This window comes from Oncorhynchus gorbuscha, linkage group LG01 (genome assembly GCF_021184085.1).
Source record: "Oncorhynchus gorbuscha isolate QuinsamMale2020 ecotype Even-year linkage group LG01, OgorEven_v1.0, whole genome shotgun sequence".
In the NCBI taxonomy this organism is placed as follows: domain Eukaryota; kingdom Metazoa; phylum Chordata; class Actinopteri; order Salmoniformes; family Salmonidae; genus Oncorhynchus; species Oncorhynchus gorbuscha.
Genome location: NC_060173.1, coordinates 46,549,922 through 46,616,750, shown reverse-complemented (window position 1 = coordinate 46,616,750; position 66,829 = coordinate 46,549,922). Strand labels below are relative to the sequence as shown.

The 66,829-nt window shown below is 44.9% G+C and overlaps 2 protein-coding genes across 7 annotated transcripts in view; both read right to left on the bottom strand.

Annotated features, from left to right (window-relative positions):
• Positions 1 to 6,263: 6,263 nt before the first annotated feature.
• LOC124038534 (protein MON2 homolog) lies at positions 6,264 to 57,763 on the bottom strand. Of its 6 annotated transcripts, none has more exons than XM_046354546.1 (35): positions 57,287 to 57,763; positions 43,813 to 43,876; positions 43,466 to 43,593; positions 41,782 to 41,913; positions 40,963 to 41,092; positions 39,476 to 39,573; positions 38,613 to 38,738; positions 35,137 to 35,331; positions 34,002 to 34,126; positions 33,712 to 33,851; positions 33,323 to 33,470; positions 31,757 to 31,947; positions 31,395 to 31,476; positions 29,490 to 29,671; positions 27,211 to 27,323; positions 26,986 to 27,090; positions 26,675 to 26,755; positions 26,343 to 26,507; positions 25,292 to 25,393; positions 24,593 to 24,595; positions 23,718 to 23,828; positions 22,961 to 23,136; positions 22,562 to 22,724; positions 22,112 to 22,405; positions 21,655 to 21,853; positions 20,482 to 21,137; positions 19,810 to 19,953; positions 17,548 to 17,565; positions 17,006 to 17,134; positions 15,879 to 16,069; positions 15,212 to 15,272; positions 14,984 to 15,107; positions 14,559 to 14,766; positions 7,928 to 8,010; positions 6,264 to 7,020 (listed from the first exon to the last, which is right to left on the bottom strand). In XM_046354546.1, exons 1-35 carry the CDS (start codon positions 57,392 to 57,394, stop codon positions 6,857 to 6,859), a joined length of 5,139 nt encoding a protein of 1,712 aa, XP_046210502.1. In that variant the 5' UTR covers positions 57,395 to 57,763; the 3' UTR covers positions 6,264 to 6,856. The 6 variants fall into 6 exon arrangements, with proteins under 6 accessions (XP_046210502.1, XP_046210509.1, XP_046210524.1 ...); XM_046354553.1 differs by having other exon boundaries at positions 31,395 to 31,473; XM_046354568.1 differs by lacking the exon at positions 17,548 to 17,565.
• A 7,667-nt stretch (positions 57,764 to 65,430) lies between these two features.
• LOC124008913 (sodium- and chloride-dependent GABA transporter 2-like) overlaps positions 65,431 to 66,829 on the bottom strand; it is a 24,449-nt gene continuing 23,050 nt past the window's right edge. The window contains exon 15 of the mRNA XM_046320545.1: positions 65,431 to 66,829. This exon is cut by the window's right edge and continues 394 nt beyond it. The gene's annotated coding sequence lies outside the window, so the exon portion shown is untranslated.

Sequence of the window (66,829 nt, the reverse complement as noted above, 5' to 3'; positions counted from 1 at the left end):
GGAGTTGTTGAAAAACAAGTTTTAATGATTCCAACCTAAGTGTATGTAAACTTCCGACTTCAACTGTAGATCATCCTTAGGAAACAGAGGGAAGATCTCCAAAGGTCCAATGACCTCCTCTCTCTCGCCTGTCATGCAGGTCTTGTTACACAGTAGGGTAACACTCTGTTGCGTTGTTTTTGAGGGTGTGCGTTGCTTACGCAAAACCAGTCTCCAAGCCTTTAGCCCGTCACATGGGACCGTCTATTGTGCTTGAGGCTTTTCCATGGCAGCCTTTTGAGCCACTGGAAAGTGATGAGTTGTAATATTTATATTCTAACCAGCTTTGCCATCTATCTTATGCCTGCAAAGCGAGTGAGTGGGCGGCACGCACTGTCAGCCCACCGTTCATGCCTTCAGTTTGCCCCAGGGTCCTCCTGGATACCTTGGTACCCAAACACCTCCTTTATGCCAGTCAGTGGCAACCGTCTTGTAGCAGGCTGGAGCTTGTGGTTACACCCACCGCTCTTACCGTTTACAGAAGTAGAGTGTCTCCACCGTTTGTGTCCAGCAGGCGCCCAGCGCATTTTCTTGGATAAAAGCAAGAGTATTGCGCTACAGCGGCTACGACCCCTGCATTTTTCTGTAACGGGAGGCCCCCTTCCTTATTATGGCTATCTTTGGATAGTGGAGGATATTGTATTGGAAAATGTAATAGCAATAGTTACAGCTCAGAAGGCTACCTCTTGGACACTGTTTTTAAGGCATCTCCTTATGGGAGATTTGCATTTTTGAATGTGTGGCCACCCCTCATACTTTAATGAGGTCTGTACCGACTTGATGTCACTGCACCTTCTTTGGAGCGATGCGCCATATCCCATAGTTATCCCATAGTTCTAGAAATAGAACTCAAGGTTACTATGAGAATATGAGTGAGATGTCTTACCACTTTTCCCTGCTCACAAGAGCACAAGGAAGAGAGGCATGCTTGACAGTGACCAGTTGGCAGGCTAGTGGCTGCGTTTATGGAGGAGAGGGGCTTACCTCATTCGCCACTCGAGTTATCTGTCTCAACATACGCTGTTTGATTGGATACTTCGAACCTCGGGACACGCCCAGGCAAATCCCATAGTGCAACATCTCACTCATATTCTCATAGAACTGGGGTTACGCAAGTAACCTTGAGTTATGGCGCACCAGTGGCCATTATACTGTATTGTTATTATTAGACCACATTATCCTATCCTTGAGTAGTGATTAAAATATGCACACACACCCATCCACCCATGTAGATACGCACACAGACAATCTATATTGGATATCAAAGTGCTGTAGTGGGAGTCTGACACTCCTAGGTCCTCCACAGGAGTCTGAGAGCCATCTGGTCCATAACCCTTACCCCACCCATTCCCATACAGTCAGACCAGCATTGATCTGGCAATCCACTCCTACTCTCCCCATGCGTGTGTGGTCCAGATTGTTTAACAGCGATGACACAGTCAGTCACTCTCGTCTGGGTGAATTGTTTTTCCAAGGTCGTCACATAGCTCCACAGCAGAGAACAGAACCAAGGGAGTAGCTTGCTGACTAAGCGAGACAAGGGTCGATTCTCATCATCCCTGCCTGCCGCTGTGAATGCGATGAGGGTACAGGTACGCCCAGGCAGGCAGTAGGCACCTCACAATCAATAACTGGATCAATGACTGTATAGGGAAACTGGATAGATATTTTGAGTCCCACAGCTAGAGGAAAATGGGAACAGAGTGAGGGAGGGGGGCACAGTCACAAGTGAGACGTGCGCTATGGGCCCGGCTCAGACTAAGTAAATGTATGTCTTTCCTATTCACACCTTTCCTACGCACTTCTCAGTAGTTGGTATTCAAACTTACCTTAAGCAGGTGGGTAAAGGGCTTTGAAGGCGGGGCTCCCTTGTGTGCACTGAATACGATAAGGGTTGAACAGTAGTTCTATAAATCTGAACACCAACTACTGAGAAGTGCGTAGGAAAGGTGAGTGTAGGAAAGGTGTACATTTCCTACATTTGAATCGGGCCTTTACAGCAAGTGTTACAGTCCCACTGTTGAAGTTGCGCTATATTATAGTTAATGATTGAAACCTATAACTGTTTCGATATTTTGGGGTACAGAGCCAGAAAAAGCAAAAAGCTCTAAAAAGTGAAACATTTGTGGATGTCATGTATTTGTTGGGAGTTTTGTAGTGCAAGCTGTCCTGTCTTTCCTTTTGTCTGTGCTTTCAGGACACCTATCCTTTTGTCTGTGCTTTCGGGACACCTATCCTTTTGTCTGTGCTTTCAGGACACCTATCCTTTTGTCTGTGCTTTCAGGACACCTTTCATTTTGTCTGTGCTTTCAGGACACCTTTACTTTTGTCTGTGCTTTCAGGACACCTTTCCTTTTGTCTGTGCTTTCAGGACACCTATCCTTTTGTCTGTGCTTTCAGGACACCTTTCATTTTGTCTGTGCTTTCAGGACACCTATCCTTTTGTCTGTGCTTTCAGGACACCTTTCATTTTGTCTGTGCTTTCAGGACACCTTTCCTTTTGTCTGTGCTTTCAGGACACCTTTCAGTTTGTCTGTGCTTTCAGGACACCTTTCAGTTTGTCTGTGCTTTCAGGACACGTTTCCTTTTGTCTGTGCTTTCAGGACACCTTTCAGTTTGTCTGTGCTTTCAGGAGACCTATCCTTTTGTCTGTGCTTTCAGGACACCTTTCCTTTTGACTATAATGTTAGTGTTGTTAGCAATGCAAAGGAATGTGGGGAATGTAGAGAATGTTTAGTTTACACACCAAGAGGCAGATCCTCCAGTCCGGTCCATCAGAAGGTGTAGCAGGGGAGGCAGTGGTAGACAGTTCTGTTCCAGGGTGCAGATGTGATGATAATCATAGGAGGGAGCAGGCTGATTTTCCACAGGGAATGGCCTCTAATTTATTGCCTTGGGGTCTGAATGGAATGAAGTGGACTTATCTGCAGCCTGACTCAAATGTGAACGTCCACACAAGAATGATGACTGGGGCTGGATAGGCTGAGCTGGAGAGGCTGTTCTCCATAACTCCTCCAGTACCCGATAGCTACCTGCACTGCCCCGTTCTGACTGATCTTTACTTCACTCACTTTCATTTTCCATCACTGGGAAAGCTAAGGCAGAAATTATTTGATTGCTTTCACAATGTCTTTTGGTTGGTTATTTCTCACTTCTGCCACGTTATATTAGTGCTGATTATGTTTCCTGGCATGGCGCAGCAAACTGAATCAGTAAAGGAAAGATGAGCTTCACAAGTGTTCAATATTGTTGATACCCATGTGAAAGCTCTCTCTGAAGATGATGGATGACAACCATCTTGGCAATGAAAGGAGGCAGGCAGTCCTGGACCTGCAAAATTCTCCACACACTATCGATCCTTCCAGAGCTCTATTACTAAAAGGTTCTGGTGAAAATGATGCTCTAAATTTGAACATATATCTGCCAGCACCTTAACGTATGGTAAATGGTGAACCCATAAATATTGCAGCGTGTCAATGTAGGAAGGTCAAGTGTAGCAGGACCCAATCTTCAGTCAGAACAGCAGCTTCACAAAGGAGAGCAAAACACAGTAGCTCTGTGTGGGCTGACACTTGCATCCTACTTCCTATAAAGTGCACTACTTTAGTCCATGGCCGATAGGGCTCTGGTCAAAAGTAGTGCACTATATAGGGTGCCATTTTAGACACAGGCTCTGTCTAGGCAGCTCTGAATCTCCTGCTAGAGGACTTCAGCCGGCAGTTTCAGACTGGGGCTTGCCGCCTGCTACTGCAGCCTATCAAAAACGCATTACCCATTCCAGCCCCCCTCTCCTCCATCACAAGACTTGGCTGCCATACTGATTCAGGGCTCAGCACAGCACAGGCAGATGCTACTGGGTGCAGTTGGCCAGCAGCTAGCTAGGGTTTAAGAGGGTAACTCACAATGCATGACCCATATCAGCAACCAGTCACAACTCTGTTTTTAGAGACACAATGGTAAAGCCCTGTGCTGAGCTGCAATGGCCACGTGGTTCATGTGTGGAGGCTCTCTGTAGTTCATACTGTAGCCTAAATACTGCAACTATGTCTGTCTGTGGCACCTCAGTCAGTCTGATGACTTGACTGAGTCAGATTGCGAGGTCAGTCAGTGGTGCTAAAGGAACAACACTGCACATTTTCTATCAACGTGCTTTGGTTAAATTGGCCACCTGCCTCTAGACCAGCGTTTCCCAAACTTGGTCCTGGGACCCCAAGGGGTGCACATTTTGTTTTTTGACTTAACACTACACAGCTGATTCAAATGATCAAAGCTTAATGATTAGTGCACTCCTTGGGGTCCCTAGGACCAAGTTTAAGAACCTCTACTCTAGATGGTTTGCTTACAATAAGATGTCATGTGTTGCAATATTGCTCTCTCTCCCTCCAGTGACCGATGGTATGCTAAACATCAACAAAGGACGTTATGGTTAGCCATAAATGTAGACTGCCTGCAGGCTGTATCAGGCCAGTTCCAGTTTTACCAGCGGGCAGTAGGGGCGCCACGTCACAGCTCTCTCGCCGATCATATAGCAAAAGCGTGACCTACATGCTTTCCAGATTGGAGAGACAGCAGCCACTTTGCCTGAGTGAAACCCAATATCTATACAAATGTATGACTTTTTTTGCTCCATATCTTTATCCCTGGTGTACAATCAACTTTTTGGGGAAAATTAGTATCTCAAACCAATCGGAAAAAAGGCACTTGCATGCATTTCCCTGTGAAATCATACATGATAGCCTAGATAATATGCAATTCATTTCCAAAACGTTCATCAATGAAATGTGACATGCAAAAATAGTAGACAATCAGCTTTTTACACCTTGAGAAAATGATTTTATTTGAGTTTAAAATCCCAATTGCTACCACCCCTGGAGCTGTAAGGCAAAACGGAAGGAATGCTGCGACAACACAGTACTTCCACAGTTACAATGTAACAACGTAGCTGTTACAACTAACATATTTAACTTTACCTTTTCAAAACGAATAAAACAGGAAAGTCCTCGGCTTGAAGTCGAACACCAGCACTAGCAAGGCAGTAGTTTGCGCAGTCATCTCCATAGCAGGCAATGTCATAACCCAACCAACAGCACAAACTACTACCTCAGCCAGTACATGGTCAAATGCCGATAGAAACACACTGAAATAGCAGCACTCACAAGACAAAATGGCAAATTATAACCAACACATTTGGCATCGATAATTCCGGATCTGATACGTACGGTTCCACACGCCTGGGACTGGGTTATGTTCATCCGACGTCCTGAGCAGACAGCCGTCTCATGAGCAGAGTTGAAATTTGAGGGAAACACCGCCCTAGACATCCCCTAGTCTACTCCTCCCCCTTTCCACCAGATAACACTCGGTCCTCTCCCCCATTTGACTAAACACAAACTCCAGTTTGTCGCAACAATGAAACCCTTGACACTCGTTTTTGCGAACTGATACATTGAAGAAGAGCCAGGAGTCGCAACCAAATAGAACGTTCTTGCGCTTGCCCAATATAGATTGTACATAATGCCGCGTTGACGTGCCAGTCGTGAACTAGGACATTTCCGATTTGCTAACTGGTTGTATACTGAACCAAAATATAAACGCAACATGAAACCATAAGGATGTTGCTGAGTTACAGTTCATAAGGAAATCAGTCAATTGAAACATTTATTAGGCTCTAAATAATGGATTTCACACGACTGGGCAGGGGTGCAGCCATGAGGGGCATAGGCCCTGCCAATCAGTCTGATTTTTTTTCTCCACAAAATGTCTTTATTACAGACAGAGATACTGCTCAGCACGCCCCCTAACATGGAAGTAAACACATTTGTGCACAACATTTGAGAAATAAGTGTTGTGTGTATGGAAATGTGATTTTTTAAATTCAGCTCATGAAACCTTTTCCGAGTTTAGTTCCCGACTAGCATGTGAACGCGGCATAATTACATCCCATGACCCTCACCAGAATTCCTCTAATTACAACTTTGCAGGAAATGTCAGTGAGGAGCTTACTCGTTTAGGATTGTGGAGAAAGCATTTTCTATATTTTAGTCATACAAGGCCAGCAAGTCTCCCACAATGTAAACAATGTTCTAGTGTAAACTAGGTTTGGGATTTCTGAGACTAAGCCAGCTCTCACATATAATCTCACATGCTTAAGAAAATGACATGGAGCATACATTCAAATCATATACAGGGTCAAGGACAGGACATTACTGAGGCACACACAGAAATCAAATAATTGACTGTAGAACTGTCCCATTTATTTTATACAGACAAATACATCCCTTCTCACGCCGGCTAATAAGAGTACATGGAATGTTACAGTAAGATTTTTTTAATTAAATCCTGGCTGTTGAAAATGTCACCACCCCCCAACCCCTCTTCTTAAAGATCCATATAGCCCAAGTACTTTGTTTTTTCTTAATTACATAATTAATACTGTCACCACACACTGTACATCGACTCTCCTTTCAGGAAATCCAAATAAAACAAACAAAACATTTTTTTTTTTTTTTTACTGTAGCAGTTAATACACAAGTCCAGCCAGTCAGAATAAGAATGGGAGGTGGTATCAACCAAAGTGTTTTAGAAGCATACATTGATGATGTCATGTGTAGCAGGTCAGTCGTCGTCATTGTGGACCGAGCTGTCGCGGGGGGGAGCTCAGTTACCATGTGTTACTGTCTGTTAGATGGGCTCACATGGGAGTAAAAGAGCCCGTCCGTCTATCCCTCTGTCCACTTGTATGAAGAAGTGTATGTTTGGGTCTCAGGAGGACACATTCATTAGGAATTCCTTCATTATAAAAAGGGGGTTGGTCTGGTCAGGATTCTCCGTTCTGAACTCTGGAGACTGGGGGCTGCATAAAGTCTTTGAAGGGCCCCAAGGCCTCCTTCAGCGCTGAGCTGACCTCAGAAGAGGAGCAGGTGATGCACTCCACCAGTGTAGGGTACAGGGCAATCACCTGGGCCCATGTGGTCCCATCCACTGTAGGGGGGCACACACCATGGAATGGGGAATATGTGCAATGAATAGGAGATGTGGGGATAGGAGAGGGAGGAGGGCAGCAGAGAGGGGGAGGAGGGCAGCAGAGAGGGGGCAGCAGAGAGGGGGAGGGGGCAGCAGAGAGGGGGAGGGGGCAGGGCAGCAGAGGGGGGGCAGCAGAGAGGGGGGAGGGGGCAGCAGAGAGGGGGCGGAGGGGGGGGGCAGCAGAGGGGGGGGGGGGGAGAGGGGGGGCAGCAGAGAGGGGGCGGAGGGCAGCAGAGAGGGGGCGGAGGGCAGCAGAGAGGGGGGGGAGGGGGCAGCAGAGGGGGCGGAGGGCAGCAGAGAGGGGGCGGAGGGCAGCAGAGAGGGGGCGGAGGGCAGCAGAGAGGGGGCGGAGGGCAGCAGAGAGGGGGGCGGAGGGCAGCAGGGGGGCGGAGGGCAGCGGAGGGGGCGGAGGGCAGCGGAGGGGCGGAGGGCAGCGGAGGGGCGGAGGGCGGGGGGCGGAGGGCAGCGGAGGGGCGGAGGGGGCAGCGGAGGGGCGGAGGGCAGCGGAGGGGCGGAGGGCAGCGGAGGGGCGGAGGGCAGCGGAGGGGAGGAGGGCAGCGGAGGGGAGGAGGGCAGCGGAGGGGAGGAGGGCAGCGGAGGGGAGGAGGGCAGTGGAGGGGAGGAGGGCAGCGGAGGGGAGGGCAGATGAGATGAAAGCAGAGAAGAGGCAGAAGAGTGGAAAGGAGAGGAAGAGAGATGTGAAAGAGAAAGCAATTAAATAAATCATTGTTTTCATTAGAAATTAAGTTACGTTTTTTTTTGTCTGGATAAATTACAATATTAACAACCTCAAGGGAACTTTTTCATGCCTCTAGTAAAATAATTATATATGTGTCTGTTTTCTAAGTTCTTTATTTCTACTCACCATTTTCTGGCTGGGTCTTTTTAAGTGAGTCCATCAAAGTGCTGATAGCTTTTAAAACAAAGATGATTTCGGTCACCTGTTGCCTAGAAATAAAATATAAGGAATGGAATAATTATACTTTAACATATTAATGTTGTGCATTTAAAAATAATCAAATAACTTTCATTCAGAACCAAGCAAGGGGACATACAATGAGCACCCATCAATTAAAACCCTATTTGCAACAGGAGGCCTGAATATATGTAATTTGTTAGTCAGTGTGGCATTTGCTTAAGTAATAGAGAAAGGCCACAAAGAAAAGGGTTAGGGGGCAGTTTGAAAACAGAAATGTGTTTCTGAAGGATGCACATTTGATTACGCTATTAACCTGAGAAGTTGACAATCACGCGTCATCCTCTGTCCACTACGGAAGACTGTTACACTACACTGCAATGGTAAACCAACACAGTACAGTATACATTTTTGGATGACAGTGCGTCAACCAAGGAAACGGGCAATTCCACAGTAACAGAGTGAGTTCATTTGATTTTTTACAGGGACAGTGCACATTAATCAATGTTTCAGTAAAAGTGCAGTTTTTAGCCAGCTGGCTAATTTTCAACCGCAGTCCCTGGGCAGGTTATTAAAAACAATTACAATATAGACAATAGCAACATAGTACAAGCAAGACATAGCATACAGACATAGAACAAAAGGCAGCAAGACAAAATTCATAAAATAGACAGTGTTTCCACACCTCACAAGCTACAGACAACAGATAACATGGAAAGCGTCAACACACAGCTAATATAATAAATAAATAATATATGCCATTTAGCAGACGCTTTTATCCAAAGCGACTTACAGTCATGTGTGCATACATTCTACGTATGGGTGGTCCCGGGGATCGAACCCACTACCCTGGCGTTACAAGCGCCATGCCCTACCAACTGAGCTACAGAAGGACCATGTTCACAAATCTGATTGACCTTTAGCCATGTCTTCAAGCATTTTGTGAAAGTGTGATATGTGGTGCATTTATGTGTCCGATGGCAGTGTATGGGAAGCTCTCACAGAGAAAAAAAGAAAACGGATTTACTAAAGGTGCTTTTCCTTTAAGGGAACTATACAGTCACCTCATGGCAGACCTTGTGGATCTGCTGCCATATGTTTGGGTTTTCTGTTTAACAAAAATACTGTGTGAAGGGGGAGTCAGGCCATTTAGGATCTTGAATACAAGACATGCGTCGGTGTATTGCACAAGATTTTCCCAACTCAGGAGCTCATGCTTTCTGAGGATGTAACAGTGATGATGGCTATTGGGCTTCCTATCAAGCACTTTGAGGGCCTGTTTGTAGACAGACTGAATAAGTCTTGTTGTTGTACAGCAAGCTTGGGCCCAACTAGTCAAGCAGTATGTTGGGGAGTATCATAGATTTGAAGTACAGTTTTCCTACCTCTGTAGTCAAACAATTTCGTATAAATCGGAAATTAGCTAGGTTGAATTTGGTTATTTGAATGACCTTTTTCACCTGCTTTTTAAAAGAGAGGTTGGAATCAAGTATGATGCCAAGGTACTTAAAATCGGATACCACCTGGAGTTTCTCCCCTGACACAGACATCTGGCTCAGTAGCATCTGTTGCCCTCTTTGTAAAGAACATGCAAACAGTTTTTTTCACATTGAGATGCAAACACGAGTCACTGAGCCACATTGTAACCTGGACCATTACATTAGTGAGTTCTTGTGCAGCTTGTTGTTTGCTCTTTTCATGCACATATGCCACTGTATCATCTGCATACATTTGAACTTCAGACCCAGTACAGACAGAAGGCAGATCATTAACGTACAGGCTGAACAGGAGGGGCCTCAGATCCTTGGGGCACGCCCACATCATAGTTAAGAGTGGGCGACAGCTCATTGCTCACTCTGACACACTGAGTTCTGCCTTCAAGGTATGACTTCATCCATCAAGGCATCAGGAGAAAAGTTGAACTTGGACAATTTTGTGATGAGAATCTCATGGTTAACAGTATCAAGAGCCTTCCTTAGGTCCAGTAACACAGCCCCAACAACGCCCCCTTTGTCCATCTTGGACTTCACATTTTCCAGAAGAAAGCAGGTGGCCGTATCTGTAGTGTTTCGCTCTGAAGCCAAACTGCATGGAGTGTAATGTGAAGGGGCTGTTAAGGTGGGCAATCAGTTGTTCTGCTACACACTTTTCAACAACCTTTGACACCACAGGTGTCTTGCGAAAGTATTCGGCCCCCTTGAACTTTGTGACCTTTTGCCACATTTCAGGCTTCAAACAAAGATATAAAACTGTATTTTTTGTGAAGAATCAACAACAAGTGGGACACAATCATGAAGTGGAACGACATTTATTGGATATTTCAAACTTTTTTAACAAATCAAAAACTGAAAAATTGGGCGTGCAAAATGATTCAGCCCCTTTACTTTCAGTGCAGCAAACTCTCTCCAGAAGTTCAGTGAGGATCTCTGAATGATCCAATGTTGACCTAAATGACTAATGATGATAAATACAATCCACCTGTGTGTAATCAAGTCTCCGTATAAATGCACCTGCACTGTGATGGTCTCAGAGGTCCGTTAAAAGCGCAGAGAGCATCATGAAGAACAAGGAACACACCAGGCAGGTCCGAGATACTGTTGTGAAGTTTAAAGCCGGATTTGGATACAAAAAGATTTCCCATGCTTTAAACATCCCAAGGAGCACTGTGCAAGCAATAATATTGAAATGGAAGGAGTATCAGACCACTGCAAATCTACCAAGACCTGGCCGTCCCTCTAAACTTTCAGCTCATACAAGGAGAAGACTGATCAGAGATGCAGCCAAGAGGCCCATGATCACTCTGGATGAACTGCAGAGATCTTCAGCTGAGGTGGGAGACTCTGTCCATAGGACAACAATCAGTCGTATATTGCACAAATCTGGCCTTTATGGAAGAGTAGCAAGAAGAAAGCCATTTCTTAAAGACATCCATAAAAAGTGTTGTTTAAAGTTTGCCACAAGCCACCTGGGAGACACACCAAACATGTGGAAGAAGGTGCTCTGGTCAGATGAAACCAAAATTGAACTTTTTGGCAACAATGCAAAACGTTATGTTTGGCGTAAAAGCAACACCCTGAACACACCATCCCCACTGTCTAACATGGTGGTGGCAGCATCATGGTTTGGGCCTGCTCGTCTTCAGCAGGGACAGGGAAGATGGTTAAAATTGATGGGAAGATGGATGGAGCCAAATACAGGACCATTCTGGAAGAAAACCTGATGGAGTCTGCAAAAGACCTGAGACTGGGACGGAGATTTGTCTTCCAACAAGACAATGATCCAAAACATAAAGCAAAATCTACAATGGAATGGTTCAAAAATAAACATATCCAGGTGTTAGAATGGCCAAGTCAAAGTCCAGACCTGAATCCAATCGAGAATCTGTGGAAAGAACTGAAAACTGCTGTTCACAAATGCTCTCCATCCAACCTCACTGAGCTCGAGCTGTTTTGCAAGGAGGAATGGGAAAAAATTTCAGTCTCTCGATGTGCAAAACTGATAGAGACATACCCCAAGCGAATTACAGCTGTAATCGCAGCAAAAGGTGGCGCTACAAAGTATTAACTTAAGGGGGCTGAATAATTTTGCACGCCCAATTTTTCAGTTTTTGATTTGTTAAAAAAGTTTGAAATATCCAATAAATGTCGTTCCACTTCATGATTGTGTCCTACTTGTTGTTAATTCTTCACAAAAAAATACAGTTTTATATCTTTATGTTTGAAGCCTGAAATGTGGCAAAAGGTCGCAAAGTTCAAGTGGGACGAATACTTTTGCAAGGCACTGTAGTATACTAATGGGCCTGTAGTTACTCACGTCAGCAGGGTCGCCTGATTTAAATATGGCCGTTATATTATGGCCGACTTCCATACCCTTGGAAACACCCCGAGGCCAATAGATGTGTTGGGGACCTTAGTAATGGGGCCAATGAGTGACACAGACTAAGATTATTCACTTTAAAAATGTATATCAAACAAAAACAAATGATTCCAAAGTTGCACAAATCAACAGTAAAACATGTCATCCCTCACGAATGATGCAGCCTTTGGGCCAATTGAGAGATCACGTGTGACTAACATATTTCCAGTTATTGTGTGTGACCACAGAGTATCCATTATATTGACCAGAAACTCAAGTGGCCGCTCTAATAATAAAAATAAATGTCTCAAAATGGAAGGCAGTTAGCCTGGGTACCAGTCTCTTTAGCTAACCCACTCCCTGTACTCCGTGTCGTGTGCCAAATACCTTTTGGCAATGACAAGAAGTGGCAAGGAGTGGAATGTTAGCTTAAAAGACTGGTACTCAGGCTAGAAGGAAGTCAGAAGGAGGCAAGATCAGGTGGGACAATTCTAGCCAATGAGAGAGAGGGCAGATACACGTGTGGAAAAATACTAAATTCTTATACTTTAGTAAAAGTCACTCAGTAAAATACTACTAAGTCTAAAGGTATTTGGTTTTAAATATACTTAAGTATCAAAAGTAAATGTAGTTGCTAAAATATACCTAAGTATAAAAAGTAAAAGTACAAATCATTTCAAATTGCTTATATTAAGCAAACTAGACAGTACAATTCTCTTTATTTTTTATTTACAGATAGTCAGGGTCCCACTCCAACATTATTTAAAAACAAAGCATTTGTGTTTAGTGAGTCTGCCAGATCAGAGGCAGTAGGGATTGTAACTGACCATTAGACTTACAGGTTATGTCGTTGTCTTTTGTTTGAATTGTTTACGTGTCCGCTGTGCGGGGGAAATGATAAGACAAGCGGAACTACGTAGCTAATACTGTTGTAATGGGGATCCTTATTTTAGCAACACACTTTTGGAGGGAAGGCAATCCCGCGCTGTGTTAGCGAAGTTTTCATGTCATCGGGTGTAGTTCATAAAAGTTGAAGAGTGTATGTTAGGATGTAGTGTGAATTCATGCCAGGAATAATACGTGTGAAGTTTGATTTCCTCCCTTTCTGTAATAAGCAGCCAATGAGGTATTTTCCCTTTATTCATGTGTTTAATCTGAACCCGTTATAACGCCGGTTAAACTGTTATGTATGTAAGCACTTCAGAGTTATACCAAGCTAATAAGTCACTCGTAAGATAAGGTTGTAAGAGTGTGCTTAACTGTATTTGTCATTTACTTTATAGTTCTCACGGAAGGTGATAATTCTGACTAAAACTACAGGATACAGCCGCCAGTTAAAATCAAGGAACGGTTGTGCTCGTGGTTTACTGGAGGGAGCTACAGGGATGATCATGGATGTTCTCTTGATAAGTGTGCGAACTGGACTATTTCCTGTTCTGCTAAGCATTCAAAATGTAACGAGTACTTTTGGGTGTCAGGGGAAAATGTATGGAGTAAAAAGGTACATTATTTTCTTTAGGAATGTAGTGAAGTAGAAGTAAAAATTGTAAAAAATATAAATAGTGAAGTACAGATAAACAAAAAAACTACTTAAGAAGTACTTTAAAGTATTTGTACTTGAGACCACTGAACAACAGGCACAACTCCAATATAAAGTGTTTTTTTTTCTCAAAGTTGCCGGGTTGTCACGTGTCCTATTTGTCAGTACACTCGTAACAATCTAAGCACTATAAAACTTCTATTCAATCAAATAAGCCACACGTAGGAAATAAGGCATTACAATTTTTGTTAACCAAATTCGACACTCTCATTGATCTCCATTCAGAAACTCCTCGCTTAGTGAGCAAAAATCTATTTTAAAAAACACCACCTGCTGGAGAAGACAGATTTTGTTCCCAGTTACTGTATCCCTCTCGCTTGCTCTGGTTTGACGCACAAATTTCAGTTAATACCTATAGTTCCCACCTTGGGCCAATCAGTGTAATTTTGCAAAGCCAGATCTGTATGGCAAGATGCATCAGTCACCCAAGTTTCTTCAAAATTGGGCCAGTGGTGTCTGAGATATCGTGTGTGACTGATGGACGGACGGACGAGAGGAGACTACATTGTGGGGGACAACAAACCACACAAATTTATGCACAAGAACTACTTTTAACAATTTCCACAGAAAAATTGTACAAAAACACATTTACTTGAACAGTGCATAAGCAAAGTTTGTTAACAGAATGACAGCCTGTGCTGTTTGTGCTGTCATTCCGTTACCAAATTTTGCATCTGCCCTTATCTTCAGGGAAATGTTTTTTTGTACAATTTTCAGTGGAAATTGTTAAAAGTAGTCATTGTGCGTTTAACTTTGTGAACATTGGTTTTTGTTTGACATTTTAAAAGTGAAAAATCTGTGTCTCAGAGTCACTGTCACCGTGGAATTGCCTGAATCTAATGAGAGAGAACTCAGAGGAACATGGACGGAGAAACTGCTGCCAGTTCTCAGCTAAACAGTCTCTCTTGTTGAAGTTGAATGCTAATTCTGTGTAATAGGTGCATAAAACACTTCACAAAATGGGCTGAGTTTTGGTGCATTTACCCTCTACTACATCCCTGTCCTGGGGGGTCTTGTAGTACCCTCTACTACATCCCTGTCCTGGGGGGGTCTTGTAGTCCTGGGGCGAAGAGAGGTGATGGCGGTCTTTTAGGGCTATTGCTTTAGTGGTGTTTGTGGACTCACCTGGGCAGCGGGCAGCGTCCACTCAGCCGCTCATCGTCCACGTAGCGCCTCAACACGTCCTGGGACCTCTTGAGGAGCACGGAGAGGGCCATGCGGGAGATGTAGCCCTCCTGGGGCGTGGACACCTTGTTACTGAAGGAGAACTGGAGCAGCGTCTCAAAACACACCTTGGAGAACTCCTCCCGCATCCGCACATCTATCTCTGCCTCTGTGGACGGTAGGAAAGACGTGCGGAGAGAACAGATCAGTGCTACACAGTAAAGTTCCTCTTCTTATTTTCTTTTGGTGATGCTAGATATTTGCTATTGTTATTAAATTAAAGAAAGATCTGATCCTATTCATTGTAAATAGGTAATCTTCGGTGGGAAAACCACGAGGTATTGGGAATAAGAGTGGGTGTTTCTGACCCAGTGTTGGTTTCTGACCTGTAAAGGAGGAGGACTGTGAGTGAATGGATCCTTTATTGAGCATGGTCATAATCTGACCAACAAAGTCTTTGGGGATGAAGTTGGCAAACGGTAAAATCTCTGTGCTGATCAGCTGCACCACCTACAGAACACACAGAGAGGACACAAACAGACCTGCGTGACGGGAAGGTAATAAAAGGCGGTAATCTAATTCGAAAGGTTGTTTGAAGTGAAGTCAGGTTTCACCTCAACGTCAATGGCTTCATTCTTCTGGAACTCCTGGATGGACACATTGTCTGGAGGTGTGCTGTAAAACAACAGAAACGCAGTGAATCAGCTACTGCTTTACTGCTAATCAAGTCCCATTCCTCCATGCATTGTCTATATTGATTCAATGACCGTTTCCCAGACTGAGGAAGACGCAGGTGCATCAAAACGTCTGTGTCAGACTTGCTTTAAAAAGGCGCAATATGGAGAAATCACTGTCACCATTCCCTGCTTGCTAAAATTATGTAACGTTTGCCTAATTTCAGTTCATGTGACAAAACAAGCAAGTGTAGAGTATCATTATACAATCTAAACCGCTGTGAAATATATTTTCAATATCGTATCTTCAGCTGTTTGAAGCTGGTGTACAACACCAATACTAAAAAGACTAAAACTTAAGAATGGGAAGCATAGAAATAGCACACATAGAACGAACCAGACTTGCATTTAATGAGAATAACACATCTACAACTTTCATTTCTATGTGAATTAGATCAGGTTGCACAGAAAGCTACATACTGGACCTTTAAAAAAAAAAGAACTTTGAATAAGAAAATACCAATACACAACACAAGCTTTTTAAAAGGTAAAAGGGAGTGACTCAGATGTTTCAGATGAACTGCCTGAGAAAAGGGGGTACGCCTACCTTTTGGTGAAGAGGAAATCTTCGAAGGCGTTGGCCAGCTCTGGCCACATGGTTTCAAACATCCCAGAGGAGGCATGCTGGCGGGCCACGGGCAGCCCGATGGACAACACCTTGAGCAGGGATGACACGGCCAGCTTCCACGTGCTCTCTGACGGACACGCATACTTCAGGCCCAGGGGCATCCGCAGGGTCTATGGAGGACGGAGAGAAACGACGGTGTTAGAACACAATGGGAGTCTTCAATGTAGGGACTGGAAATCAAGGCTAGGTGTTGGCTATTTCCTCAGGATCCAAGGAGAGAGTAGGAGAGTAGGTGGGGGTTAATATTTAGATGCAGTGTGATTGAATATGCTACACATTATCTCAGAGTCTCTGTGACAAGAGGGGGAGGGGCGGTGGTAACACAATGGGAGCCTCCAACATATGGACATGCCTGGTGCCAGATCTGCTAGTGCAGTTGAACAATTACACTGACAGACTCCGAGGAACACTGGGGGGGGGGCTCAGTAATGACAGAAACCTAGAGGTGTAACATCAATCACAGACGCAACTAAACAACTGGAGCTGTTGAGGCATTGATGTTCTCTTTCTTTTTTTCACATGGAAAAATAAGTAACGGAACAGAAACAGACCGTCTGTGTGACAAACGGCTCCCTTTTCCCACTTTACGCACTGGGCTTCCCCAAGGTTTTATGGCTGTGACCTTTCTCAGGAGAGAGCGAGAGAGAGGAGGATGGGGGTTGGTTTGAACATGTCCATAGGGAAACTCTTCATGAGTTCTTGGCAGAGTACTCTTCTAGTTTTGGGAAATGCTTTAATAAGAAGATACTGGTCAGATGGGCCTCAATGAGAAAAAACTTGGTATGCCATTGACCCACAGGAAACAGAGGAACACCTGAGAGCAAAGAGCAGCTCGTTTATGACAGAAACACTAGTGACTGGAGTATGATGATGGACTTCAATAGGAGATATAGAATATATTCAGAATGGTGTAGACATTTTACACTAGGGAGTAGCTCCACAACCACAACTAAAATAAAAAAAAAATCCAGTTTCCGAGCTACTCCTTTTACATGAACACTTATAAACAAAGCAATACGTCTTGATGGTAATGTCGGGGACAGTACCTTGATGATGTTCTGAAGGACTTTCTCGTTGATGACAGCTTTGTGACAGGCTGTTTTGTGGTACTGGTCCACCACCACCTCCAAGGACCTTTCGGCAAAGGGCACGTAGTTTAAGGCAACCCATTCCGCCTGTAGAGAAAGACCGAGAAGGAACAAGAGCGAGAAGGAGAGAGTGGGATTAACTAAATCTGAAAACACCCCTCTGCGTAAATACTAAGAGGACCAAAGCACCATAAAACTTGCAATAGAAAAACATCCACAGAAATGGACGACACCCAAACACAGTAAGATAAGTGGTATAAGGATGAGATCGACAGGTCAGTAGTAGAGACAGATCGAGGCATAGCCACTTGTTAGTGGCAGACAGAACAATGGAGGGGGTGGGTAACATGGAGTGTGTGATGTAGATGAGGCTTTTCACCCGCTGCCTGGTAAGACATCATCTACTGTAGTAGCGATGGGACCATTGAGCAGTAGAACACAGCTGAATACAGGTGAGCAAGAGGACTAAAGGGGGCTGAAGAAGGGAGGTTGTAACTCACCGGTGTAAACAGTTGGATCTAAAAGGTTGATCCAGATGGATAGTACGACACAAAAACACAACAACGAGAATATGACAATTAACTTGTTTGCCGGTGCCTGGCGTTCTTATACCAACTTGTCGTCACTGACCGTGGCAATCATGTTTAATGGTTTGATTGAACAACAGACTGACTAAGTGACAGTATAAATGACTGACAGGTCAACTGACAAGATAGACTCGGAGCTTTCACTTCCGAGTGAGTGCGTAGCGTAGCGTTAATTAGCATAGCTGATTCAGCCACCACCATGAAAACAAAACAACTCATTAATATAGAAAAAGGAACTGGTAGACCAGTTGACAGTATTTCTTTGTAAGTGTGAGTTAGAAAAACACTGATTAAGAGCCTTTTTATTAAAGCAAAGGTCAGCAACAGGCGGCCTGCGAGTATTTTTTTTGTCCCCCCAAAGTTTAGGGGAAAAAAACTATAATAATAAATATATATACACACACAGTCCCTTAAAAGTCTTTGCCCACTTTCTAAGCAAATGTTATCACATCTTCAACCAAAACCCAATATTAGATAAAGGACAAATAACACAACAATTACATACTTTATTTCAGAAGTAAAGTTATGCAAACCCAATGCCCCCTGTGTGGAAAAAGTAATTGCCCCCTTACATGCAATAACTGGTTGTGCCACCTTTAAATGCAATGACTCCAACCGAACACTTCTTATAATACGTTGCTGTGGAGGAATTTTGTCCCACTCTTCCATGCTCAGCGACATCTTTGGGTTTTCAAGCATGAACTGCTCGTTTCACGTCCTACCACAACATCTCAATTGAGATTAGGTTTGGACTTGGACTGGGCCGTTCCAAAATGTCAAATGTGTTGCTTTTCAGCCATTTTCATGTAGACTTGATTGTGTGTTTTGGATCATTGTCTTGCCGAATGACACAGCTACGCTTCAGCTCAGAGGTGTGGCCTGACATTCTCCTGTAGAATTCATGGTTCCTTCTATTAAGGCAATTTGTCTAGGTCCCGAGGCAGCAAAGCTCTCCCAAAACATCACACTACCACCACCATGCTTGACAGTTGGTATGAGGTTAATGTGGAATGCAGTGTTTGGTTTTTGCCAGGCATAAATCGGACCCATGTCGTCCAAAAAGTTAAACTTCTGAATGTCCATAGAACATTATTCCAAGAGTCTTGATGATTATCTAGGCAAACTTGACTAGAACTCTTTGGACAAAAATGCAAAAAATGCCTTCCACAGTAAGAACTTCATGCCAATGGTCAAGCATGGTGGTGGTAATGTGATGGTTTGGGGATCCTTTGCTGCCTCAGGACCTGGACAACTTGCATTAATAGAAGGAACCATGAATTCTGCTCTGCACCAGGGAATTTCTACAGGAGAATGTCAGGCCATTTTTTGCTATTTGTAAAGTAAGGTTCCCTTAATCTAATATTTGGTTTTGGTTGAAGATCTGATAGTGAATTATCAAAAATACCCCCCCCCAGAAACGGGACAAATACATTTTCCTTGCACTGTGTATTCAGGATTTTAGTTCTTAGTATAAAAAAAAGACTCAAATCAACAGGAATTCAGCTTAAAATGTGTTAATCAAAAACAGGAAAATCTGTTCCAAAGTATGAATTTAGTTGCCTAACCCTGTTTTAAAGATTCCCTTCTGTTTTGAACATAGAAGGCATCATCAACTAGCCTACAAAAAACAGGGGTTGTACGAGATAAGTGAATCAATAAAACGTAAGACTTCATGGGGTCTCATTTGTCCTTCATTTTGAGGAAAGGGAAGAATCATGAACTTGGTCTGTGACCTGCCAAAAAAACGGAAAAATGTAACCTAACGGCTAGCGTGCTGCCGGCCCGAAGGGCTAGCGTGCCGTGCTGCCGGCGCGAAGGGCTAGCGTGAATGAGAGAGAAAGAAGAGGGATGGTTTAGGGCTGCAGATGCAGTTTGAAAGACCCAGCTATGTGTCATGTGATTAGGACAATAGGGCAGTTCAGTGCACATGAGGACCAGACAAAAAGCAACGGGAGGAGCTTCATGAACATCAGAGAGGGGGAATGACCAGAAAATCTGGAGAGAAACAGATGACTGGCATCGAAAGAAAATTCAACAACATTCCATTAAATGAAAATACCTGAGAAATCTAGACAACGAGAAAGAGAGAACGCTTGAAAGAGAGCGGAAGACAAATTTGCACACAAAGTGATAGAGAAAGACAACGGTAGAGAGAGAGAGATTGTGATCTGTTACCTGGTTGTACTTAGCATTGGCCACATGTTTGGTTTCTAGCTTGCCATATTGGGGGGGTTTGCAGGAGAACTCGACGAAGAGGAGCAGCTGTTCGAATATGGCCGGGTACATGACTTGCAGGCTCTCTGGGCCCACACAGATAGCCTGCAGAGGGAGAGACAGGAACCTTACTCACTAATGACCTCACTAGAACCAGGGCACCTCAGTCACTACTGACTCCCATCAGGGGAACATGTTAAAAATGATCCGCACAATCGGATATCAGCCTCAATAGCACATATTAAAGTGTAGGAGAAAAATACAAAATTACAAAAACTGCGATGCTAGTTTCTATAACACAGAGGACAAAGACAAAGAAGAAACATCTACTCAAAAGGGCGCCTTTGAGCTTTGAACAGTATGTGGATCAAACTACTAGCTAAATCAGCACCTGGAAAATGCCTTTGGCTGTTCATATTTTATATTTGTATTTACAATGACGGCCTACCGGGGAACAGTGGGTTAACTGCTTTGTTCAACAATAGATTTTTACCTTGTCAGCTCGGGGATTCGATCCAACAAGCTTTCAGTTACTGGCCCAACACTAACCATTAGGCTACCTGCCGCCCATATAACAACCCTTTATAAAAATGTAAAAAAGTTACAACGTATCTGGTGTGGTAGCCCACCCACCTTCTGCAGCACGTCGAGTGCTGTGAGTACGGCCTCCTGCAGGCTGGTGAGGACAGCCTCGGTGTAGGAGGGCAGGATGAAGGGCGAGGCATCACTGCTGATGGGTATGGACACAGCCCCGTGGAGGATCACCCCCAGCTTCCTCAGGTCCTCCATGCTGAAGCCAGTCTCAATGTGCTGGTAGAGCGCAGGGACAATCTGGACTAACGCTGTCAGGAAGGGCTGGCTGGGGACGAAGGAGGGTCTGTCTGTCCCCGTCCCGCCACTAGGGGGCCTCGTGCTGTCCGTGCCCGTCCGGTACCAGGTGTTCCACGCCGACCACCACAGAGCTGCGTCCTCCAGCGCAGACTCCTCCCCCTGGGGAGGGGCCTGGAGTTCGGCTCCATTGTAGCGCGTCAGCCTCTCGAGCATCGAGTCGGAGCGCAGCAGGTGTCTGCCGGGTCCCGAGGCGCTGAGGGGGTCGATGAGGACAGGGGGGACGCCCATCACGGCCAGGGCGAGGGCCTCGGTGGGCATGGCGGAGTCCTTGACGGGCGTGCCGATCTGGAGGATCTCTTGGAAGGACTTGAGTGCGGCCAGGGAGACCTCGTTGTTCTTACTGAGGGCAGCAGACTGGATGTGGTCCAGCAGCACCTCCCACGCCTTGAAGAAGTCACCTGTGGAGTGGACACACGATCAGATAAGAAGAGGTCATTGTTGGGCTCAATTGATTAAAAAGGTACCGTATTGACTGTATAGCATTAAAGGTATTGTATTAAAGATCTGTGGTTACAGGATAAATGTATTGACAGGAGTAGGAGTACCGTCCGTAGAGCACAAGATCTTTACTGTTTACCTTTGTCAACTGACTAGATGGCTTTATGACATCATATCCATCTACAGTAGCAGGCAACTGATGCAGGCACACACACAGTCTTGTACAGCTAACCTTGTGGGGACACAAAACTCAGTCCCATTCAAAATCTTATTTTCCCTATCCCCTAATCCTAACCCAAAAACCTAACCCTAATCCTAAACCTAGTACCTAACCATAAAACTAACCCTATTGCCTAACCGTAATTCTAACCCTAACACTAATTCTAACCTTAAACCTAAACCCCCCCTAGAAATAGCATTTGACCTTGAGGGGACTAAATAAAATGTCCCCACAAGAACAGTTAAAAGAGTCCACACCTAGCTGCTGCAGCAGGTATCTCCTGGTGTTGAAGATACGAGCCACCCCTGCCAGCGTCAGCACCCAGGTCTCCGCCCACTGTTTCTCAGCCGTGTCCCGTGAGTGGTGGATGAGGATATTCCCGCCCCCCGACTCAATCTTCTCCTTGTCGGCCGTGGTGGAAGACTTCCTCACACAGTCCAGCAGGTGGAACAGCACCTGGTTAAACACAGACATAAAAAAAAATGGAGTTGATGTGGACCGCCAGAGGGCAGATGGCCATTAAGGCAGGTATAAAGTACTAGCTGCAGCACGTACGATCACTAAACTGATAGGTCCCAAAAGTACAACTCCAGGACAGACGAGGGCCCGTGGCTGAACATTTGACTACCTTTCAGTACACCACAGGATTCTACAGCCATGCACCATTCAAGACTGATTTAGTCTACGATCATTGTGACTGGCTAAACCGAGTACCTTCCAGACCACGATGTGCCAGGTGGACTGCTGCAGCAGGGTGCCGTGGGCAGCGATGGTGGAGAACATGGTCTGACCGGCGCTCTTCCTGACTGCGGGCCGGGGGTCCACACACAGCTGGCCCAGCTTGGCGTACAGACACAGCCACAGGCAGTCGAAGGGAGGGGCCGGGTGGAAGGGCCTGTTCAGGGGCTCGCCCTTCTCCCGAGCCTGCTTCTGCAGCGCAGCCTCCTCCCTCTCTAGATCCTGGGTGATGGCCTCGCCCCTCTGGAAGAAGTAGTCGGAGATGTTCCACTGTTGGGGAAAACGGGGAGAGGGGTAACGATTTGAGGGGACGCAGCAGCAACTATAAGCTTTGTATAACCGCAGCAGTAATATGAACTAGAATGAATTAAAAACCCAATACAATAGAGAATATTAAACAATATATGCAATATGCTGCGGTTATACCAGGAGTCCTATGGAGGTGAGGCTGATGTTGAGTTCCTGGTTCTGGAGACCGAAGCTGCTGGCGACATCCACTACGATCTGGAGGCACATGCAAGGCATGGTGGGGAGGAAGTCAGTCACCACCAACTGCAGGCACTGGAAGGCTGTTCGGATCAACGACTCTCTAGGCGACAGGGGACAGACAGACACTTGTCAGACTCTGACATAAAAACAGAGTGAATAGCCAACTGCTGGACAAGAGATAAAATACAGCATGTTAAGATGAAATAGGTGTTAAGAAGGGTTACAATCTCAGCTTTAAAATATGAATCACAGAGCTTTTCCCTCTGCATCACCTATCCCAGTCTCCCCCCTCTCCCTTTTCAATGCTGCTACCGCCCCCCCCTCCCTCCCTCTCACCCCTGGTCATTGCGGATGGCCCCTATGACCCCCAGCACTAAGGGCCAGCCTGGACCCAGACTGTCTCCCTGGCTCTGGAGGATCTGCAGCACGCTCTCTAGCTGCTTCTGACGGATGTCTGCATGGAGCACGTTGGACAGCTCCTTCAGAGGGTTCAACAGTAGGAGCTGCAGCCTCTGACAGAGGGACAGAGAGACAGTGAGAGACAGTGAGTGAGAGAGACAGAAAGAAAGGGACAGAGGAAGAGAGTGAGACAGTGAGTGAGACAGTGAGTGAGAGAGACAGAAAGAAAAGGGACAGAGGAAGAGAGAGACAGTGAGTGAGAGAGACAGAAAGAAAGGGACAGAGGAAGAGAGTGAGACAGTGAGTGAGACAGTGAGTGAGAGAGACAGAAAGAAAAGGGACAGAGGAAGAGAGAGAGACAGTGAGTGAGAGAGACAGAAAGAAAAGGGACAGAGGAAGAGAGTGAGACAGTGAGTGAGAGAGACAGAAAGAAAGAAAAGGGACAGAGGAAGAGAGTAGGGAGTGGTTATATTACATAAACAAGGACAAGCATACAAACCACTGCCTTAAGATATACAAGGTCAACTATGTGTGGGTGGGCTGGTATGGTGAAGCCGACTAATAGCAAGTCATCTTATCACCTTCCATTGTAACAGCCATCCGACTTCTAGATAGAATAGTGTACAGTAGTTCCTGTATTTGGGTTCTACTGTATGTGACTGGGTGAAGATAAGAGATGGGGTAGTAGCAGTACCTGGTTCTGTGCTAGAGGGGGGTTGTGCTTGTAGGCCAAGCCAGCTTTGATGAGGGCGGTAACAGCCTCAGCCCCCCACTCTCTCATCCTGGCGTTGGGGTGCTGGCAGACCTGCAGCAGGTAACATCATTGGGTAGGGCACACACACACGGGACAAGGAGAGAGAGAGAGAGAGATCAGACACATCACACAGTACACACACAAGCATTGCAGAAGAAGGGGAAAGAGTGAGGAGGGGGGAGAGAGAGATAGAAAGTGATATTGATAGAGAGAGAAAGGGATGTGAGTCAGGGGCAGTTCAAACAGTATGGCCACCCGTTTCTCACAGCAGGTGGTTAAAACAGACTGTATGCCTGTGATTTTCTACTCGCACAGCAGTGAAATCAGGTCATTCCATTTGACAGACACGTAATCATGAAAGCTCTGGTGAAAAATCAGCCCGCTTCCGTTGCTTTGCTGCACATCTCACTATTCCCCTGGGCTGTTCGATACAGTGAATGAGATGCCACATCAGCACCCCCCTTCACAGCCTACAAGTGTCTGTGCTGTCTACTTGTTGGCCAACGTCAAACAAGTGTGTGACTGGCCGAGAAAGGCTGGCATATCATTAGCGATGATAAGGTAAGATGCATTAAAAATGTGCAGGTATCTGCATAGTATGCATACAAACAAAAACAGAGTTCCAGAAATGTAACTCATGTGTGTGTGGCAATTTTGACCAGACAGCAACAGCGAGGCAAACAGAAAACCTGTCGCAAGCTGCACATCGCAAACGCTCAGCTCCAACACCTTGATGCCAGGCGAAGAGACAGACGGAATGAAAGAGAGAAAGAGAGAGAAAGCAAATGATTGGGAGGAGACGTTGCCGAGCTTACCTTCTGCAAAAACAGACATGGGTTGCAAAAGAGAGGGAGAAAAGACAACTTAAGGAGGAACCGTTTGTTTCAGACAAACACACAGAACTGCCACAGATACAGATGCAGACAAATATATTGGCACCCTTGCACTCCACAATGGAGCGCAATGAAGCAGAATGTCCTGTTTTCTCTTTTCCAAAAACTGGTTGAATGGCTATTTTCACCCTGCAATTACACATAAACAAGAATCACTCATCTCCAACCAAATTAATTCCAATTTTGAATAATTTAGTCCAGGCCTTTGACATTGAAAAATCACAATTGCAGTTGTTCTTCTTGGTCTTGTGTGGTTGTAAATCAAACAAATACACAATTTTAACTTATTATAGAAGAAACGGTGAATGGTGTAAGGGTGGCAATATATGGGACCGCATCTGTAAAGCTATAACACTATCACTAAATAGGAAACAGATGCCACTCACAGCATTAGAAATGGAAGAGCCCCTACCATCATACGAGAGGGCTTGAAAAGTACGTACCGAAGGACATACAGCTACAGGCTATAGCACCCCACAAAAAAAAAAACACTTCACTAACCTGGCCCTAGATCCGTTTGTGCTCTTTGTCAAGGCGTGACAATTGCAGAAGGAGTTGGCAAGAGAACAGACACAAACTTGCACACAGTCTACCACTTTAAATGGTTACTGTAAGACGTACCTCCAGCAGATGTCCAGTGAGGGGCCTCCACAGGATCTCTATACGGTCCATGTTGACCAGGCCGGTCTCCAGCAGCTTGGCTACCGCAAATAGAGACGGCTCCTTGACACGGGACGACAACAGAACACAGGGGTGATTGGTTTGGTGTGGATATAGGTATTAAAACAATAAGGCCCAAGGAGGTATGGTATATGGCCAGTATACCACCCGCCTGGATACATTTGGCATTTTAAAGATGGCTAGGTGGGACAACCGCATATCACAGGCATAGTAACTGAAATCCTCAGTAAAGTAGCTAATCAGCAGAGTCCGAGCTGGGGGGGGGTCAAGTGTGAGTGTTAGTTCACAAAAGGCCTTTTTGAAAAGGGGAGGAGGGTCTTTGATCTTTAACCCTACTCTTTGAAGAGGTAGGGTTAAAGATGTTGCAGGGGTTTGCAGGCACAAGCAGGGAGTCCAGCCAACAGCAGTAGTCCAGATGGGAAAGGCCACGTGCCTGGATTAGGACCTGCTCCGCTTCCTGTGTGAGGTAGGGTCATACTCTACGGATGTTGTAGAGGATGGATACAGCATGGAGCATGGATACAGCCCTTAGCTGTGGTATATTGGCAATATACCACAAACCCCTACCTTATTGCTATTATATACTGGTTGCCAAAGTAATTAGAGCAGCAAAAATAAATGTTTAGTCATACCCGTGGTATACGGTCTGTTATACCACGGCTGTCAGCCAATCAGCACTCAGGGTTCGAACCACCCAGTTTATAAAGTGGTATACGGCCAATACACCACGGCTAAGCGCTGTAACCAGGCACTCCCTGTTGCGTCGTTCTTAAGAACAGCCCTTAGCCGTAGTATATTGGCCGTATACCACACCCCCTCAGGCCTCGTTGCTTAAATATACCACAGCTTCCAGCCAATCAAAATCCAGGAACCAAACTACCCGGTTTCTAATAGACATTAAGTAACACAAGGCTCATGCAGAAGACAAGAGAGGTCATACGTTGTTGCTCTGGCTACATCTACAATAATGAAGTACATGGGAAGTAATTACCTTGTTAGTCCCATAGGCCATCTCCATAGCCTCCAGAGAGAGGGAGCACAGTGCGTTGATCAGGTGGTGCAGTGACACGTCATCTAGGTACTGGGAGCTCTCAAAGAGTCTCGACAGGATGTTGGAGATGAAAGGCAGATCTGTCATCACAGCCGTGGTCAGCACCTGTAATACACAGACAACATGGGGGAGTCAGAGAGCTGAACGGTGAAGCTGGTGGGCTGAAGAGCTATATCGAACAGCCAATGACACCCTATGAGTTGTTGCTAATTGATGCAGTGAATTTGACTTGTTACAGCGCGACTGTGTAAGGCAGGGAGATAGAGTCTTACCGTGCTGGGCCCCTCTACTGCACGACCAGGCTTCAGAGCACCTCCAACCCCAGGCTTCAGGCCTAGGATCCACACCAGGTGCTGGGAGAGGAAAGGGGGAAATAGATAGAACAGGAAGGGCAAAAAAGGTGGTGAGAAAAGTCAAACAGAGTGATTCCCTCAGACCACCTCTGCTATACCATAAAAAAAGAAATTGAAATATTTAGGCTCGTCAATGGCCGAAAAATCCAGGAAATCCAGGCATGGCTATAATACACTGTAGAGCTGTGCCAGTGTGTTTGTGTGGTGGGTACAGTATGGTGGTAGTGTACCTGCAGCGTGGCCAGCACTAGCTGCCAGGAGGTACCCAGCACTGCCCCGTGGCAGTGGGCCAGGTTCAACAGGGTCCGCATACACTGGATATTCTTAGCCGTCAGCTGAGTGAGAAAGAGAGAGACAGACAGTTATATCACACTACTGTCTGTACTGTATTATGTGAACGTCTAACATGTGCCCTCTAGTTGTGTTGTTTGTAATGTTGGGTAAACGTCCCTTACCACCACAGTGCCTTGGGGCTGTACAGTGAGAGGCTGTCCCACAGCCACCACCTGCTGATGAGACTCACTGGAGGGACTGATGATCTGCACAGTCTGGCCCTGAATAGAGTAGGCTGAGGAGCACACACACACTATTTAGAGTCTTCAACGAAAGTAATGATCACGAGGACTAAATCGTCTGGAGGTCAATCAATATATTCACTCCTTAGTTGAAATGAGTCCTGTTTTTTTTCTCGTCACAATGTAGCTCAGAGACACCCTGATGATAATAACACGAGTCAATTCCATTCATATACTAGACTGAGTGACTGAGACAAGCCAGCTACATGCTAGACTTGATTAATTAACTCGTAAGGCAAACACACATCCTGCTGAAGCCAATTTGCGAGTTCTCTCTCACAGCAAATATGCAAAGTGTGTGTGACTTTTGTGTACCCCCCCAACACATTCCTCTTGGTGCTGCTACACAGATGGAACAGGGAACAGTTGAGGCACAGCCAGAATTTAATGATATACAGGGCCTTCGTGAAAGTATTCAGACCCATGGACTTTTCCCACATTTTGTTACATTGCAGCCCTATTCTAAAATTGATTCAATTGTTTTTCCCCCCTCATCAATACCCCATCACGACAAAGCAAAAACAGGGTTAGGCATTTTTGCAAATGTATTAAAACTGAAATAAAAGTATTCAGACCCTTTACTCAGAATTTTGTTGAAGCACCTTTGGCAGCGATTACAGCCTCCAGCATGCTTGGGTATGACGCTACAGGCTTGGCACACCTGTACTTGGAGAGTTTCTCCCATTCTTCTCTGCAGATCCTCTCAAGCTCTGTCAGGTTGGATGGGAAGCGTTGCTGCACAACTATTTTCAGGCCACTGCAGAGATGTTTGAATGGGTTCATGTCCGGGCTCTGGCTGAGACACTCAAAGACATTCAGAGACTTGTCCGGAAGCCACTCCTGCGTTGTCTTGGTTGTGTGCTTAGGGTCGTTGTCCTGTTGGAAAGTGAACCTTCACCCCAGTCTGAGGACCTAAGCACTCGAGCAGATTTTCATCAAGGATCACTCTGTACTTTGCTCCTTTCATCTTTGCCTCGATCCTGACTAATCTTCCAGTCCCTTCCGTTGAAAAACATCCTCACAGCATGAGGCTGCCACACCACTATGCTTCACCATTGGGATGGTGCCAGGTTTCCTCCAGATGTGACGCTTGGCATTCAGGCCAAAGGAGTTCAATCTTGGTTTCATCAGACCAGATAATCTTGTTGCCTTTTGACATACCCCAAGCAGGCTGTCATGTGCCTTTTAATGAAGAGTGGCTTCCGTCTGGTTACTGTAGCATAAAGGCCTGATTACTGGAGTGCTGCAGAGATTGTTGTCCTGGGAGGTTCTCCCATCTCCACAGAGGAACTCTGGAGGCTTGTCAGAGTGACCATCGAGTTATTGGTCACCTCCCTGTCCAAGGCCCTTCTCCCCCGATTGCATTTTGGCCAGGCGGTCACCTCTAGGAAAAGTCTTGGTGGTTCCAAACTTCTTCCATTTAAGAATGATGGAGGCCACTGTGTTCTTGGGGACCTTCAATGCTGCAGAAATGTTTTGATACCCTTCCCCAGATCTATGCCTCGACACAATCCTGTCTCGGAGCTCTACAGACCATTCCTTCAACCTCTTGGGTTGGTTTTGCTCTGACATGCACTGTCAACCATGGGACCTTAAATAGACAGGTATGTGCCTTTCCAAATCATGTCCAATCAATGGATTTTTACCACAGATGGACTCCAAGTTGTAGAAACATCTCAAGGATGATCAATGGAAACAAGATGCACCGGAGCCACAATTCGAAACTCATAGCAAAGGGTCTGAATACTTACGTAAATAAAGTATGTTTAAAAAAAAATTGTACATTTCTAAAAACCTGTTTTCACTTTGTCATTATGGGGTATTGTGTGTGGATTGCTGAAGATTTGTTTTTATTTAATCCATTTTTAGAATAAGGACGCAACGTAACAAAATGTGGAAATAGTCAAGGGGTCTGAATAGTTTCCGTATGCGCTGTATGTGGTGGTTAGTATGGAGATCACACACAGTCAGGGCTTTAGAGCTGTACACACAGAGAGACTTGCTAATTAAGTGTACATATAAACAACTACCTACTGTTTTATCAAGTTCCTCAGAGGCCCATGTGTTTAATTATCACAGAGCTGATACCCTACTATATGTAGCAAAGCCACGAGAGAAGACCGCTAAGAACGCACACAAAACACCATCGGGGTACTGACCCTTGTTGTTGAGGTTGGTTGCGTTACTGCTAAGGACAGTCAGGGCATAGTGTGGGGGCAATGAGGCCTTGCAGATGGCTGTGATGAAGGCGTCGCGGGGCGTGACCAGGCCCAGACGACCACACAGAGACGCCATGGTCAGCTCCGCCTTCAGGATGCTCTCTGTCGCCGTCTCATCAGTACTGGAGAGGGACGAGACACACAGAGGGTTATGGGTTTGGAACAAACACGGAGGAATGCTTAACTGCCGCAATGTTTGGACTCATTGCCTTGTGGAAAAAAACAAATCTCAGAATACTGTTTCATCAACGGACACATTTCACAACAACATATGGTCTTGTAGCTTCAAGAAAAACTTTCACCTGTCACACCTTCAAGTTATTTTGAGGTGAAACTATACTGAATAAAAATATAAAACGCAACATGTAAAGTGTTGGTCCCATGTTTCATGGGCTGCAATAAAATATCCCAGAATTGTTCCAAAGGTATTTCTCTAAAATGTTGTGCACAAATTTGCTTACATCCCTGTTGGTGTGTATTTCTCTTTTCCCAAGATAATCCTGACAGGTGTGGCATATCAAGAAGCTGATTAAACATCATGACCATTACACAGGTGCACCTTGTGCTGGGGTCAATAAAAGGCCACTCTAAAATGTGCAGTTTTGTCACACAAGACAATGATACAGATGTCTGTGGGAGCGTGCAATTGGCATGCTGACTGCAGGAATGTCCACCAAAGCTGTTGCAAGAGAATGTAATGTTAATTTCTCTACCATAAGCTGCCTCAAACGTCGTTTTAGAGAATTTGGCAGTATGGTCAACCGGTCTCACAACTGCAGACCACGTGCAACCACGGCAGCCCAGGACCTCCACATCTGGCTTCTTCACCTGCAGGATCGTCACACCAGTCATGCGGACAGCTGTTGAAACTGTGGATTTGCAAAACCGAAGAATGTCTGCACAAACTGTCAAAAAACGCGTCAGGGAAGCTCATCTGCGTGCTTGTCGTACTCTTTAGGGTCTTGAACTGACTGCAGTTCGGCATCTTGACCAACTTCAGTGGGCAAATGCTCACTTTCGATGGCCACTGACACGCTGGAGAAGTGTGCTCTTCATGGATGAATCCTGGTTTCAACTGTACCAGGCAGACGGTGAGTATGGCGTCCTGTGGGCGTGTGGTTTGCTGATGTCAACGTTGTGAACACAGTGCCCTATGGTGGCGATGGGGTTATGGTATGGGCAGGCGTAAGCTACGGACACTGAACACAATTGCATTTTATTGATGGCAATTTGAAGGCAAAGACATACCGTGACGAGATCCTGAGGCCCATTGTCGTGCCATTCATCCTCCGCCATCACCTCATGTTTCAGCATGCTAATGCACGGCGCCATGTCACAAGGACCTGTACACAATTCCGGGAAGCTGAAAATGCCCCAGTTCTTCCACGTCCCACACACCAGACATGTCAACCATTGAGCATGTTTGGAATGCTCTGGATCGACGTGTACAACAGCGTGTTCCAGTTCCCGCCAAAATCCAGCAACTTAGCACAGACATTGAAGAGGAGTGGAACAACATTCCACAGGCCACAATCAACAGCCTGATCAACTCTATGTAAAGGAGATGTGTTGTGCTCCAGGAGGCAAATGGTGATCACACCAGATAGTGACTGGTGTTCTGATCCACACCCCTAACCTTCTTCTTAAAGTATCTGTGACCAACAGTTGCATATCTGTATTCCAAGCCATGTGAAATCCATAGATTAGGGCCTGATGAATATATTATTTCAATTGACTCATTTCCTTACATGAACTCTGATCTTTGAAATTGTTGAATGTTAAGTTTATATTTTTGTTCAGTGTAAATAAATGGACTTTGAGTTGATCTTTAAGAAGGGTTGTTACCTGGCATCCAATAGGAGTGAGAGGGCAGCCAGTAGACCACACCAACACGCACTGACCATCTCCTCCCAGACGAGATGGGCTTCTAACAGAGAAGCAAACGTTAGCAACAGAGTGGAGAAGAAATATACATTTGTACAGAAATCTATATTTAAACGCTACATCAGAATTCTTCTTTGAATAGGAATGATAACACATTCATCACTGTAGTAAGCCTACATATGTTAAATGCCCTCAGTAACTGTAGGTATTGAAATGCCCACTAGAGGGCAATAAAATTGCAAGCTAGGGTTCAGCTCCTTGTGTGGGCCCAGAGAAGAGCCCCGGTCCTAGCCCCCCGACCCTCCCTCATCCCCCCTCTTCACCAGGCTCAGCTTGGGCGTTCTGGTCTGGGTTGGCCTCCCTGCGTACAGCCACCTCCTCCTCCTCCTTGGCCAGTTCTCTCTCTATCATGGAGGTGATGCCTCGGACCAGGTCCAGCAGGGCGCTGAAGGCCACAGACATGGCATAACCCTCTGGGATGGACGGGGGCTCCACCTTGTCCAACATCTCCAGACTGGGGCAGGGAAGAGGAAAGGGAAACGTATGATATGACGCGCACACACACACACACACACACGTTGTGTGTGTTGGGGGGGGGGGGGGCTCCACACCAACTGTGTATGTCCCAAGGACCTACAGGCAAACAGAAACAGTCATTCAGCTCCCACTAACAAACACTAGACTGCTGCAGGATCAGCTTTCCCTGGCCATGTGTTCATTATAGACACATGACGAGCTGTGTTAGACAATGTTGACTGACAACTCTGTCCTGCATCAACAAACAAACCAACCAGTTTAATTCTCTAGTCTATCAAAACACCAGCATTGCTCAATCTCCTCATAATTACAGACAACAGATCACATTACCTTGCTCTTGACCCATGCATAGAGGGGGATACCTAGTCAGTTGTACAACTGTACGCATTCTACTGAAATGAGTCTTCCGCGTTTAACCCAACAACCCCTCTGAATCAGAGAGAGCAGAGTTAGGCCAACGAATCCACAGCTAAATCAACTCCTTCCTTCCCTCTAACAGACATAGTGTGTGTCATGTCTTCCTTCCCTCTAACAGACAGTGTGTGTCATGTCTTCCTTCCCTCTAACAGACATAGTGTGTGTCATGTCTTCCTTCCCTCTAACAGACATAGTGTGTGTCATGTCTTCCTTCCCTCTAACAGACATAGTGTGTGTCATGTCTTCCTTCCCTCTAACAGACATAGTGTGTCATGTCATGTCTTCTTCCTTCCCTCTAACAGACATAGTGTGTGTCATGTCTTCCTTCCCTCTAACAGACATAGTGTGTGTCATGTCTTCCTTCCCTCTAACAGACATAGTGTGTGTCATGTCTTCCTTCCCTCTAACAGACATAGTGTGTGTCATGTCTTCCTTCCCTCTAACAGACATAGTGTGTGTCATGTCTTCCTTCCCTCTAACAGACATAGTGTGTGTCATGGGGTGTCTGCTGTGTTTGTGTTCTCTCTGTTCCTGCCGCTGTCTCCGTTGCCTCACTCAAAGACAGCAGCTTGTTAGAGTAGAATAATGACAACATTTACAGGCCAACTGTCCCCCAGGGTGTCTAGGTTTTTGATAACGGACATCATTTTGTCCCCCCCCGTGGTTTAAAATCAAACTGTTTCTCTCTGGTTCAACTGTCTCCAATAGACTGTGTCCCTGTGTGTGATAATTGGATGGATGATTCAAACCTAGACAGACATAGCTAGATGTGTGTGTGTGTGTGTGTGTGTGTGTGTGTGTGTGTGTGTGTGTGTGTGTGTGTGTGTGTGTGTGTGTGTGTGTGTGTGTGTGTGTGTACACACACACACACACACACACACACACACACACATATATATATATATACACACACATATTTATATAGTACTACTCACTAGGTAGCCTTGGCGCTGCCCTGCACACTGACAGTCATGAGGGGGATCCAAGTACCGCGGTACTCGAAGGCAGCCTGAGTGATCAGACTCCCACCCTGACCTCCGGCTCCTGGACCACCCTGGGCAGCCGCCTGGGCCCCCGACCCACCTCGGGAGGGAGAGCGAGAGAGATGGAGGAATGGAAGGGGGAGGGAAGGAAGAAAAAGAGAGCAAAAGATTGCTGTTAGTTTTGAACCAAAGCCTTCGCACCCTGCAGACCAGAACCTTCCATACCCTCATGAGTTGCCTAATCCTATCCTAGATATTCCTCTTCTTTACTTTCTACCAAACTACAGTCTCAAGATGTAACACCGGTAAAGACAACATTAGCTCCTCAGTGTGGTCCTCACCAGCAGGGGCATTGGTGGCAGCAGGGTTGCCTGTGTTGGGGACGATGAAGAGGGACTGGATGAAGGAGCCCAGGGCGTTAACGATGTCCCGGAACACCTTGGTGGAGTGCTGCTTCATGTCATAGGACTGGCAGAAAGACCTGGAGGGGGGAGAGAAAGGATGTCGCAAAAGTTTCTTTAAAAAAAAAAGATATAGAATATGGAGATCGTTGAGGTTGTGTGTGTGTGGTAAGGTTAGTGTCGTATGGTGAGGTCAGTGTTGTGTGTGTTGAGGGTGCGCTCCTCTTCACCGTAGCAGGTGCGGCTGTACACACAGCCTGTGGACGGACTCCACGGCCACGGCTCTGAGCCACTGAGGCTTCTCCCCATCCAGGAACTTCACCAACAGGGACAAGAAGATCTCACACTCCGTCACCTACAACCACAACACAGACAAACACACCTCAATCCTCAGACCCCCAAGATAACTATCCACATATGGAGGTCTCTACAATAAGAAGACAACAGGATTTGAATTTCAGTTAACCTCCTGAATTGACTGAAATCAAAAATGGAATTGACCCAAACTATAGTTCAAACTATAGTTCATGCCTTGGCTACTACAACTGTAGTTGTTTGATGATTTAGGTACAGAGAACACAGTATTAGGTAGTAACTGACTTTCACCAGTAGGCTGTAGAAGTGTTTGATAACCCCCGGCACTCACCAGTAGGCTGTAGAAGTGTTTGATAACCCCCGGCACTCATCAGTAGGCTGTAGAAGTGTTTTATAACCCCCGGCACTCATCAGTAGGCTGTAGAAGTGTTTTATAACCCCCGGCACTCATCAGTAGGCTGTAGAAGTGTTTTATAACCCCCGGCACTCATCAGTAGGCTGTAGAAGTGTTTTATAACCCCCGGCACTCACCAGTAGGCTGTAGAAGTGTTTGATAACCCCCGGGACTCACCAGTAGGCTGTAGAAGTGTTTGATAACCCCCGGACTCACCAGTAGGCTGTAGAAGTGTTTGATAACCCCCGGCACTCACCAGTAGGCTGTAGAAGTGTTTGATAACCCCCGGGACTCACCAGTAGGCTGTAGAAGTGTTTGATAACCCCCGGGACTCACCAGTAGGCTGTAGAAGTGTTTGATAACCTCCGGCACTCACCAGTAGGCTGTAGAAGTGTTTGATAACCCCCGGCACTCACCAGTAGGCTGCAGAAGTGTTTGATTATCCCCGGGACTCACCAGTAGGCTGTAGAAGTGTTTGATTATCCCCGGGACTCACCAGTAGGCTGTAGAAGTGTTTGATTATCCCCGGGACTCACCAGTAGGCTGTAGAAGTGTTTGATTATCCCCGGGACTCACCAGTAGGCTGTAGAAGTGTTTGATTATCCCCGGGACTCACCAGTAGGCTGTAAAAGTGTTTGATAACCCCCGGGACTCACCAGTAGGCTGTAGAAGTGTTTGATGAGCACAGACACCACTCTGAGCAGCCTCATGCAGATGGGGAAGTAGGGTTTTTCGACAGGGGCCGGCGAGGCAGCGCTGCTGCTGCCCTGGCGGAACTTGATGTTAGGGGAGAACAGCTTGATGACCAGCGGACAAACACGCTCCTTCAGCAGGAAGCTGAACTCCTGGTGCTATATAGGGGTCAGAGGGCAGAGGTTAGGGGAGGGCAACGGGTGGGGTCAGCAGGAGGTGGGGGTCACAGTACAAATACAAGACACACACCTACATCGAGATGATAGTATTTCTATTTCAATGCATATAATACTCAATTGTATTGCATTATATTGTACTATACTTTACTGTATCCTATTATATTACGGCCTCACTGCCGTACCCCTGGGGGCCCCATGTGCATGTCATCAATGTCCTTAAATGTATTTAATAAATCATTGACAGTAACCCTCCAAAAAGTCATTCATAAACCTTTTTAATTCCCATATGAAGTAGGAATCAGTGTTTTTCTTTAGGAATGTGACTAAAAAAAGTGCCTCAGGCCTTGAACACAAAACGAAAGTAACAGATTGAAAGTACAAGGGGATATCGGTGAAGAAATGCTGTGGTCAAGGCTACAAAGGAGCCAGTGCAATGACTGAAGCTTCCTCAGGTGTTCAAAAAACGCATATCAGACCGAAAAGCTTCTTAGGTAGTAGAATTTAAGATCAGAAAACAATTTCTCCGTAGAAGCGAAAGTTATTCTCCTTAATTGCCGGCTCTCAACATGTTACAGAAGGAGCTGTGTAGGAAGCTCTGAGGACAGATGGTCTGGATACAGGACAGCCAATAAATTGCCAGATGCAAACAGATAATCAGTTCTTGAGGCCTTGAAACAAAAAAAAGCTGTTTGCGATTTCTTTCATACTGGTGAACCGGCATTTGAGTTGGGGTGTTGCAAATATCAACAGTCCCTTCTCTCTTTTGTATCCTGACACACATCATTCAAGACTACGTTTAAATGTTGTGCAGCGCAATGGACATATAACGCACAATATGTCTCAGGAAAGACTGTATGGGTTGGCAACACTCGGCATAGAACAGTCGGGGCTACAGGCCGTGTTGAAAACATGTGCACAAAAGAAAGAGGACTCCAGGTAGTCGCTCAAGTTTGATCTAATTTGATTTACCTTGAACATTGCAGACCATTAGTGTAGGCTTTTAGCCAGCAAAACCTGCCGACTTCAACAATATAGTGCCTGAACTTATCCTCAAACCGACTACTTTTTTGCCCTCACTGTTAGGCTATTTGATATGTCATATTTTGTAAATAATATACAAATAGCAGATAAAGACGGTATATAGCTATAGATAGTACCTCGCATAATTAAACCATTTCTAGTAAGCTAGTGTTTTGAGCGTGAGCTGACTATTATTTGGCATTAATAGTTTTACTCAACTTTCTATCCAAGCAGGGAGAGCGCGCGTGGACGGCTCATGTCATGCAGGTTCAGATAGCTGATTACTTAGCTGTGCTGTATCGGCTATCAAATTGGTAGCTGATTGGTACGCTGTTGCAACGGAAATGGATTTTTACAAATCTGCAATGTTTGAATTTCCAACCGGAATTACTAAAGAAGTAATTACAGTGGATTCAGAGAGTATTCAGACCCCTTGACTTTTTCCACATTTTGTTACATTACAGCCTTATTCTAAAATTCATTACATAGTTGTTTTTCCTTCATAAATCTACACACAATAACCCATAATGACAAAGGTAACACAGGTTCATGTTTTTTACAAAAAAGAAAAAAAAGATTAAATATGACATTTACATAAGTATTCAGACCCTTTACTCAGTACTTTGTTGAAGCACCTTTGGCAGTGATTATAGCATCAAGTATTTTGGGGTATGATGCTACAAGCTTGGCACACGTGTATTTGGAGAGTTTCTCCATTCTCTGCAGATCCTCTAAAGCTCTGTCAGGTTGGATGGGGTGCGTCGCTGCACAGCTACTTTCAGGTCTTTCTAGAGATGTTAGATCGGATTCAAGTCCGGGCTCTGGCTGTGTGCCGAGGGTCGTTGTCCTGTTGGAAGGTGAACCTTCGGCCCAGTCTTGAGGTTCTGAGCGCTCTGGAGCAGGTTTTTATTGAGCATCTCTGTACTTTGCTCTGTTGATCTTTCCCTCGATCCTGACTAGTCTTCCAGTTGCTGCCGCTGAAAAACATCCACACAGCATGATGCTGACAAAATACTTCACCGTAGGGATGGTGCCAGGTTTCTTCCGGACGTGAATTCAGACCAAAGATTTCAATCTTGGTTTCATCAGACCAGAGAATCTTGCTTTTCATGGTCTGAGAGTCCTTTAGGTGCCTCTTGGCAAACTAAATGCGGGCTGTCATGTGCCTTTTACTGAGGAGTGGCATCTGTCTGGCCACTACCATAAAGGCCTGATCGGTGGAGTGCTGCAGAGATGGTTGTCCTTCTGGATGGTTCTCCCATCGCCACACAGAAACTCTGGAGCTCTGTCAGAGTGACCATCGGGATCTTGGTTTGACCTCCCTGACCAAGGCCCTTCTCCCCTGATTGCTCAGTTTGGCCCAGCGGCCAGGTCTAGGAAAAGCCTTGGAACTTCTTCCATTTAGGAATGATACAGACGATTGTGTTCTTGGGGACATTCAACGCTGCAGATATTGTATGGTACCCTTCCCCAGATCTGTGCCTTGACACAATCCTGTCTTGGAGCTCTACAGACAATTCATTCAACCTCATGGCTTGGTTTTTGCTCTGACATGAACTGTCAACTGTGGGACCTTATATAAACAGGTGTGTGCCTCTCCAAATCATGTCCAATCAATTGAATTGACCACAAGTGGACTCCAATCAAGTTGTAGAAACATGACTAATGGAAACAGGATGCACCGGAGCTCAATTTCGAGTCTCATAGCAAAAGGGTCTGAATACTGAATACTAATATTTCTGGGGGGGTTTTATGTATTTTGTGAAGATTGATGAGTATTTTTTTAAATAAAAATGTTAGAATAAGCTGTAATACAACAAAATGTGGAAAAAGTCAAGGGGTCTGAACACTTTCCTTATGCCCTGTATTGCGACCAGTCAGAAGTCTAAAAATGCCAGCGTTTTTAGACAGATTTATTAAAGTACATGTTATATTGAATATAAGATACTCTATTTGTTGTTTTACCAGTTATCAACATATTGTACAAAGAAAAGAAAGCCCAGTGGTTATTTAAAATGTAGCTAATACATGTTCTTTTTTTTTGCTGCGGTATCATTTCGGTATAGACTATCGTGATGCTAAACCTGGCATTTTAAGTCATAATCCTGGTATATTGACCATGCAGAAACCTATTTTTCGAATGATTGGTCAGAATTGCAAGCCCTCGCATGAGGAATTGTTGATTTTGCAAAAACAAAATTGCGATTGCAAAAATCCTGTGTATTATGTTGCGTGTTTACCTGCAGGAAGACCCCAGGGAAGTCGTTGAGGACTGACTCCAGGAGCTCCAGACCAAACGTCCTCGTCATTTCTGTCATCCCCACCAGCCAGTAAGGGGCATCAGCATTCACTAGCTGACATAGGTCCTGGATAGACACACACAACAAACATAGGAATATAGACATGCACATAGGACAGCTGGATACAGACGAAAAGCTTGACATTGCGCATGGTGTACAGATGCTCGGCCATGGAAACCCATTTCATGAAGCTCCCGACAAAGTTCTTGTGCTGATGTTGCTTCCAGAGGCAGTTTGGAACTCAATAGTGAGTGTTGCAACAGAGGACAGATCATTTTTACATGCTACACGCTTCAGCAATCGCAGGTCCCATTGTGTGAGCTTGTGTGGCCTACCACTTCGCGGCTGAGCCTTTGTTGTTGCTAGACGTATCTACTTCAAAATAACAGCACTTACAGTTGACCAGGGCAACTCTAGCAGGGCAGAAATTAGACGAACTGACTTGTAGGAAAGGTGACATCCTTTGATGGTGCCACGTTGAAAGTCACTGAGCTCTTCAGTAAGGCCATTCTAGTGCCAATATTTGACTACAGAGATTGCATGGCTGTGTGCTTGATTTTAAAAACCTCTCAACAATGGGTGTGGCTGAAATAGTCAAAGCCAGTAATTTGATGGGGTCCCCTCATACTTTTGTATATAAAGACAGCCTGGCTGTATTTCATTACACAAAGTTGTTCCCTCCATTCTCCTGCCCTCCTGCCCTCATTCATAGGGTAAACCCTATCTATACCCCCTCTCCTGATGGGCGAGATGGTGCAGGTGGGGTACAGTGAGAGGTATGGAGGACTGGCTGGTGGACGTACCTGGAACAGCATGTAGGCGTCTTTAGCACTGGGCCGCAGGGTGCTGACAGACCTCCGGTTCGTGTTACCCTGGACTGGAGTAGGCTGCTCCACGATGCCTGGAGGAGAGAGGGAGGTGAGGAGGAGGGGAGGGGGATAGGGAGGAGAGGGAGAGGGGAGAAGAGAGAGTGAGGAGGAGAGAGGGAGGTGAGGAGGAGGGTAAGGAGGAGAGGGGAGAAGAGAGTGCGAGGAGGAGAGAGAGGTGAGGAGGAGGGGAGGGGGTAAGGAGGAGAGTGGAGAAGAGAGTGCGAGGAGGAGAGAGGGAGGTGAGGAGGAGGGGAGGGGGTAAGGAGGAGAGGGGAGAAGAGAGTGCGAGGAGGGAGAGAGGGGAGGGGGTAAGGAGGAGAGGGGAGAAGAGAGTGCGAGGAGGAGAGAGAGGGAGGTGAGGAGGAGAGGGGAGAAGAGAGTGCGAGGAGGAGAGAGGGAGGTGAGGAGGAGGAGGGGGTAAGGAGGAGAGGGGAGAAGAGAGTGTGAGGAGGAGAGAGGGAGGTGAGGAGGAGGGGAGGGGAGGGGGTAAGGAGGAGAGGGGAGAAGAGAGTGTGAGGAGGAGAGAGGGAGGTGAGGAGGAGGGGAGGGGGTAAGGAGGAGAGGGAGAGGGGAGAAGAGAGTGTGAGGAGGAGAGAGGGAGGTGAGGAGGAGGGGAGGGGGTAAGGAGGAGAGGGAGAGGGGAGAAGAGAGTGTGAGGAGGAGAGAGGGAGGTGAGCAGGAGGGGAGGGGGTAAGGAGGAGAGGGAGAGGGGAGAAGAGAGTGTGAGGAGGTGAGGGGGAGGTGAGGAGGAGGGAGGGGGTAAGGAGGAGAGGGAGAGGGGAGAAGAGAGTGTGAGGAGGAGAGAGGGAGGTGAGGAGGAGGGGAGGGGGTAAGGAGGAGAGGGAGAGGGGAGAAGAGAGTGTGAGGAGGAGAGGGGGAGGTGAGGGGGGTAAGGAGGAGAGGGAGAGGGGAGAAGAGAGTGTGAGGAGGAGAGAGGGGGAAAGAACACATGGGAGACACAGTCATTGGACACAGCTGTGGATACAAGGCTGGAGGGATCAATCGCTCACGAGCAAACAAACAGACAGACAATCCACATACCATCAAATAACACACTCTCAGCAAAGACCGATCAAACACCTACTACAAGAGGGAAAAGTCACTTAATTAAATAGTGATTCTCAATCCTAGCTCACATACTAAACCAAGAATGCAGACTGGGAAGACAGCAGTGTGAAATCTGACAGGGCCAAACAAAACCCTCAACAAAAACTCATTATGTATTCATTGAACTCAGGCTTAAATCACCGGATAAGCAGCTTTAGGTAATCTAAGGAGAAACTAACTCCCTTCCCTTACTCTGTGACAGGTTCAAAGTTAGAGGAGGGTAAGAGAGAGAAAGTGTGATGTAGAACACTGAAGGACAGAAATGGTTCAGTCCTAGAATAACTCAATTTCCCATGAGCCCTCCCGACCCTAACCTTTGAAGCGCTCGTCCTCGGCGACCATCCTCTCAAAGACCACGGTGACGACCTGTCTCACGGTGGCGGCGGCCGTGTTGTTGGTGATGTTGTCCTTGGTGAAGTGCAGGCGGAAACACAGCACGATGGCCTGGGAGGGAACGAGGGGAGAGGCTCTGTTACAATATTCAGCCTGACATAGGCCATCAAGCCATGCACTGGGGAATACATTCTAAGTGGTATGTTAGTATGGACAATTGAACGTAGACAGATCGACTCAGGCACACATCTGGATTCACATGCACGTGGAAAGCAACTAGAATAGCACATGATTTCAAGGGCAAATATGAGACGTGTGTGGGACGAAGCATGTTCTATCTGACTGTACTGTGAATGGATGAAATGTCTGCAATGTGGGGGAAAATATTAACCTTCTGTAACATGAGGCAAGATACCTGTGTTTGCATGATGTGTGACTGTGTGCACGCATGACAACATTTGGTGTTTGTATGATGTGTGACTGTGTGCACGCATGACAACATTTGGTGTTTGTATGATGTGTGACTGTGTGCACGCATGACAACATTTGGTGTTTGTATGATGTGTGACTGTGTGCACGCATGACAACATTTGGTGTTTGTATGATGTGTGACTGTGTGCACGCATGACAACATTTGGTGTTTGTATGATGTGTGACTGTGTGCACGCATGACAACATTTGGTGTTTGTATGATGTGTGACTGTCTGCACGCATGACAACATTTGGTGTTTGTATGATGTGTGACTGTGTGCACGCATGACAACATTTGGGGTTTGTAGACAGTGTGCACTCCGGGGTACCTTGGAGAGTATTTCGTCATGTACTACAGTGTTGGTGGTGAGCAGCACTAGGACAGTCTGCAGCAGCTTCAGTTCCTCCAGCCCGTTCTCCATCAACTGCCACAGCATATTAATAATGTTCCCTGCTGCAGCCTGGTGAACACACACACACACACACACACACACACACACACACACACACACACACACACACACACACACAAACACACACAGACTTGTAGCTTACTTGTACATCAAGGAGGCAGTGACAGTCACAATCAACAGGGAAGTGACAGCAGCACTAGAGCTCACAGACACGTACACACAGATCAACAGAGAATTAGACACAGACACACAGGGGAGCAGCCGACCAGACCAGCTCTGAATACACCAGGGCCGGCGAGGCACGCACCGTCATTACACCCAAACCCAGCAACTGTGGCACTCCAGAGCAGTGAGGTCAGCACAAACCAACAGAACTCGTACAAAACCAGTGGAACTGAGGGAAGTAGTCAGTTGAAGAAAATAAATAACCGGTCCTTCAAAAGTGGCAGCAAACAGGAACCATGACAGGTCATTTTCTTCCTCAGGCAAAACTGACACCCGTTCACTCATTAAAACCAAGACATTTAATCATACTGCAGGAGTTTCGTTCTTCTTCCCCATGTCCAGTGTTTCCCCTAAGATTTGTTTCTGCAGTGGTGACAGGGGAAGCAGGTGGGGGAGGAGTTTTGGATGCATTGCTACTAACAGGGGGAGAGGGGTGCGGTGCTACTAGCGTTAGCACAATGACATGCTAGCTGTTCCCAAAGAGACTCGGGAGCCAACAACTATCCATTTAAAAGTGCGCCCTAGTAGTTAAGCCCTGGGCTTACAGACACACAGACAGTGATATATAGAGGGGAGGTGCTGGAGCGTGGCAGAAGGCTCCAGGCAGGGAGTCTGCTGATAGCACGTAAACACAGCCAGACAGGCATGGTGAACAAAGGCAGCCAGGCGGGCAGGGAGACAGTCAGTCAGGGTGTTCTTATTCACACAGTAGGCCTGGCTGGCTAGCCGGTCGGTCAAGGTGTCCCTGATAACACCAGGCAGGTCAAGTAAACTGGCCTCAACCGGGGAGGGCCAGTCACAATAGCCTGGGTTCCATGTTGAGGTGTAGGTAGTGTTTTTACAGAGACGAGGCCTTGCAATGCAGTGTGAAGCAAAAAGTAGAAACCCCACCCTCTCAGTTAGAGTCGGTGGTATTTAAAGTGGTTATAAGCCCAGGGTCCGAATAATGTGCTCGCCCTGCCCCAGACTTCAAACGCAGGCCTTCATCCAGACCAAAGCACGGTTCACCGGGCTTAGAATGAGAACGTAGAATGTCTATTGTGTAGCAGCGACCATGCAGGAACAAGAGAGTACACCACCACTTTCAACTGTCCCGGCATTTAGCACAGTGTGCATTGCACTGGGCTTAAAAATATACGAGTCACAGCATGTTTGACATCAGCTAGGACCATTTCCCTCCTAAATAATTCATCCTTCTCAATCACCACGGTACACACATTGATAATGCAATTCTAATGGATTATTAATCAAAGTGATTATAAAAGCGTTAGGGGCGAGCCTAAAACATCCCCTTAGTCTCCCACGGACATCAACACATGACTAAGTGAAACAGCGGAAGTTGGGATTAGCCCCATAGTGGTCCTGTGTTCCTCACCTCAGACACCACCTCGTGGGTCATGAGTCTCTGGACAGCAGCCAGACACAGCTGGGTGATCTTGGGCTCCTTGGTGCCACAGCCCATCAGGAACGGCTGGACCACCTCCGAGCTGTTCTCCTTCAGGGCTAAGGGAGAGACGATACACGGGCACAGTTCACACATCAAATCAGGCAGCTGTTGTAGAACACAACCACACATTGGGCATCTCTTTTGGAAGGCATCCTTCGCTTGTTTGAATTAGGCCTGATCACCGATCTGTACGTGGATAACTGGTTCAGCAAAAACATCTCTCTCGCACAAACGTACACAAGGTCTTTATGGGTGTCCCTCCCTCCTTCACTTACACGCCAAGATGTCGGTGTTCCTCGCGGCGATGGTCTTGATCTTGACGATCCCGGACTCGGCAGCCTGTAGGAAAGCACAGACAAGAGGCCCATTAAGATGACATTTATTTATACGTTCCTTATGATGAGACTGCTGATGATGCGTTACCACCTCCACACATCTCCTCGTCCTTATTAATGATCCTCAGAGGAGAGAGAACACAAGCGTGGCCAGAAACATTGAGGTCTGGAAGCAGTTAACCTTGAGTAAACCCCTTTACATGAGAGGAGACAGAGGGGGAACCAAATTGATTTCTCTTTTTGGAGCTGTCCTGCCTGACGTGTTTTATTTATGTAATTTTATTTAACTAGGCAAGACGGTTAAGAGCAAATTCTTATTCACAATGACGGCCAAACCCTAACAGCGCTGGGCCAATTGCGCTGGGTCTATGGGACTCCCAATCTCAGGCCGGTTTTGATACAGCCTGAAATCGAACCAGGATCTGTAGCAACGCCTCTAGAGGGAAGATGAGAGAGAGAAGGAGAGACAGAAGAGAGAGAGAGAGAGAGAGAGAGAGAGAAGGAGAGAGAGAGAGAGAGAGAAGGAGAGAGAGAGAGAGAGAAGGAGAGAGAGAGAGAGAGAAGGAGAGAGAGAGAGAGAGAGAGAGAGAAGGAGAGAGAGAGAGAGAAGGAGAGAGAGAAGAGAGAGAGAGAGAGAGAAGAGAGAGAGAGAGAGAGAGAGAGAGAGAGAGAGAGAGAGAGAGAGAGAGAGAGAGAGAGAGAGAGAGAGAGAAGGAGAGAAGAAGGAGAGAGAGAGAGAGAGAAGAGAGAGAGAGAGAGAGGGAGAGCGAGAGGAGAGAGAGAGAGAGAGAGAGAGAGAAGAGAGAGAGAGAGGAGAGAGAGAGAGAGAAGGAGAAGGAAGGAGGGAAGGAGAGAGAGAAGGAGAGAGAAGGAGGGAGAGAGAGAGAGAGAGAGAGAAGGAGGGAAGGAGAGAGAGAGAGAGAGAAGGAGGGAGAAGAGAGAGAGAGAGAGAGAAGGAGGGAAGGAGAGAGAGAGGAGAGAGGAGAGAGAAGGAGAGAGAAGGAGGAGAGGGAAAGAGAAGGAGGGAGAGAGAGAGAAGGAGAGAGAAGGAGGGAGAGAGAGAGAAGGAGAGAGAAGGAGGGAAGGAGAGAGAAGGAGAGAGAAGGAGAAGGAGGGAAGAGAGAGGGAATATATGCTGTGCTTTCAGCAGTCAACAGAGGCCTCTTTATCTCTTTACAGCAACTGCAGCTGTCAAGATATTCTCCCTCTCTCCAACGTCGCCCCCTCCTTCTCCACTGCTCTTTTCCGTGCTTCTCTTGCCTTGTTCTTTTCTTCCCATCCCTAAACCAACCACAACAGCAAGCAGATCATTAACAATTGCCTATGCACCGTGATACAGACTGGGCTTATAGCCTACAAACATACTGTCAGTGCCCAATATTTCATCGGCTGACCCGACCACGAAAATGTCACACTGATAAACAAAGGACTATTCACAGACTCCCTACATTTAATAATCAGAATTGAAATGACGTCAAGTGCCACATTTGCCAGAAAGAAGTGTTTCGACATTGTGAGCAGTTGAATTGAAAAAAGAAGATTGGATTGGTGTTCCAAGTGAAGACAAAACATCCTGTTATAGTCACTGCCTCTCTTCCATACTCAAACATGCAGAGCTGAAGCAAGGGTTTCGTCCAGGTAACGTGACCACAAAAGGCCTAGCTTGCGAACAGTGTGCAACACCTCAGCATGTCATTCATTTGATATGAATAACGACACTAACCAGTCAACCCCTATTCATAGGATGTGAAACCACTTAGTTTCTCACGCTCTGTCTTCCTATCTGACCGTGGCTGCTCTACTACACTGCAGTGTTTGACCTCTCCTACCTTCTATACAGTAACATCACTTCCTATTTCATTTAAACTGCCACAAGGATGCACGGAAGAAGACGGGGGTCAACAGGACAGGACGCAACCTTTTGAAACCCTTGGTTACCAGGCAACAGAGCCTTAATACTTCAGAGGGTGAACCGAGCCAAACTGTGGCGAACGAAAAGGTCCGATCACCACGCCACACCGCCAATTAAAGTTCACCTGGACAAATTAAGTCTCCCTCATCCCCCTTCGTTCTCAGTGTGGCGCGAGGCTGAGGGCTTTGTAACAGGGCAAATAAAATAACACAGAACTTTCTCCAATATTCATTCCCCTCCTTCTGGTGGAGCCCCGTTGAAAGCTTGCCAAGACTGATATACAGATATCGATGCTACGACGTGAATGAAAATAAAGTTCAATTGGCTGTGGCTCATATTCAAAATGGGAAGCAGGCAGGCGACAGTTTTTTGTTGTTGAGAACATTAACTCTGTCACAAAAATGGTTAGGCCTCCAGAAAAGAACAATAAAGTCTGTTGAGGGGGGAAAAGGGCAAACGGGTTCTTAATATACGTGTTGTTGATGGGGGGGGGAATAGATAAGCAGCTGTTGCGGCGCTGACACTTCCTCATCATGACGTTAGTCTTGTTACCTTGGCTAATGAAGTTACAGCAGTTGACAGGGGACAATGTGCTCGATTACAAAAAGTTAAAACAATGAGGTTGCAGCCTAACATGCCTGGTTTAATAATATTACTTGCTATGGGTTGTGCAATCCAGGCAAACAATGAACTGCCTCCCGCTGAAACCTTGTCGGAAGATCAAGAGCATTGAACCACACAGAGATTTCAACCAGTCACATAACTAAGCAAGTCAGAGAGCCTTGAATCAGAAGCAGATTGCTGGGATTTCAAAGGAGAGAGTGGGGTTGCAAAGCTGCCCGTAATTGACCAAAATGACCGTAATCTTCAGATATGAACAGAATCTATGGCAATCTTTCGAAAAAGCAATCTACCGTTTGGTAACTTAGCATCTACACAGTTCTTCAACTAAGATTTTCTGTGGACATTTTTCAGTTCTTGTGCATAGAGTTGGTAGGGTTTGTTAAGATTTTGGTTTGACATAAAATCTTAGTCTCAGCACTACTCTGTTTACGTGGAATTGCCCCCAACTGAGCAAAAAAAACTACAAGCTGACAGTTTCAAACTTATTTCTGCAAACCACAGTGAAGAAGGGCGTATGAAGCCACTGTGAAGGTCCATCCACAGTTTAAGCAGCTTGAGGGCAAATGGTAGGAGGACCAGGTCACACTGGTAGATCTAACTTCACTAAATGTTTTTAGTGTTATTCACTAAGTTTTGCACCAGCCTGAATGCAAACTCATTACATTCCTCTAGGAATGGGCACGGTTATTTGAATATTCAAATATCCTAACCGACGTTAGTATTTTACTGCTTGCGAGAGTATTCATTTTGCCATTTGATAATTGTTTTGTTGCCTACTTCAACACTGAAAAGGCTTTGTCGAAATTAAATAGGCTGTGACATTGCTACTGAGCCATTGTTGTTCCTAGACGTTTCCACTTCACGATAACAGCACTTACAGTTGACCGGGGCAGCTCTAGCAGAGCAGAAATTTGACGAACTGACTTGTTGGAAAGGTGGCATCGTATGATGGTGCCACGTTGAAAGTCACTGAGCTCTTCAGTAAGGCCATTCTACTGACAATGTTTGTCTACGGAGATTGCGTGGCTGTGGGCTTGATTTCATACACCGGTCAGCAACAGGTGTGGCTGAAATAGCCAAATCTACTCCTTTGAAGGGATGTTCACATACTTTTCTATGCAGTGTATTTCAGTCTGCCTCGGCATCACCAGTCTGCCACGCCACTGTCTGTCTCACACGTACTCTCTGTGAGTACCTTTATGATGAGAACTTAGTAGCCTCTCTTTTGTTCCTGCTGAGGTCAGGCTCCGATTAACGCTACCTTCTTACGTCAACCTTCTAGCCAGGAAGCTAGCTAGTTAGCCGTTTGAGAGCGGGGTGAATGTCCTGCAAATACAGAGGGCGCATTTGGATTAATCAAATCGGCTGTTAAGTGCCATAATTATCGAATATAATTTGAATAAATTAAAATGACCAATTAGGGTGCAATCAATTAGTTTAATTTCTCAGATTACATGGAACAACCCTATTGGTTAATCTGAATGGAGTTGTAGACAAGGACAAGAAGCGCAGCAAAACAGTCTCAATTAGCCTAGGTAAAATAGCTAGCCATCTTAGCTTCTTTATATCGATTTGATGCAGTCAAGACTGGCACAACTAGATGGCATGATAGATAACCTATGGCATCTACAAGTTTGTCAAACTAGCGCAAGTCTGTATGGCTACCCTCTCTCTCTCTCTCTGTCCAACACATCGGCCCATGCCCATCCCCGCACTGCTGCAAGCAAGCAGAGTGGCACCTTTCTCCCAAGTCATGTAAGCTGACCCGATGGGAAGAAAAGAACAAGGCAAGAGAAGCACGGAAAAAGAGCGGTGGAGAACGAGGGGGCGACGTTGGAGAGAGGGAGACATTCACCCCGCAAGCCAGTTCCTAAATATAAACTATTTTAATAGTAAAATTATTTCAAAATGCCCATCCCCACTTCCCTCCAAGACCAGCATCATTAGCTCAGCCACTCAGATGCTCTAAGAAGAGAAACACGCTGCAGATTTTAGCATTGGTTCTGCTGCTGTATAGCCTACATTGAAGGGGCTAATTCAATGAATCCAATAGTCTCACAATTTGTCAGTTCTTCCTAAAGTCCCAGTGCAGTCAAAAACTATATTGTGTTTTATATACATTTCTACACCACAAGGTTGGAATAATACTGTCAAATTATACTGCCCTTTTAGTGTGAGAGCTGTTTGAAGAGACTGCCTTAAATTTCAGCCTGTTTTGGTGTGATGGGAGTTTGACTGCCTGGTGACGTCACCAGACATTAAAGTACAAACGTCTCTGCCAACAACATCAAGCTCAGTTTCCCCACTCAGACAGTCCTCGCAAAATTGTTGCTTGAGAAATTGCTCTTTGCTAAGAAGCTGTTTCTTTTGAACTATTTTAATTGATTTACGATCAGAGTAAGGTACTTAAACATGTCACCCAGAAATTATTTGATATTGAGATGAAAACGGCTGCGTTGGATCTTCCAGGTTCTAACTCTTCTGCGTGTTATTTTGTCCGACTGTATGAGGTCTTCGTGACACATTCAGCCACACAGGCGGGGGTGTAAAGGAGGAGGCTGCACAACCCTTTTCATTAATACTGCGGTGTTCCTGGAGATGCCACGTTTCCCAGACAGTCGACAGACACTGCAGTGTAAGGGCAATTCCGTGGGAAAGTCAACCCTGAGCATCCACTAATAAAAGGTCCGTCATTTTACGAACGGAACCCTGTTATAATGATCCTAAAGGTCTATATCAGGGATGGGCATCTCAAGTCTTCGGGAGCCTGATTGGTGTCTTTTGCCTCAACTAACACACCTGACTCCAATAATCAGTTTAGAATGCAATTCATTTAAAATCAGCTGCGTTTGCTAGGGATGGGGGGGGGGGGGGGGTGACACCACTCCGGCCCCCAAGGATAGAGTTCGTTATCCCTTGTCTAGGCTATATGTTGGAGTTACAGAGCGCGATGCCAAAACTCAAAAAGTGCTTTTGGGACAATTTCATGGCTTTCAGAAAGGGCCCACAGAGATGAGTTTTCCACTCACAGCTGTTCCCCAGTGTTAGTTATGAACACTAAAGGACTCAAAACTGCGCGAGAGAAAGCCCCGCAGGATCATCAAGGACGCCACACACCCCAGCCACAATCTGTTCACTCCCTTACCAAATCGATAGACACACATCTATCTACAAGCCATCAACGTGCTGAACACTTCAACTGGACTGACCACCTACACTGACTCTCCAAACAGAAACTACACTCCTATTATGATGACTAAATACTGCACAATTTAAAACACTTGCTCCTAACCCCCCCCCCCTTCTACAAAACATGTAAATATTGGACTATAAATTGTGCCTTCCTGTATTATACTAAAATTAATTATTATATTCTATCGAGCCATTTACTTTATGTTCATATTCTTATATTTTCTTATTGTTGTTGCATTATTGAGAAGGAACCTGCAAGCAAGCATTTCACTGGACAGTGTATACCATGTGTATCCCGTACATCTAACCAATAACATTTGATTCAGTGAAACTTAAAAAATGATGTTAAGTTAAATGACAACAAATGTGTTGCGATAGATTTTCAGCATCTAAGATTAATGTCTAACATCCATAACTGCCATTTTTGCGCTCTAAAGTAATAATGGAAATGACTCTTCAAAATTATTGTTTTTGTGTTCAGTCAACCCTTTCCTTTTTAAATGTTTTTTTTTTCACCTTTATTTAACCAGGTAGGCTAGTTGAGAACAGGTTCTCATTTGCAACTGCGACCTGGCCAAGATAAAGCATAGCAGTGTGAACAGACAACAGAGTTACACATGGAGTAAACAATTAACAAGTCAATAACACAGAGAAAAAAAGGGGAGTCTATATACAATGTGTGCAAAAGGCATGAGGTAGGCGAATAATTACAATATTGCAGATTAACACTGGAGTGATAAATGATCATGTACAGGTAGAGATATTGGTGTGCAAAAGAACAGAAAAGTAAATAAATAAAAACTGTGGGGATGAGGTAGGTGAAAATGGGTGTGCTATTTACCAATAGATTATGTACAGCTGCAGCGATCGGTTAGCTGCTCAGATAGCTGATGTTTGAAGTTGGTGAGGGAGATAAAAGTCTCCAACTTCAGCGATTTTTGCAATTCGTTCCAGTCACAGGCAGCAGAGTACTGGAACGAAAGGCGGCCGAATGAGGTGTTGGCTTTAGGGATGATCAATGAGATACACCTGCTGGAGCGCGTGCTACGGATGGGTGTTGCCCAAATGTCACCTTTTTTTAACCAGGTAGGCCAGTTGAGAACAAGTTCTCATTTACAACTGCAACCTGGCTGAGAAAGCACCGCAGTGTGACAAAAACGACAGAGTTACACATGAACAAATGTACAGTCAATAACACTAAATAAACAACAAGTAGAAAGATCTATGTACAGTGTGTGCAAATGTAGAAGAGTAGGGCAAGCAAAGAGGCACAGAGTTTGAAGGTAGGCCTTGAAATACAACCACAGGTACACCGCCAATAGGCTAATTGACACAATTTGAGTCAATCAGAAGCTTCTAAGGCCATGACATCGTTTTCTGGAATTTTCCAAGCTGTTTAAATGCAGTCAACTTAATGTACGTAAACTTCTGACCCACTGGAATTGTGATACAGTGAAATTATCTGTCCGTAAACAATTGTTGGAAAATTAATTGTCATGCACAAAGTAGATGTCCTAACCGACTTGCCAAAGCTATAGTTTGTTAACAAGAAAGTAGTGGAGTTCTGAAAAACGAGTTTTAATGACTCCAACCTAAGTGTATGTAAACTTCTGACTTCAACTGTTTGTATGTTATTAGAGCCTGGATTTGAACCTTGGACTATCACATCCGACTGTGATTTGGAGTCCCATAGGGCGGAGCCCAATTGGCCCAGCGGCATCCAGGGTAGGCAGTCATTGTAAAAAATTATTTTTTCGCAAACATTTCTGAAAAACTTTTTTTGCTTATATATATATATATGTGTGTGTGTGTGTGTGTGTGTGTGTGTGTGTGTGTGTGTGTGTGTGTGTGTGTGTGTGTGTGTGTGTGTGTGTGTGTGTATAGACACTGGGTATACAAAACATTAAGAACACTCTTTCCATGACAGACTGACCAGGTGAAAGCTCTGATCACTTATTTATGTTACTTATTAAATCAGGTAAGCAATACTTAGGCCATAGAGGCAAAAATAATTACAATTTAGCATTAATACTAGAGTGATTTATGTGCAGATGATGATGTGCAAGTAGAGATACTGGAGGGTAAGAGAGCAAGAGGGTAAGTAATAATATGGGGATGTGGTAGTCGGGTGTGCTAATTACAGATTGGCTGTGTACAGGTACAGTGATCGGTAAGCTGCTCTGACAACTGATGCTTAAAGTTAGAGAGGGAGATAGGACTCCAGCTTCAGAGATTTTTGCAATTAGTTCCTGTCATTGGCAGCAAAGAACTGGAAGGAAAGGCGGCCAAAGGAAGTGTTGGCATTGGGGATGACCAGTGCAATATACCTGCTGGATCGCATGCTACGGGTGGGTGTTGCTATGGTGACCAGTGAGCTGAGATAAGGTGGGGCTTTAACTAGCAAAGACTTACAGATGACCTGGAGCCAGTGGGTTTGGCAACAGATATGTAGTGAGGGCCAGCCAACGAGAACATAAAGGTCGCAGTGTAGAGTGTTGGGGGCTATTTTGAAAATGACATTGCCGAAGTCAAGGATCGGTAGGATAGTCAGTTTTAAGAGGGTATGTTTGGCAACATGAGTGAAGGAGGCTTTATTGCGAAATAGGAAGCCGATTCTAGATTTAATTTTGGATTGGAGATGCTTAATGTGAGTCTGGAAGGAGAGTTTACAGTCTTACCAGACACCTCAGAATTTGTAGTTGTCCACATATTCTAGGTAAGAACCGTCAAGACTACTGATGCTAGTCGGGTGGGAGGGTGCGGGTAGCAATCGGTTAAAGAGCATGCATTTAGTTTTACTTGCATTTAAGAGCAGTTGGAGGCCATGGAAGGAGTGTTGTATGGCGTTGAAGCTCGTTTGGAGGTTTGTTAGCAGTGTCCAAAGAAGGGCCAGATGTATACAGAATGGTGTCGTCTGCGTAGAGGTGGATCAGAGAATCACCAGCAGCAAGAGCGACATCATTGATATATATACACCCAGAAAAGAGTCGGCCCGAAAATTGAACCCTGTGGCACCCCCTTAGAGACTGCCAGAGGTCCGGACAACAGGACAACAGGCCCTCCGATTTGACACACTGAACTCTGAGAAGTAGTTGGTGAACCAGGCGAAGCAGTCATTTGAGAAGCCAATGCTATTGAGTCTGTAGTGATTAACAGAGTCAAAAGCCTTGGCCAGGTCGATGAAGATGGCTGCACAGTACTTTCTTTTATCGATGGTTATATCGTTTAGGACCTTGAGTGTGGCTGAGGTGCATCCGTGACCAGCTCGGAAACCAGATTGCATAGTGGAGAAGGTGTGGTGGGATTCTAACTTGGCTTTTGAAGATTTTTAGAAAGGCAGGGCAGGATGGATATAGGTCTTTAACAGTTTGGGTCTAAGGTGTCTCCCCCTTTGAAGAGGGGGATGACCGCCGCAGCTTTCCAATCTTTGGGGATCTCAGATGACACAAAAGAAGTTGAATAGGCTAGTAATAGAGGTTGCAACAATTTTGGCTGATCATTTTTTTTTAGAAAGAGAGGGTCCAGCTGATTTGTAGGGATCCAGATTTTGCAGCTCTTTCAGAACATCAGCTGATTGGGTTTGGGCAAGTTGCTGCAGGGGGTGCTGAGATGTTGGCCGGGGTAGGGGTAGCATGGCCAGCTGTGGAAAAATACTTATTGAAATTATCGATTATTGTAGATTTATCGGTGGTTTTCTATCCTCAGTGTAGTGGGCAGCTGGGAGGAGGTGCTCTTATTTTCCATGGACTTTACAGTTACCCAAAACTTTTGGGAATTAGTGCTACAGGAAGGAATATAGCTAACCTTAGCTTTCCTAGCTGACTGAGTATATTGGTTCCTGACTTCCCTGAAGAGTTACATATTGCTGGGGCTATTTGATGCTAATGCAGAACGCCACAGGATGTTTTTGTGCTGGTCAAGGGCAGTCAAGTCTGGGAAGAACCAAGGGCTATATCTGTTCTTAGATCTACATTTTTTGAATGGGGCAGTGTTCTTTAAGATGGAGAGGGAAGCACTTTTGAAGAGCAACCAGGGATCCTATACTGACGAGATGAGGTCAATTTCCTGCCAGGATACCCAGGCCAGGTCGGTTAGAAAGGCCTGCTCGCTGAAGTGTTTTAGGGAGCGTTTGACAGGGATGAGGGGTGGTCGTTTGACAGCGGACCCATTACGCACGTAGGCAATGAGGCAATGATCGCTGAGATCCTGGTTGAAGCAGAGGTGTATTTAGAGGGGAAGTTGGTCAGGATGATATCTAAGAGGGTGCCCATGGTGACAGATTTAGAGTTGTACCTGGTAGGTCCCTTGATCATTTGTGTGAGATTGAGGGCATTTAGCTTAGATTGTAGGACGGCCGGGGTGTTAAGCATGTCCCAGTTTAGGTCACCTAACAGTACAAACTCTGAAGATAGATGGGGGGCGATCAATTCACATATGGTGTCCAGGGCACAGCTGGGGGCTGAAAGGCATCTATAAAAAGTGGCAACGGTGAGAGACTTGTTTCTGGAAAGGTGGATTTTTAAAAGTAGAAGCACAAATTGTTTGGGCACAGACCTGGATAGTATGACAGAACACTGCAGGCTAACTCCGCCCCCTTTGGCATTTCTATCTTGTTGGAAAATGTTATAGTTGGGGATGGAAATTTCTGGATTTTTGGTGGCCTTCCTAAGTCAGGATTCAGACACTGCTAGGACATCCAGGTTGGTGGAGTGTGCTAAATCAGTGAATAAAACAAACATAGGGGGGAGGCTTTGAATGTTAACATGCATGAAAATGGCTCTCCATATTTTGACCTGAGACTTACAAACTCAGACTTTCACTAATATGTTTAGTCTCCCTAAAAAGCATTTCCATTTCATGTAACAACCATAATGCATATTTTGTTTATCCATTCTGTGAGACATTAAAGTTAGGATTTTGCGTGCAAATGTAACATCCAAAACCCTGGAATCATCCATAATGCATCAGAGAGCTGCTGTGTGTGTTGTCAGACTAAATTGATCAGAGCACAACAAACAGAGAATCTCCCATGAGATTAGAAGGAAAGGAATTGAGCGTGAAGCTGTGATATAGAACAATCAATAGGATTCTTCTCAGCCCTTTTTAAACACAAAAAAGCTGTAGGGAAAACAGCTGCTTGCAGTTTGTCAGAGGTAAATGAATGGGATAGGGGTGTGTGAGACTGGTCAAGGTGTCTCATACCTGGCTATCTGAGTGAAAATATTAGAGTCAAGGGCACGACTAACATTCTCAGTTCCCATAGAAAGGTAAGATATTTCAGATATGTTGATCAAAATTTAAAAAGAAAGCCTACTTTGAAAGCCCAGCAAAGGTTAGACTTAGTATAACCAGATTCTAGCCAGGAAACAAAAAGACAGAAATAGTAGGCTATTGTTACTGTAGAGGTATTTTCCCAAGAGCAGTAGCGAGTCTTTCACTCCCTTACACATGGTAAGGTCTGAAGAAAAACAAACAAAGCCAGGCAGAGTTACACCTGGCAGCCTGCTGCCTAGCACTGACTGACTCACCTCAGGCTAGAGTGGAGGCCCACAGGCTCAACATAAAGGAGCAGTCATTTAAAATGTGGAGACAGCATTATTTATCTGACAGCTAGGCTTACACTGGCATGACATCATAAATGTGGTGTGGAGTCCTAGTGGGATGACTAATACAAACATGACAATTAAGGCTTTGTTTTTATCTAGATGAAAACATATCCTAAAGAGATTATATTACAGACCCTCAATCAGAATCTCCAAAGCAAGTGAAGAGTGGCCATTAACAAAGTTAATTAGATTATCTTAGGCTCACTCCTTTTACGTAAACATTTGAGTTCAAAGGAGAATGCAATTCCCGTCATATAGGCCAGGGGTTTTCAAACTGGGGTCTGCAGCAGGTCCGCGATTTTTGTTGGGATTTTTTTGATGTGAAAAATATTTTTTTCGAATATCGCTAGCTGCAACCAAATACGATTGTGGATACCATTTTTTATGTCTCTGCCTCCAGTATATAGGAAGTTAAGAGGTAGTTTCATAAGCCATTGCTAACTAGCGTCAGCTCAATGACTGGAAGTCTACAGGAACAGTTAGCATGCTAGCTGTTCCTGTTCATCCGACTCTGGGGAAGTAGATAATTGGCTTCAATGTCAAAATCTCAAACTAAAATTATAGTCATTGGAGCAAATTGCAGGGTATTTCTGTATAGAGAATTACTAGACTGACCTTCTAAGAGTTCATTTTCAGAATGGTAAAACAGTTTCGGTGTCAACTTAAATGAACAAAACCAGATAGAAAACATGCAAAAATTGCAGTTTTTTTATGATTCCATCTGAGAACTAACAATCAAATAAAAGCTAGATAGTCAGGGATAATATTATTATTATATATTTTTTTTTAATTGGGCATTCAGGGCACATGCACATTGATTTTGTAATAATATTTGAGCAATGGAACACAGAATTAGCCATGGCAAAATGCGAAAAAGTGCAGGTGACATCAGCAAACCACTCCCCCACACGACACCATCTGCCTGGTACAGTTGAAACCGGGTTTCATCTGTGTCGAGCACTCTTCTCCAGCATGCCAGTGGCCATCGAAGGTGAGCATTTGTCCACTGAAGTCAGTTACGACACCGAACTGCAGTCAGGTCAAGACCCTGTTGAAGATGACCTTCCCTGAGACGGTTTCTGACAGTTTGTGCAGAAATTTTTCAGTTGGGCAAGCCCACAGTTTCATCAGCTGTCCGGGCAGCTGGTCTCAGACGATCCCGCAGGTGAAGAAGCCTGGTGTGGAGGTCCTGAGCGGGCGTGGTTACACATGGTTTGTGGTTGTGAGGCCGGTTAGATGCACTGCCATATTCTCTAAAACAACGTTTGAGGAGACGGCTTATGGTAGAGAATTGAACCTTCAATTCTCTGGTAACAACTCTGGTGGACATTCCTGCAGTCAGGATGCCTATTGCACGCTCCCTCAACTTGAGATATCTGTGGCATTACGTTGTGACAACTGCACATTTGAGTGGCATTTTATTGTCTCCAGCACAAGGTGCACCTGTGTAATGATCATCCTGTTTAATCAGCTTCTTGATCGGCAACACCTGTGAAGTGGACGGATTATCCTGGCAAAGGAGAAGTATTCACTAACAGGGACATACATTTGCACAGAAAATAAGAAAAATAAGCTTTTTGTGTGTATGTAACTTTGATGTTTTATTTCAGCTCATGAAACATGGGATCAACACTTTACATGTTGCGTTTACATTTTTGTTCAGTATATTTTGCCACATGAATTAGAGGACCATAATAGCGTTCATGTCAGTAGTTAAACCCGGAAGAGAAGTACTCTGCCATCAATCACAAGGTTTTGGATGCAGTGGCAACAAAACACTCATTTTGTGAATCATTAAATATGTTAAAATGTGATCTTAACAGACACAAAACAACACACGTCCCATTATTAGCCATGCTACCGATCAAGCCTAACGTCAGACAATGGCACAACATTCATGCAGCCGTCACAACTGAATATTATTAATCTGATACATGTCGCGTCGCATCACTCGATGCACTTGATGACAACATCAGCAATTGCATCAAAATGTATAATCAGTGGTGAGGTGGCACATTATCACAAAACCACATAACTCAGAGATTGCTAGCTAAAGTTAGCTACAGGCATGTATATCTACCTCTTTGACTGGGGGGAATTTCTTCTTGCATTCCATGGACAGGGACCTCAGATCCGTCTGCATGTTCTCGAGTAATTTCTTCACCGCTTCGGGGGTACTGGTCGACATTTTGGATGATGTATTCAATCTAAATATCAAAAGCTTTAAATAATAAGGAATGCAAATGCAGTCATATGATACTGGTCCCCGGCCTACTTATTCAGCTCCTTCGAAAAAAAGAAAAACGCTGTGGACCTCCGCACAAGCGTCCATTGACACAATATTCCAGTGTTCTGCTTTGTCCTATCCGTCTGTGTGCATAATCGAAGCGATGACACGGCATAAGTTTATCTTCAACAAAAAGCCTAGACGTTAGTGTGATAGATGATCATCATTAGCACAATTCTAGCTACTAGTGCCACTTATATGGTTAATATGTCTCCGTTTCAGCCGTAGGTTTCACGGCTCCAGCCGTCACCATTGCAAGCACCGTTTCGATCCCACAATGCTTTGGTAGACATTGACACGTCACTTGTACTTCCGTAAACATGACCGGCTTCCAGCAGAATGATTACAGTGTCCCCTAGTGGAGTATTGTAAACAAATTGATGGGACGTCCAACTCTGTAGTCACCACAATGAAGTTTAAATGTAAAATGGTAAGGTTAGGATTAATGTTAAGGTATTAATGTTAAGGTATGTTAGGGTTTAGGTATATGGACGTCCCAAGGATCCCGACTCTCTTCTCTGTATACATCAATGAGGTCGCTCTTGCTGCTGGTGAGTCTCTGATCCACCTCTACGCAGACGACACCATTCTGTATACTTCTGGCCCTTCTTTGGACACTGTGTTAACAACCCTCCAGGCAAGCTTCAATGCCATACAACTCTCCTTCTGTGGCCTCCAATTGCTCTTAAATACAAGTAAAACTAAATGCATGCTCTTCAACCGATCGCTACCTGCACCTGCCCGCCTGTCCAACATCACTACTCTGGACGGCTCTGACTTAGAATACGTGGACAACTACAACTACAAATACTTAGGTGTCTGGTTAGACTGTAAACTCTCCTTCCACACCCATATGAAACATCTCCAATCCAAAGTTAAATCTAGAATTGGCTTCCTATTTTGCAACAAAGCATCCTTCACTCATGCTGCCAAACATACCCTTGTAAAACTGACCATCCTACCAATCCTCGACTTTGGCAATGTCATTTACAAAATAGCTTCCAATACCCTACTCAACAAATTGGATGCAGTCTATCACAGTGCAATCCGTTTTGTCACCAAAGCCCCATATACTACCCACCATTGCGACCTGTACGCTCTCGTTGGCTGGCCTCGCTTCATACTCGTCGCCAAACCCACTGGCTCCATGTCATCTACAAGACCCTGCTAGGTAAAGTCCCCCCTTATCTCAGCTCGCTGGTCATCATAGCATCTCCCACCTGTAGCACACACTCCAGCAGGTATATCTCTCTAGTCACCCCCAAAACCAATTCTTTCTTTGGCCGCCTCTCCTTCCAGTTCTCTGCTGCCAATGACTGGAACGAACTACAAAAATCTCTGAAACTGGAAACACTTATCTCCCTCACTAGCTTTAAGCACCAACTGTCAGAGCAGCTCACAGATTACTGCACCTGTACATAGCCCACCTATAATTTAGCCCAAACAACTTCCTTTTTCCCTACTGTATTTAATTAATGTATTTATTTTGCTCCTTTGCACCCCATTATTTTTATTTCTACTTTGCACATTCTTCCATTGCAAATCTACCATTCCAGTGTCTTACTTGCTATATTGTATTTACTTTGCCACCATGGCCTTTTTTTGCCTTTACCTCCCTTATCTCACCTCATTTGCTCACATCGTATATAGACTTGTTTATACTGTATTATTGACTGTATGTTTGTTTTACTCCATGTGTAACTCTGTGTCGTTGTATGTGTCAAACTGCTTTGCTTTATCTTGGCCAGGTCGCAATTGTAAATGAGAACTTGTTCTCAACTTGCCTACCTGGTTAAATAAAGGTGAAATAAATAAAAATAAATAAAAAATCCCGGAGAGCACTAACCTTTCTATAGAGCAATGTACAGGTAACTGCCAAAATAATGGGATAATAGTGAGTAAATGAGGGATACAAATTATGTTGAAAGCAGGTGCTTCCACACAGGCGTGATTCATTAGTTAATTAAGCAATTAACGGCCATCACGCTTAGGGTCATGTATAAAAACTCTGGTCTGGCCATTATTCTGGCTACAATGGCTATGCCACAATACGATGACAACGTCCCCATCCGCATTGCCTGAGTGGTCACTGAAAGGTTTGATGAGCATGACAATTAGGTAAACCATATGCCATGGCTGTCTCAGTCATCGGATCTCAACCCAACTGAACACTTATGGGATGTTCTGGAGGGGTGAGAAGATATTTTCCATCAGCATCAACAAAACACCAAGTAATGGAAATTCTCGTGGAAGAATGGTGTCACATCCCTCCAGTAGACTTCCAGACACTTGTAGAATCTATGCCAAGGTGCATTGAAGCTGTTCTAGCTCAGGGTGGGTCAATGCCCTATTAGGACAGTTTATGTTGGTGTTTCTGTTAATTTGGCAATTAGCCTAGTGGTTAGTGATGGGCCAATAACTGAGTGGTTGCTAGTTTGAATACTTGAGCAGACAAGTTAAAAAATCTGTCGATGTGCCCTTGAGCAATCTACTTAATCCTAATTTGCTCCAGGGGTGCCATAATGCTATGGTTGACCCTGTAAAAACAACACATTTCATTGCACCTATCTGGTGTACACTGAGTGGGGTTACCGACGTTAAGGCTAATCTGAAGATGGTGCTGGCTATAGCTAAAACTGGCGAGTATAGAGATTGTTATCCACGTCGGCACCAACGATGTTAGGATGAAACAATCAGAGGTCACCAAGCACAACATAGCTTCAGCGTGTAAATCAGCTAGAAAGATGTGTCGGCATCGAGTAACTGTCTCTGGCCCCCTCCCAGTTAGGGGGAATGATTAGCTCTACAGCAGTCTCACAACTCAATTGCTGGTTGAAAACTGTTTTCTGTCCCTCCCAAAATATAGAATTTGTAGATAATTGGCCCTCTTTCTGGGACTCACCCACAAACAGGACCAAGCTTGGCCTGTTGAGGAGTGACGGACTCCATCCGAGCTGGAGGGGTGCTTTCATCTTATCTACGAACATAGACGGGCTCTAACTCCCCTAGCTCCACAATGAAATAGGGTGCAGGCCAGTCAGCAGGCTTTTAGCCAGCCTGCCAGCTTAGTGGAGTCTGCCACTAGCACAGTCAGTGTAGTCAGCTGAGCTATCCTCATTGAGACCGGTCAAGCCTAACGTCACACCGTGCCTCGACCTAGGTTGGGCAAAAATAAACATGGCGGTGTTCGCCTTAGCAATCTCATTAGGATAAAGACCTCCTCCATTCCTCCCATTATTGAAAGAGATTGTGATACCTCACATCTCAAAATAGGGATAATTAATGTTAGATCCCTCACTTCAAAGGCAGTTATAGTCAATGAACTAATCACTGATCATAATCTTGATGTGATTAGCCTGACTGAGACATGGCTTAAGCCCGATGAATTTACTGTGTTAATTGAGGCCTCACCTCCTGGTTACACTAGTGACCATATCCCCCGTGCATCCCGCGAAGGCGGAGGTGTTGCTAACATTTACGATAACAAATCTCAATTTACAAAAAAACCCAGACGTTTTCATCTTTTGAGCTTCTAGTCATCTATGCAGCCTACTCAAACACTTTTTATAACTACTGTTTATAGGCCTCCTGGGCCATATACAGCGTTCCTCACTGAGTTCCCTGAATTCCTATCGGACCTTGTAGTCATAGCAGATAATATTCTAATTTTTGGTGACTTTAATATTCACATGGAAAAGTCCACAGACCCACTCCAAAAGGCTTTCGGAGCCATCATCGACTCAGTGGGTTTTGTTCAACATGTCTCTGGACCTGCTCACTGTCACAGTCATAATCTGGACCTAGTTATGTCCCATGGAATAATTGTTGTGGATCTTAATGTTTTTCCTCATAATCCAGGACTATTGGACCATCATTTTATTACATTTGCAATTAAAACAAATAATCTGCTCAGACCCCAACCAAGGAACATCAAAAGTCGTGCTATAAATTCTCAGACAACCCAAAGATTCCGTTGATGCCCTTCCAGACTCCCTCTGCCTACCCAAGGACATCAGAGGACAAAAATCAGTTAACCACCTAACTGAGGAACTCAATTTAACCTTGCATAATACCCTAGATGCAGTTGCACCCCTAAAAACTAAAAACATTTGTCATAAGAAACTAGCTCCCTGGTATACAGACAAATACCCGAGCTCTGAAGCAAGCTTCCAGAAAATTGGAATGGAAATGGCGCCACACCAAACTGGAAGTCTTCCGACTAGCTTGGAAAGACAGTACCGTGCAGTATTGAAGAGCCCTCACTGCTGTACGATCATCCTATTCATCCAATTATTCCAAATTCCAACAATCCAACATTTCCGCGTTTTCCTCCAAAGCTCAGTTGTCCTGAGTCTGCACAATTCTGCCAGGACCTAGGATCAAGGGAGACACTCAAGTGTTTTAGTACTATATATATCTCTTGACACATGATGAAAATAATCATGGCCTCTAAACCTCCAAGCTGCATACTGGACCCTATTCCAACTAAACTACTGAAAGAGCTGCTTCCTGTGCTTGGCCCTCCTATGTTGAACATAATAAACGGCTCTCAATCCACCGGATGTGTACCAAACTCACTAAAAGTGGCAGTAATAAAGCCTCTCTTGAAAAAATCAAACCTTGACCCAGAAAATATAAAAAACTATCGGCCTATATCGAATCTTTCATTCGTTGCGCAGCAACTCACTGCCTTCCTGAAGACAAACAATGTATAGGAAATGCTTCAGTCTGGTTTTAGACCCCATCATAGCACTGAGACTGCACTTGTGAAGGTGGTAAATTACCTGTTAATGGCGTCAGACCGAGGCTCTGCATCTGTCCTCGTGCTCCTAGACCTTAGTGCTGCTTTTGATACCATCGATCACCACATTCTTTTGGAAAGATAGGAAACTCAAATTGGTCTACACGGATAAGTTCTGGCCTTTTTTAGATCTTATCTGTTGGAAAGATATCAATTTGTCTCTGAATGGTTTGTCCTCTGACAAATCAACTGTAAATTTCGGTGTTCCTCAAGGTTACGTTTTAGGACCACTATTGTTTTCACAATATATTTTACATCTTGGGGATGTCATTCGAAAACATAATGTTAACTTTCACTGCTATGCGGATGACACACAGCTGTACATTTCAATTAAACATGGTGAAGCCCTAAAATTGCCCTCGCTAGAAGCCTGTGTTTCAGACATAAGCAAGTGGATGGCTGCAAACTTTCTACTTTTAAACTCGGACAAAACAGAGATGCTTGTTCTAGGTCCCAATAAACAAAGAGATCTTCTGTTGAGTCTGACAATTAATCTTGATGGTTGTACAGTCGTCTCAAATAAAACTGTGAAGGACCTCGGCATTACTCTGGACCCTGATCTCTCTTTTGAACATATCAAGACTGTTTCCAAGGACAGCTTTTTTTCCATCTACGTAACATTGCAAAAATCAGAAACTTTCTGTCCAAAAATGATGCAGAAAAATTAATCCATGCTTTTTTTACTTCTAGGTTAGACTACTGCAATGCTCTACTTTCCGGCTACCCGGATAAAGCACTAAATAAACTTCAGTTAGTGCTAAATACGGCTGCTAGAATCCTGACTAAAACCAATACATTTGATCATATTATTCCAGTGCTAGCCTCCCTACACTACTTCCTGTTAAGGCAAGGGCTGATTTCAAGGTTTTACTGCTAACCTACAAAGCATTACATAGCCTTGCTCCTACCTGTCTTTCCGATTTGGTCCTGCCGTACATACCGACACGTACGCTACGGTCACAAGACGCAGGCCTCCTAATTGTCCCTAGAATTTCTAAGCAAATAGCTGGAGGCAGGGCTTTCTCCTATAGAGCACCATTTTTATGGAATGGTCTGCCTACCCATGTGAGGGATGCAGACTCGATCTCAACCTTTAAGTCTTTATTGAAGACTCATCTCTTCAGTAGGTCATATGATTGAGTGTAGCCTGGCCCAGGAGTGTGAAGGTAAACGGAAAGGCTCTGGAGCAACGAACCGCCCTTGCTGTCTCTGCCTGGCCGGTTCCCCTCTCTCCACTGGGATTCTCTGCCTCTATCCCTATTACAGGGGCACTGGCTTACTGATGCTCTTCCATGCCTTCCCTAGGAGGGGTGCATCACTTGTGTGGGTTGAGTTGCTGACATGGTCTTCCTGTCTGGGTTGGCGCCCCCCCTTGGGTTGTGCTGTGGTGAAGATTTTTGTGGGCTGTACTCGGCCTTGTCTCAGGATGGTAAGTTGGTGGTTGAAGATAACCCTCTAGTGGTGTGGGGGCTGTGCTTTGGCAAAGTGGGTGGGGTTATATCCTGCCTGTTGGGCCCTGTCTGAGGGTATCATCGGATGGGGCCACAGTGTCTCCTGACCCCTCCTGTCTCAGCCTCCAGTATTTATGCTGCAGTAGTTTATGTGTCGGGGGGCTAGGGTCAGTCTGTTATATCTGGAGTATTTATCCTGTCTTATCCGGTGTCCTGTGAGAATTCAGATTGTTCTCTCTAATTCTCTCTTTCTTTCTCTCTTTCTTTCTCTCTCTCTCGGAGGACCTGAGCCCTAGGACCATGCCTCACGACTACCTGGCATGATGACTCCTTGCTGTCCCCAGTCCACCTGGCCGTGCTGCTGCTCCAGTTTCAACTGATCTGCCTGCGGCTATGGAACCCTGACCTTTTCACCGGACGTGCTACATGTCCCAGACCTGCTGTTTTCAACTCTCTAGAGACAGCAGGAGCGGTAGAGATACTCTCAATGCTCGGCTATGAAAAGCCAACTGACATTTACTCCTGAGGTGCTGACTTGTTGCACCCTCGACAACTACTGTGATTATTATTATTTGACCACGCTGGTCATTTATGAACATTTGAACATCTTGGTCATGTTCTGTAATAATCTCCACCTGGCACAGTCAGAAGAGGACTGGCCACACCTCATAACCTGATTCCTCTCTAGGTTTCTTCCTAGGTTTTGGCCTTTCTAGGGAATCTTTCCTAGCCACCGTGCTTCTACACCTGCATTTCTTGCTGTTTGGGGTTTTAGGCTGGGTTTCTGTACAGCACTTTGAGATAACAGGTGATGTAAGAAAGGCTATATAATTAAATAAATGTGATTTGATTTTGAATTACAAAAGATTTGGAACACCTGATCTTTCCATGACATACTGTAGACTGACCAGGTGAAAGCAATGATCCCTTATGTAACTTGTTGAATCCACTTCAATCATTGTATATGAAGGGGAGGTGACATGTTAAAGAAGGATTTTTAAGCATTGTTCTGTTCTGAGGGATAAAGGGGGTGCAATTCAATATTAGGAAAGTGTTCCCTAATGTGTTGTACACTCAGTGTGTGTCAATAAAGCTTTTTTTGTCTGTTACCTGTATTTGCTCAATAGTAAACACACACATATACTAAATATGTTACATTAGAGATTTTTTGGAGGGAAATAAAGGCATACAGCACACACATACCTCAATAGATTGATTTCTGTTGGTTATTGATGTACTCTGATGTTGATACTGTTACCATGTTCTGGCCATTGGAATGCGGATGGAACAGTTTTCAAATATCTCTTGTTGGGGGGGGGGGGGATGACGTGATATGACGTATTTATTTTAAAACTTTTAATACAAATATTTGTATTTGACAATGTCAGTTGTAATGATGCATGTGAACGGTGTTCAGCTTTGCACTTGACTAGACATGACCTGACAAACACATACTGGAAGTGTAAGAGCTTATACTGTTCAAAGTTATTGTTCGCTAAGGAAAAGCAGATAATGAATAGACATTACAAGCAAATAACAAAGACTATCTAGCACCGTGTGTGTGAGCATTAAAGGTATGAAACTGGTCTGTCACCTCTAAACTGCTCACTATGTATACGGTATACTGTTGTACGGTACAATGATTTCCAATGCAAAAATGTTGCACAACACAGTCCATACTTCACTAGTTTGTAAACCATGTTTATCATGTGCTTTATCACATATTGGACATGGTATATAGCTTAAAAATATATATATACGATTGTATACCATTTTAAAAAAAATCATGCCAAGAATGAGAGCAATGCAAATATTAATGTATTACATTTCAGAATAAAAACTGACATAAGACTATGATTAAAATGCTAATACACAGTGATTATATCTCCAAGTAAGCTTTTGAATCAATTGCAATACATTTACAGTAAGTCTGACTCCATCCGAATCACAAACAACAACCTCAGGCTAGCATAGCCTACTAGTTAGTCACCTACAGGTTACTACAATAGAAACAGAGACACTTGTACTTCAGGTGGGCTTCAGATTTCTTTTTGACACAAGTTTTGTGACATAAATCTGGATATTGAATATATTACAAGATATTACATTTTAGCACATGCACATATTTCAATCTGAAGTCACAGTGTTCGTATGAGAAATTGTTAAAGGTCCAATGCAGTCATTTTTATAACAATATCAAGTCATTTCTAGGTAACAATGAAGTACCATACAATGATTGTTTTCAATTAAGATGGTCAAAAATAGCTTCTTAGCTAAGAGCAATTTTTCAAGCAATTCTTTTTCTTGGACTTTCTGGGAGTGGTCTGAGCAGGAAGAGGAAAACTGAAAACTGGCTGTTATTGGCAGAGTGGTTTGGAACTCTTTTTCTTATTGGTCTATTTACTTGACTGGCAATGTCATCAAAACAGGCTGAAATTCTAGGTGGTCTTTTCAAACAGCTTTTACACTAAAAGGGCATTATAAGCATTTTCACAATTTCACAGTATTATTACAACCTCGTTGTGTGGAAATGTATATAAAACACAGGAAAATCTCGTTTTTCACTGCCTTTAAATGATGTATTACTTATTGTAACCACAATGACATGATGATGTCCGTTGGCATATGCCTATCTGATTCCTCCATGTGTCATGTAGAAATGTTGTCAGTTAAGGTTTAGCAGGTAAATTAACAAACATATTGATTAGAATGATGTATTACATTCAACTCATATGACTGCAGCGAGTTCGACATGATGCACTAAAAGAATACTTAATCATAGCAAATTGTGTACACATATGCCCGAGAGATGTCCATGAAAAAAAGGAAAATAAAAGATGCTTCCTTAGAAAGCAGGTGCGATCATCAGACAAACATTCTCAAGTCTCAACCACAATGGACATATAACAAATCACTGAATCACACCATTTCAATGTCTGCTCAACTTTAGCCATTGGTGAAAGAAATCAGCAAAACACAGCTAAAGTTCGTGGTTGATAAGGCAACAGTAGGAGAGAGAAGTGGAGAGACCGACTCTCCCGTGGATGGAAGTGTAGATGGCGGAGAGCCAGTTGCATTGAGTGT

What these genes read in the sequence shown, in the direction of transcription:
- LOC124038534 (XM_046354546.1), bottom strand. Translation starts at nt 57,394, where the DNA reads ATGTCGACCAGTACCCCCGAAGCGGTGAAGAAATTACTCGAGAACATG. An exon ending in TGCCACCAATGCCCCTGCTG is followed by an intron (nt 33,471 to 33,711) that starts GTGAGGACCACA and finishes CTCCCTCCCGAG; the next exon opens with GTGGGTCGGGGGCCCAGGCG. An exon ending in TCACCTCCATAGGACTCCTG is followed by an intron (nt 22,406 to 22,561) that starts GTATAACCGCAG and finishes TTTCCCCAACAG; the next exon opens with TGGAACATCTCCGACTACTT.